A 72,089-nucleotide genomic window follows, 5' to 3' on the forward strand; every position below is an offset into this window, starting at 1 on the left:
ATTATTTAATAATGTCACTCTTCCAAAAGTTTCCACTTGTTTCTAACTAAACTCAGTACATTCTGACATCCAAATAATGGAATTTCTCAGTATGTTCATTTTCAGCATTTTCATATTGGATGACCTTTTCACTCATTTTTCTTTGTTTGCCTTCTCTACTTCCTTGCTGTTTTCATTTCTGAAACAAAGCCAACTTTTATGTGACAACCAAAATGCTTCTATCATGTTAATACAGCTTATGACAATTTTAGTAAAGCCTTTTGTGTCAATATGAAATGTAATATTTCTAGAAAGAAAAAATGTAGAAACCAGTCATCATAATTTATACAAAAACTCAAATCAGATTTATAGATTTATGAAAGATATAGGCATGTTTATGTAATGCCATTGTTATTTTTATTCTTGTGAGACACTATGTGATCGCTGATGTTTCTGGTGAAATGGAATACCTGATTGTAATAAAAAGGCAATAAATATTATGTGCCATATGGTGCTTACTTTTTATTTGCTAGAAATAGATTTTTAAGCCTCTGAATGGTACACTGAATAATAGAGTAGCTTTTTTTTTAAAAAAAAAAGGTCTACATTGTTGAGATAGGTAAGAAAGTTCATATTGCAGTTTCAGTTGTCAAACTGTACATGATTTGGACATGATTGATATCTGAGAAAATTAGCATCTTGATACCTGTAATGATTAAAGTTCATGTCCCAGTTAGTAATTCTTGCTGATTGAGATATTCTTCTTTCTAAAAATAGGAAAAACAATCTATTCTCTGCACTGTCAAAAACTAGAAACAAAGATTGTCTTCACCACCCTCCTCAAACACAAAACAAAACAAAAAATTGACATCATCTTGACCTCTAATTTTGCCAGGAATAATTCTCTCAGACTCCAAATCTTACTCATAGAATTATGGGAGCATAGTATATTAGAAATGGAAGGGACCTTAGATATCATCTGGTTACATTTCCTAGTTTTCCAGATGAGGTAACTGAGGTTCAGTTTTTCTTTGAAATTTTGATTTAAATTTTTTGTTATCTGCAGGTACAAAATTAATAAGTTGAAGTTTTTAAAAGTTTTACTAGTTCTATCACATTGCAATTTCCTGTTATCACTTATAATAGGAATGTATAGTCCATAAAAATAAAATTATATTCATATTGTATTGGAGGGGTGTATAGTCAAACAATGTTCAAACTCTCTCTCTCTCTCTCTCTCTATATATATATATATATGTGTGTATATATATATATATATATATATATATGCGCATGTAAATGTGTTTATGATCAGTTGGAGATAATCACCAGAGGGAAGGCAAAGAAAATTAGCAAAGGTTTATTATAGAAGGTGGGATTTTACCTGGAATTTGAAGGAAGACAGGAGATGAAGATGAGGAGGAGGGGAATTCCAGGCAGAGAATGAAATATTAGGGGGAGTTCTATGAACATTTTGAAAAGATTCTTCAAATTTAGCATAGATAGATAGATAGATACTTGGTAATCTCAACATGCAAGTGTGCACAAGGTGAGTAATAAAAGATATGTTGAGAAATGGAATGAGTTGCCACTAGAGTCATGTATTCCCACTCATTTTATGTCTTCCAGCTGACCCTGGATGCCCATTTGCCAGATATGTTGTGGTAGAGATTTTTTTTGGGGGGGATAGATGTTGAATTATATTAATCCTATAATTCAGGAATTTTTCCTTTATAATTATCCTAAATTTGCCTTTTTGCAAATTCTACCCATTGCTATTGGTTTTCCCACCATTAAACTAAGAGAATAAGTGTAAACCCTCACCCATATGGCAGCCCCACAAATACTTAAAAAGAGCTATTATGGCTCCCCAGAGACTTCTCTTTTCTATACTAAGCATTCCAAGTACCTGCAACAAGTCTCCATACCAAATGGATTCATGGCCCTTCATCATACTGGTTGTTCTCCTCTGGACATTCTCTAGACTAGCCTTCCCAAACTGTGGCTCTCTGAACTTGACATATACTCCAGATAAGGTCTAACTAGAGCAGAATATAGCAAGACTAATACCTCTTTATTCTTAGAAGTTATGCTTCTCGGTGTAGCAGCATCTCAAAAGAAAGGAAATAATTTCTGTGAATGAATAAAATGTATGAAATGCTTGCTGAACACTATTCTAAGTTCTGGGTATACAGATACAAAAGTGAGATAGTTTCTGCTGTTAAGGAGATGACATTCTTTTAAAAAATTCAAATTGAATTTTATTTTATTTATTTGAAGATCCACATTCTCTCCTTTCCATTCCTTTCTCTTGCTCCCAAATTGAGAAAGCAAGAAAAACAAAATTACATTACAAACATGTATAGTCAAGAAAAACAAATTCCCACTTTGACCATGTTTTTCCCTCTCCCTCCCCATTCTCTTTCTGTCTCTCTCCGTATATATATATATATATATATATATATATGTGAATGATAAAAATACACCTCTGAATGGTTAGATGTTAACAGTATTATGACCCAAGTTTCAGTTCTAGGTAAAATATTTCAGGTAAATCCCATCTGAGTTGTGTGGTGTATAGAACAGTAGCAGATGAATTAGCTACACTTGGGTTAAGTATAAGGTTAGAATACTTAGTGGAAAAGAATAGTAACTAGATTCAGTAAATATTTTTCAAAGGAATGAATGAATGTACTTGGAGCTATCATTTAGGGTTCATAGAAAGGGATCAAGGAGTCTTTATAGATTATTCACTGAAGATGTTAACCTAATGATGGACAGAAGTTTTCTTTTAGTATATTAGGAAAGATACATTTGTCATACCCATGTGCAAAACAGTGACAGAATATGGAAACCACATATTTCATATCCATCCAATTATGGTTGTTATATATCTCAAGAAAGACAGAGAAGCTCATGAAGGGTGAGTACCTATTCAACAAATCTCAGAGTACTAGACTATGAGGAACCCCTTAAAGTTTAAATGAGGTAGTTTTAAGACAAAGATAGTACTTGTTTGAATGGCATATTATCCAAAGAAGGGGATATCTGAGGCAATCCATTCACCATTTTAATAGCTAATATAACAGCTAACACCAAAGCTAAATTGATCTCAAGGCAGCTTCTATCTGTTGCTCTTGGTTTTGCCATATGGGGTAACAACTATCATATGGGTAACAAGCATTTATTAAATTTATTAAATGCTTTTACTAAATGTCAGGCACTGTGTTAAGTGCCTGGGATACAAATACAAGCAAAAGAAAGACAGTGCTTGCCTTCAAAGAACTTATATTTTAATGATGGAAGACATATCAAAAGAGCTGAAAAGCGATAGGGAAGGTGGAGAAGCTGACTGAGGGTAGGGGGAGAAGAAGGGGAGGGTAGAAGTCAGAAGTACCAGCTTGAGAGGAATGGATGTTCCAAGGTGAGGAGGCCCCAAGTATTGAGGGATATTCCAGAGTGATATTGTAGAAGTATGGTGTTAAAGTACATACAGAAGGACAGAAACATTGCCAGGAGGGGAAAATGCCCATGAGGCTTCTCTTTTTCAAGTGGTAACTCTCCTCACTATAGGGTTATTTATTCATTATGGGACCATTGTCAGTATAGTTAAGTAATTCATAAGGGTTCAGTTGCTGAAGTAGAAGAATTCATTATAAGGAAGTCCTACTGTGTAAATTCTAAGGAATACATTATAGCAAAACTCCAGTAAATGGTTAAATAAGACTAAAATCAATTAACAGATGATAGCTTATTAGAAGATGTGACAGAACATTGGTACAATTAATGACCTTACCTTTTCACTTAGCAACCTGCTTTCCCATAAACCATCACTTAATGCATGTTAAAAACAGTTCTGGATGCATCAGTGATACTGAATTAACCTAATATAGCATTTTTAATGATTTAATTTTTTTCTCTTTTAAAGCTTGTTTTTATTCTCTTCTAATATAGTCAAATACTGCCTTGCAAAATAAAATTACAGTGAAACCTCTTCTCCATCTCAGCAATTTGTACTTTATTTCATACAATTTACACTTATTTCTCAAAAATACATGGCAAATATTTCTATTCTTGGTTCTTAAATGATTTATGATAATCTGAAGCTCCCTTATAATAAATTCTCTAGTGCTTGATACTTTACTGGGGACTACATTGTTAGAAGCTTCACCTTTTCTAGGGTTTTAAAGATTACAGAATCAGAATTTGAGAATTGGAAGTACCTTAGCAAATATCTAGTCTGCCCCTAACTCCAAAATAAACCCCTCTACAATACGATAAATGGTCATCCAGTCCGTACTGAATGACCTCCAATGAGGGGGAGCCCATCACCTCATAAGGCAACCCATTCTACTCTTGAACAACTCTAATTATTACAAAGTTTTCCCTTATGCCATGTCAAAACTTGTCATTCTGCAGTCTCTTACCCTTGTTCCCAGTTAGGCCCTCTTGGACAAACAGAGCCAGTCTAGTCCATTTTCTACACCATGGCCTTTTAAATACTTGAAGACAAGCATCATGGCTCTCCCTCCTCCCCAGTCTTCTCTTATTCAAGCTAAACATCGTCAGTTCCTAAAATATGCCATCAAGAACTGGGTATATTCTTCATTTAACAATTAATATGTATCTATATTATCTCTCCCCCTTGGGCTGTAAACTCTGAGAGGGCAAAGAATCTGTCTGAGCCTGTTTTATTTATGTGTGTCTTCTCAGTGCCTTACAGATAAATTGATAGCTACATACATACATACATACATACATACATACATACATACATACACATACATGATAAAGCATTTACACTTTTATTATGTTTCAGACCCTGTGCTAAGCTCTAGGGAAAAATGCAAGCATGAAAACCAGTCCCTGTCATCAAGGAACTTACATTCTAATGGAAAAGATATCACCTAAAGGGAAGCTGGAAATGGGGGAAAGGAAGTAGAAAAGGGAATCTATGTTTGTGTTTTGGAGCTAGTGGTCAGGGAAATGAATTGGAGGCTTGGTTCTAGACAAAATAAGACAAAATTTCAACCTTCAAGAGCCCAGGGGTTCCTGGGGTAGAGTTCAAGTTTCTGATGGGAAGGTGGTAGGAAAAAAAGCTGGAGTGGAGATATGGTTTGGAGTTGGTGGCTTTAGGCACTTAAAGATTGCTGAACAAATGAATGAATTAACTAATAAAAAGAAGGAAGGAAGGAAGGAAATTGATGGGTCTATTCCAAACAGTTGCCTACTAAAGGTGAGTACTTTATTCCTTTTCTATCACAAATCACCTCCTTCCGTCTGACTATCCATCCATCTAACAGGAGTGACTGTATTCAATATCAGATTGACCTTCTTAGATTGGTAAAATTAAAACTCCTTACTTTTCTCCTAGGCCTAATCCCAATTATTATTATTTCTAGGGACTTCCTTTTCTACTATGAGTACTCTCTCTCCTCAAATGGACAATCTAGCAAGAAGAAAAGTGGCTTTGTAATTTTTCTCTGCATGAATTAGCTGTTCCATTCAGATACTGGTTAAAGTATCACATGGTTGGGGCAGCTAGGTGGCATAGTGGATAAAGCACCGGCCCTGAATTCAGGAGGACCTGAGTTCAAATCTGGCCTCAGACACCTGACACATACTAGCTGTGTGACCTTGGGCAAGTCACTTAACCCTCGTTGCCTACCCCCCCCCAATAAAAATAATATGGTATCACATGGTTATTGCTGCAAATATATAGAACTATGGGATTTATGGCTGGAATATAATTTAGAGATGACCAAGTCCCACCTCCTCTTATTATATATAAGGAAACTGAGGCCCAGGGGGATTAATAACTTACCTTAAATTATATAAGTATCACTCTAAATTAACTAAAAGCTACTGGAGTCTTCTTTCTAGTACCAATCCCATACCATGAGAGCTTTGAAGTACAATTCCCAAGTTATGATAGATAGCTAAATAGCTCCCTTCATTTAAGTCTTGCTTTACTCTAACTCTACTAACCAAAATACCATTGAGTTAAAGGCCCAATATAATAATAATGGGGTTCATTGCCCACAATTTAATATTAATGTAAGCATGACTGTTTTCTTTTTCCCAATAAAAATGCAAGACTGTGGAACCTGGTTTCACTTTTTGTTTTGTTTTGTTTTGTTTTTTGCAGGGCAATGAGGGTTAAGTGACTTGCCCAGAGTCACACAGCTTGTAAGTGTCAAGTGTCTGAGGTCGAATTTGAACTCAGGTCCTCCTGAATCCAGGGCCGGTGCTTTATCCACTGTACCACCTAGCTGCCCCCTGGTTTCACTTTTTTAAAAATTCTCTATCTCTCTTATTTTTATTTTCGATTCCAAATAATCTCTCTTTCTCTACTCCTCTCCCTCACCCATTGAGAAGACATGACTTCTTAGAAACAACTGTGAGATCATTTTCCAGAGAAGAGGTAACTCAAGGAATTGACAGTATATAGAAATGGGAAGGAGGATATGCTGAACCCAGCAGAGCATGAAAACTAGTATTGATAAAAAGAATACCTGGATCTGCAGACTTCACTGTTTTGGGAAAGAATAATGAATGCAAACAACAGAGGAATAATTCCACAGCTTGGTAAGGGAGAAAGAACATCGATCTTCTTGTGATCATGAACAATTAACAAAAATTAGTCTCATACAGATAAAATGATGTGGAAGCTGATTTGGTAATTAGCAAGGCTGAAGAATACTAGACTATAGCAAATTAAAAATTGATTGATAAATTATGAGCACATACATATATTTATGTATATGTAATAACTACAATACTGTATGCTTTTAAAGAGGAGAAAGAAAGGCCATTGGCCATAGCAGAAGGAGGAATTCTCTCCTGGAAAATTATTAAAGAATGAATAACTACAGCCATCAAAGCTACAACTTTCAATGGGCTTACTTAGTGGTAAAAGGAACATCTATTGCATACACTCCACTCCCTACCACTAGGCACTGAATTTAGGAATGAGAAGGAAGCTTGGAGGGTAGCAAGTCAAATCCTTGCTTAAGAAGAAGCCACTCGGGGCGGCTAGGTGGCGCAGTGGATAAAGCACCGGCCCTGGATTCAGGAGTACCTGAGTTCAAATCCAGCCTCAGACACTTGACACTTACTAGCTGTGTGACCCTGGGCAAGTCACTTAACCCCATTGCCCTGCAAAAAAATAAAAAAATAAAAAAAAAGAAGAAGAAGCCACTCTATAATTACCCCATAAATGGTCATCTAACTTTTATTTGAAGATATCCAGTGATGGAAAACTCACTGCTTCCTGATTAGCCATGAAATTCCAGCACCCCTCCCCACTCCAAAATAGCTTTCTATCTACTAAAATAGCTAGAAATTAAATCATTTAGTACTACATTCATTAACTGAGAATTAGGTAACATATTAGAGTAAACCAGAGTAAATAGAAAACACAAGTAATGCTCTACGTAAACTAATTGCATTGAATTATATAGTTAAATTGTCAGTGTTTCTATCAATAGACTCAGTTCTCTGTTATTTCTGTTCTACTGGAGCTCATACTGGTGAGAAGGCTTAACTCACATCACCTAGCTGAATTTGCAAGGCTAGGGCACCTCTGTTTTAATCTTTCTGCTTTCTTCCCAAGTGTATTATCTGAACCACGACAAAGTCCTTTGGCTTCTTTTGAGCTTGTAATGAGGGAACATAAACCCAAACAATGCTACTGGAATCCATTTCTATAATCAATCACAGATCGATGTTCTATTTTTTTCTTTTTTGGTAAAATGAACGTCTTAACTCCATCCTGCGGACTACTTAAGTCCCTTAGCTTATAATGGCATGGTTTACTGATTTGTAGCTTTGATTCCCCTATAGAATTGAAAACTTAGTGAATGGTAATATGTTATATTTTAAGGAGAGTATTTAAAGTCACTGTATCTGGGTTCCAGTCTGTCTCCTATTTAATTTACCCTACCTTTGTGATCTTGGACATATTAACTTCTCTGAAGCTCAGTTTCCCTAACTGTAAAATGATAAGGTGTTGGACTGGATGATCTTTAACACCTACTTCCAGCTTTGAATATATTTTGCCATGAACTGAAAGATTAAGTTACAGAAGTGAGGAAAAGATTTTAACTTGTTTTATCTTACAAATAATTACTTAAAATGTGTCATCCCACAATTTCTTTAAAAAACCCCAACAACCAGGCTCCCTACAAAGCAATAACCACTTGTCCTAGAAAGAAAAGTGGCTACTTGCAAGGCTATTTTAATTCTTTATTTCTTAAGGAAAAATAAATGGTTGTTTAGAACATGCATCCTGATTTCCAATTGTAATTCATTTTGGGAGATTAAATTTAGCAATGTGACATGACTTATAAGAAAATTAATACCCAGCAAAGCATGTTGAATAGCTTTGCAATCTATCCTGGTGATAAGCTGAAGTTTTTCAATATTTGATGTACTAAATAGTGCTGCCTTGTTTCATTGTAACAGTGGTAAAAAGAATGGGCAAATTCATGAATCTGGATATTAGTTATACTGTTACTGTATAAATACATTTTACTTTAAGTGAGATCTCTTTTCTTCACAGAATTACATATAGAAATTCATTTTTAGAAGTGATAGTGCTTTAGATCTACTAAGGTTTACACACAATATCTTATTTGATATAAAAACGTTGTGGGGGGGGTGGCTAGGTGGCACAGTGGGTAAAGCACCAGCCCTGGATTCAGGAGGACCTGAGTTCAAATCCGGCCTCAGACACTTGACTCTTACTAGCTGTGTGACCCTGGGCAAGTCACTCAACCCCCATTGCCCCGCACAAAACAAAACAAAACAAAACAAAAAAACCATTGTGGGGGCAGCTGGTGGCACAATGGATAAAGCACCAGCCCTGGATTCAGGAGGACCTGAGTTCAAATTCGGCCTCAGACACTTTACACTTACTAGCTGTGTGACCCTGGACAAGTCACTAAACCCTCATTGACCCACAAAAGAACACCCAGCAAAACAAAATGTTGTGAGGTATGTACTATAGATATTATCTTGGTTTTACAGATAAAGAAATTGAGACTCAGAAATGTTAAATGGCTTCTGTGTGCTCACACAGATACTAAATGTTGGAGGCAAGATTCACAGAATTTCAGAGTTGGAAGAAACCTCAGAAGCCATCTAGTTCTACCTGTACCTGAACAAGAAAAGCCTCTACCACATACCTAATAAGTGATTATCTGACCTTTGAAGATCTCTAGTGAGAAAGAACCTACTTCATAAGACAATCAGTTCTATTGGATGGTTCTATTTGGGGGGAAAGATTTTGCTTATATCAATACTATATCTACCCCTTTTGCAACTCTACTCACTGCCCTTAGAGTTCTGCCCTCTGGGACCAAGAAAACAGTGATAACCCTTCAAGTACTTGAAGATAGTTATCAGGTATTCTCCAAGTCTTCTCTTTTACAGGTTAAGCATCCCTAGCCCCTTCATCTGATTATCGCATGTATGATCTCTAGGCTTTTCCCTATATCAAGCTCCTTGTTCTTTCTGTTTTGTCACACTACATCCCTTGGTATCAGATGTAGCCACAATACCCTAATTCCTGAATTTGCTCATTGTTCTCAGCTCTAATTATCTGCCAGTGTTTGTGTCTTTAGTTGTATTGGCTATATAGCTTCGTCTTCACTTGTTAGACATCAAATCTAAATAGGATTTAAAACTAGAAGGGAAATTAGATATTATCTAGAAGAAATTGGGACCCAGAGAGATTAAGTGATTTGCCTCAGTAGTAAAGAGCAGAAATAGGACTCTACATCTAATGTATAATGTTGATTCCACTCTGATACACATGCACAGGGTCTGTGTCTGTGTCTCTCTCTCTCTCTGTCTGTCTCTGTCTCTGTCTGTCTGTCTCTCTCTCCCTCTCTCCCTCCTTCCCTCCGTCCCTCCCTTCCCCTTTGTCCCCTCTTTCTTTTTCTTCCTTCTTTGCCCCCCTTTCTGTCTCTTTCCCTTTCCTGTTCTTTCAAATTGTTTTAAACTTAGTTGAAATTATTTAGTGTACAAAGAGATAAAGACAAAATTTTATTGGGAGAAATTTGATTTCTGACTCAACTTTTTACTGCCTTTAGTTTGTTCTCACTAATTTCCTTTGCTGGGTAGATATTAACTGGGTATTGACCTCTAGGGATGTTAATAATAAATTTGTTGCCCAAATGTAAATATCGAATGTATCTCAATGAGTTTCCCTTTAGAACCAATAAATCTTAATCTATGAAACAGATCAATATCTGTACTAAAAGAATTATTCTAAAAATGCTGCTGGAAATTATAGCATAACTTTTTAAGTGTAGCAGTATTTTACTTTAGACAAAGATAAAATGAAATAAGAGATCCTAGGTAAACTAATTATCTAAATCTGATGAGCCTACCAGGAAGTAGATGATCCTACTCTTTGACAAGTTTATCACCAATGAAAAATATTTTTCATTGAGCATGGATACCACTGGTCAACAGTTCATCTATCTACATACTTCAGATATTTTTCAGACATTTTAAGTTTTTCTTTTTCATTACAAACTACCAACTTCAAGAAATCCATTCAAAGGCTCTTTGCTATTATCTGCATGAAATTCAAATCCCTTCAGCTCCATTATCCTTTTCTGGCTCTTTAAGGAACTGAAACCCTTCGGGTGAAGTCTTCCTGTAGGAGATTGGAGAGGTAGATTATTATCAGATAAAGGTTTGAAGGAAAATTTTATGAAACTTATAAAATACCAAGAGTTAGAATCAAAAGAGATGGTGAGTTATCTAAGTAATTTTCACACCAACATAAAATTTATGGCAGCCTTTTACAAATTAGTGGTCATGATTCATGTGGCTTAGTCTTAAAGAGCAGAACTTTGGAATGAGGTACAGCTGTGTTGATTTCTTAGCAAAATCTTTTCTACTCACATTATCACTATGCTGATCTTTCTTTTCTTTCTGTTAACTTCCTCTTACCACTTTGACACCATCCCCACAATGACCATATGGTACTTAATAATATTTCTAATATTATTGTCATATATTACTACTTAACTCATTGTATCTAACGTTTCATGTATATTTCTATACCATGAAAGCTCCTTAAAGGTAGGAATTGTGTCTTATACTTCTTTGTATCCCCAACAAAATCTAGAGGAATATCTTGTTTGTGTAGGTGTTTGATAAATATTTGTTGTTTGTTGTTGATTTGTTTGTTGCTGGTGGGGAAAACCCTTCTTTTATAGCCATATGACAATAGCCTTAAAGCATCTAGACAGTAAAACTAATTGCTCATTAAAATGACCCAATTCAGAATCCGAGATTTTTATGCCTTACTTTGTATAGACTTTTCCATTCTAATTCTCATTTCTTTCTGGGCCCATTTCTAGTTCACCCTGCCTGTATGCAACTGTTCCTTTTCTTATTCCTTTATCCATTTTTTTACCCCCATTCTCCCTGGTCTTCAGAAGGATTTCCTTTTTCTTAACCTTCAATTTTTCTGAGTCAAAGTGATAAACAATGCCTACAGGCCACTAATACCCACTGGTATTCCTTTTTTACTTCATTTCATATAGGAGTATTTCAAGTTCTGTTTAATTATACATAGCCAAACTACATGAACAGTGTTCAAGATACTGAAATATGATAATCTCACTTCTTATTGAACAACTATACAAATCCATTCTGTCTTTCATATTAAGCTGTACTTGAACATTCCTCTCTTTTTGATATATGGTATCTATTCTCCAAGGGTGAGTTTAAAAAAAGATGTTTTCTCCAGGGGTCCAGATGCAGAAAGCCTATGCTTTTTGTTTCATTTTATTTTAGACTTCAAAAATACACTTAGATTTTTAAAAATATTTTACCTCAAAATAAGTTTCTGGTTTTTAAATATGTATAACTTGTTTGGAATACATATAAGTCATATAAATATTTAATAATTCAAATTTATATGGTACTTTACAGTTTGCAAAGCATTTTCCCTACAATTCTATGATGTAGATAGGCTAAATATTATCCTTGTTTTACAAATAAGGAAACTGAAGATCAGTGAAATTAAGTGACTTGGCATACCTATTAAGTTGACAACAGATTGGCTTGACTTCAAGTGCATCTGTCTAGCATTTTATCCACTACTCCACGCTGCCCCTCCTGGCTGTGTACATCTTTGTAAATTATATATTTACCTTGTCTCATTTATTGAGTTGTAATCATCCTGAGTAGCAAAAACTGTTCTTCAGTCTTTAATATGGCATTTCCACAACATATCCTTTGAGTCAGTGGATTTGTTAAATAATTTACTTCATATATCACACTTGATCCTGTTCTCACATTCCCAATACTCTCAGTAATGTCATAGTTCTACAAAAATAGCTATAAATTAGCCACAGTACACTCAAATATAATTTTGGACAAAACCTTTACTTTTAATAGACAAGCTGAAGATATGTTTTTGGGTTGTCAACAAATAATTAAATGCTAACCATCTCACTACTATGGTTTTTTTTAGATTTTCAAATATTCTTTTGAGGGGCAAAAAAGTATAGAAGCTCATCCCCCCCAATTTTCTGGGTTTTTTTTTAAACTTTCAACTTATTTTATTTTGGGTTCATAATAAGTTGAATTTGACAAATTCAGTGAGTATTACACAAGTATTAGAGCACCTCTCTGTTCACATTCATTTGGATAATGTGTTACCTCCTTCATTAGATTGTAAGCTTCTCGAGTGGGACAGTTCAATGTTGCAGAGTCCTTTCTCATTTAATCTGTTTGCTCTGATATTGGTATGGAGTAAAATGTTCATTTAAAAAAAAAGAAATTAGTTACTGTCTGAGAGCACTAGCCATTCCAGCAACATCAGCCAAAGTACTGTAGCAACTAACTGGGGAGCATAGAATGTGAGGATAACATAAGTATGTGGAGAGTTTGAAGAGAAGATGACAGTTTTAAGAATTTAAATAATGCTAGGCCCATAAAGGTACAACATCCATAGAGATTGTGGGAAACCTATTGTTAATAACTTTAACTACTTTTCCCTTTATTTATGAAATATTGGTGGCCCGAATGTTATCTTGGGTTTCAAATTTTACTGTATAGAGAAGCCTGGCTGGTTCACCAATACACAATACTTAAGAAAATAAACTATTTCTTTAATCATTGTGTCCAAGGCCAACACTATATAATTTCTTAGCAATGATAAAACATAAAGCAGGTTAATATGTTTAAAATCCATAAAACAAATATATTTTTGAAATTAACATTCTGACTTGTATGAACAGTATTAGTCAAAAGTCCCAGAATATCTATTCTGGTGATTCAGTACTGAAAATTATATTCATCTAGGCCTCCAAGCAAAGGAGATTAACAAAATTCCCTGGGATAATCAATTAACAAGTTAGCATATCAGTACACAAAGTCCTATGATTAGAAATTATTTTCATATTTTAGTTTTAGTCTTCCCTGCGTGAAAGTAGCAACCTGTGCCTAGCCTTTTAGTAGGTTATAAATGTTTATAAACTTCATTTCCTGTGAAGGAAATGAATAGAAATGATTCCTGGAAATATACTAGTGAAAAATACTATATAAGCATGAATACGACTAGAAGGTTATCCTCTTCCTTTTTGGGTAAAATATATGGGAAATATGCTAATATAGTTAGGATTATCCTGCTAAATGTCTAGTCCATGGATCATAGATTTACTAAAACATAAAATAAACCTCATCATTTTGTGTTTTACTAAAAAGACTACAGAGGATGACCACGAGTGCAGAAAGCATATTATATGCATTAGAGAATTACTTAAGTACACATTGGTTAAGTATGGCTTAAAATATTGACGTAACCTTTTCTTTCAGGTTTGTCCATTGGCAAGAGTTATTGTAACATTAACTGTAATTTCTTTTCTTTTTCCTTTATTCTTCTCCCTAAACACCTGTGACTTATTTTTTCATGGTCTCTGGGCACATTAAACTACCTCTCATTTTATTTTCCTCTAGTTGAACAACTACAGGCAAATAAAGGAGGTTCAGGAATCAAATGAAAGTATTTAATATCAAGATAATATATGGATTTCATTCAGTCAGTTCCACTTAATGAGCTATTAAGATTACTGACTTTCAAAGACAGTATTTTTTAAATTGCCATTAATAATGGAAAAGTATATGCCCCTTTGTGTATGGGTTCAAGTGATAAAAAGGTGTTTTTTTAAGAAATTAAAGGAGGCAGAAATGGGAATGATGAAAGATACCACCGAATTACCAAAACCTGCAATCTTTTAATTAGAAGTTTTCCCATTTTCTTAAGGGAATAGTAGTTTCTTTCTTTTTCAGCAAGTGCTGGGGAGCTTTATTGTAGCTCTCCCTATTCTACCTGTAGTCAGTTGGTTGGTTAATATAATGTGCATTAGGAACTAATTTATTATAAGAATCCCCACCCCCCTCAGCTAGACCACTTTCTCTTTTGGAAAGTGGCAGTAGATCCCACTAGGGGAACACTGAGATATGAATTTTGCCAGCTAACTCAGGAAATGCCTAGGGTCTCCATGAAAAAGGATGGCATTTTTGTTTTGTTTAGAACAAACCCAAACCCCCAACCGCCAAAATATTTACTGGTTTGGGGAAAACTATTGACCAAACATAAAGTTGAACTTGCTTTTATATTCACTATCAAGAGATGTAAGGGAGAGAAGTTATTTTGGGGATGGGGTGGGTGAGTGGTGTATATATAGGGATGGGATAGTTTTTTGTTATGGGAAGTATATAAATGTTGCATTAACCAACGGAAAAAAGTGAACAGCTAAAGAGAAACCTGAAAAAAGGAGATCTATCCCTGGGCAAGAGGCACAGGGAGACTTGTTACCCTTTGGCCTACCCCTTACACCTCCCTACCCCCTCCACCCCACCTCTGTACACAGTGACTCTCTGCCACGGACCACCTTAAATTGTGTGACGACAGGTTGCCATGGAGATGGTTTTACGCTACAAGGGGATGAGCTGGGAGGCGGGGAGGGGGACTAAAGGGGTGTGTTGGTGAGAAGCATTTCAGCACTAGGCTGCAGTTGGACAGCAGCAGCGCCAGAGCACCAGTAGCTCCCCATCTCGGCTTCAGGGTGCGCTTCTCTCTCCATCTCTCTCTCCCTGAACCTTTTTCCCTCTCTCCCCGTCTCTTACTTTCTTTTCTCTTCTTTATTTCTGCTCTCTTTCCACTCCCTATTTCTCTTTTTCTCCTTCCCTTTCCCTCGTCGGTCTAACTCAACACCAACAGAGAGGGACTGGGGGAATTTTATTCTATTCTTGCTCACCTCTCTTTTCTTTCCTCTTTATCCCACATTGCTGCTGAATGACATTCCAGTCAGCGGAATTGGACCGCGAAGGGTCGTGGCATCTCCCCTCTCAAGCTCCTGTTCGGAGGCTCTGAGGAAGTGGTGAGGAGAGAAGGTGTGTGGAAAAGAAGAATCAGACTCCTTAGTCTTCTTTGGACGCTTTGGGTGAGTGTCTACTTTCTTCCCTCTTAGCAGTAGTGTTTTTGTGTGTGCACTGTGGATTTAGCGTACTGGATTGTGTGTTCAGTAGTTTCTCCAAGGGGTAAGCTTCTCTTGTCTTCTTAACAGGGATGGTCTGAGGTGCTAGTTTGCCGAAAGCCCGTGGTCTTTTCGAGTTTTTCAGGATTTCTTTCTTACATTGCCATACGGAAGATTTATCAAGCTTATGTATGCGCCTTATCATTTGCTGTTATAGGGATGTGGAATCTTGTTTCCTGTTAAGAGTGGTTGGGATGATGTTTAGTTTTTGGCAGGTAGCCTCAGTTGTGAGACACTTTTTGTGCCTTAAGAGTGGGTGGCCACAGCACTGCTGCTGACCAGGGCGTTTGACAGGGAGCGCAATCTTGTCCTTTCTGTCACTAGAAACGCTTCTAGGAGGAGGTAAATGTGCCTGCAACAGGACAGCAGCTGAAAAACGGAGCTCATTGCCCCCTATGGCTCATACTTTCTTCCTCTTTCTGACCTTATGGGGGATTTGCAAAGCGGTGGTGTCTTAAAGGATGCAATATTTTTATATTTTATTTCATTTAGGGATATTAGGGAGAAAAAATGTTAAAATTTCTCTGCTGACTTTAGGGGTGAGGAGGGTGTGAGCACAGCCAGGGGAGGGCAGCCTCTTCTCTGTTTCTTTGCACCCCATATGCGTTTGAATATCCTACAGTTGCCATTTGGAATGGATTTATTCTCTTAACTATCTTTTAGATTTTTCCACAGTTAGGATGCTCATTCGAATAATGATTATGACAAATCATTCATCTAGGTCACTATCTAAAGACCTTATTGAAGCTTTGCCCTGAGTCTCGAAATTTCACAAATAAACATATCCCATCCTTCCATAGTATTCAAGTCGAAGGGTCATGGAATTTGATAAATTCTCAGCCTGCAAGAATTCCTAATTGCTTACATTTAGAAAGATGGCTAAAATATAATATTTGGAAACCTACAGGTTATAAAGGGAAAGGAATGACAGAGCAGGTTTAAATATTTGAGTAGAAAGTATATTGTGCTTGGAGTTTTTAGTAGAAGCTTCTGTTTACATATCTAGGATTACTTTCATCATCTTTTGGTCTATGATAAAGGCTTGATCATAAGAGCAACATGTAGTTTTTCATTTAAAGATTTTGATGTTAACTTCATTTTTAATGATCAAAATTGGGTTGGTTTTCAAGGAAACAAAAATAAATATATTTCACTTCAGTTCCACGGTTCTCAAGGGGTAAATATTTGAGTGATTTATTTATGTTGATAATGAACCCATTTATTGTTCTGTCATTAGGACAAAAATCAAATGATCTATTCAGGTATTGTTGTATGAACCTTATTGTAATTGAAAGGACTTTGGGAATTGACCTAAAATGGAACTGTTTAAGCAACAATAGTGATGTGACTTAATCCTAAGAACCAAATTTGAAAATGACTAATGTTTGAAAGTGAATAGATATTGCGAACTCCCTTTTGAATCTTTAAATTGTATATCCTTATTTTAACAGCACAATTGAACTATAGCATAAATGACAGAATATTCCGTAATGTAAGTGCTGTTCTATGACTCAAGCGCAGTGGTCAGTTAATGTAAAAATTGCATCAAGAGGATATTAAAAGCTTCATTTAAGTATGCAAATAGCATCTTAGCATGAATACTATGACTGCGCCATTCTTTTCCTTTATTCTGTTGTGTATGACTCTTCAAATAATGCATAGCTACATTTTAATTATAAATTAAGCACTGCAGATTATTTCAATTTTTTTTATTTAAAAGTACTTTAAGTCAAGGAGGATTATAAGCCAGAACATTGTGATTAAGCACAATGTGATTTTTAATGAAAAATTTTAAAAGACTGGAAATATACTTAGACTTCCTTTGAACTTTTCCTTAAAAATGGCAACTAGCCTAGTCAAGCACTAGTTTGTCAGATTTTAACTTGATATATGCCTTTCTGATTAAATCCTTCAGATATGAGGGGTTAACAAGAAAATCCATATAAAAGAGGAACAACTTGATGCTATATTGTAACAAATGTCTTCTATTCAGGATAATTTTTCAAGCAATTTATAAAATAGGAATAGGTATAAGATTTATAGGAACTGGTAGATACAATGTGAATCTTTAAGAAGATCTTCATGGGAAGTCTCTGTCAGCACTCATTTTTTAAAAGAGAATAGTTTCTTTATAGTGTTTTACATTTACATAGATTAACTGAAAACAAACCTCTTTTTCCCTTCCTGTGACCAAAATTCACTCTATCAATGAAAGTTTAGCTCTTTGAATCCAACTGAGACTTTTAAAAATTGGTCCTGTAGGATTTTGGTTTCTATTTAATATTATACATATATTTTAAAGTTCATGTATAGCTTTTGGACATTATTATAACTTAACCACAAGGAAAACACCTGTCTCTGGTTAAGGCTAACACAATATTTCACATTAAAAAAGAATCCTATTTAAGAGTACAGTGAACTAAGATGAAATCTGTTTCTATTTTTCCCTGACTTTTAAATATATGTCTTTAAAATATTTAAAGAACTCTTCATTGAGACAGGAGGCATATTTTCCGATAGAATGGTTATTCAGACCATTAATTTAATGCCACACATATATGATAGATATGTAGAAAAATGTGTGTGTCTAATTATTGCAGACCCAAGGTAGTAGTGATCTATCTACAAGAGGTTATTGACTTGTAGAATTACCTCGAAACACATGATTATTCCTTAGTATAGGGTAAGTTAAAGGAGAACAGAATATTCATTTTAATCCCATTTATGTGTTTAATCAGAAACACTGAAAAGAAATGTCTCCTTTTGATTTGCCTTCTCTGTAGTAGGGTAAATGAAGCTCTGTAGCTTTCTTGGTAGGAAAAAAAAATCACTTCCAGTCTTGCGCTCACTGTTTCTACCATCTTTGATATCCATCTTTGTGACATAAATTAGCCAAAAAAAAAATGTACAGGATTGCAAAGAAAGTGTGCAGTATCAGGGCTCAGGTTGTGTGTACTGTTATAATAATGAATTGTTAAAAAGCTTTTTGTCTTCCTTATTATTCTTAGCTGATAGTGTGGGAAAATACTCTATCTTTTCTGCCTGCTGCCACTAGGTGGTTGTAAAAAAGGATATTATTTTTTCTATATAGCCCAGCCACCTATGTGACATAACAACCCTTTTCCTTAGAGAGAAAAAAACAAAATGGTATACATTCTTCCAATAAAATATTACAGAGCATACAAAATGGTGGCCTGATTTGGAGTTTAGGTGATAGAGAAGGGAAGACGGTGGTCAAGCTTTTCCTCTGTTTCAGTTTATCTTTGAACCTACAGGGCTTGACTTATTGATGACCAGATATCCTAATAAATGCCTTAGTGACTCTATTTGAGTGAGTCAAAGATAAGGAGGCTTCATATCACTGAATTAATGCATCTCTATAATCATTATTTGTGGGAGAGTAAAAACAAGTATAGCAGACCTCTGGCCGATGTTTCACACCCTTGGTTCATTGTCAGGGCTTTTGTCTCCCAGTGAATATATCACATTCATGTCAGCAAAAGTGCTTTATTTTTATATTGACTCCAATATGGATGAATTAAAGTATTCTCTATAAATGTGTATGTAATTATATGTTTAGTTATGTATATACTCATGTGTGTATTCTGATATATATGTATGTGTGTGTGTATACACATACACTAATACTCCTGCCTAATACATTTCAGCCGAATTGGTCATACATAGAAATGAATTACTGTTCATTAAGTACTTTAAATCTAGGCATGTAGAGTCTTGTCCTCTGTCAAATTGGGACAACGCTTGGTCATAAGCAGGTAGCCTTAGTTGAGACGCTTTTCTTGTAATAAGAGAGGGTTGCCATGACACTTCTCCCTCTTTCTTTCCCTCCGACAGGGAGGGATGGCACACACACAATGTATGTCTACATGTATGTATATTTAAACACACGCATATGTGTATGTATGTATATTGTACATATGTATATAACATCTTGAAAGTCCCTGATGAACAGGGATTCACTTTTATGTATGATCAATTATGTCTAAATTTCTCAGGCAAGGGAACTAATCACACGTAATCTGTTCTAAGATTATATGGTAAATTTAAGAAAGGTTTAATTTTCAAACTTAGGAAAATTTCAAACTTGAGGTTAAAATAGTAACATCTAAATGAACTTGTAGTGCTATATGCTTATATATTTACATTTTACATCTATATAAAATTTTAAAATTACAGACCGGGATTTTCCTACCACCCCAGCTGGAGTCTGGGCTATTATCAAGTCAGGTTGTACTTGGAGAATGAAGATTCATTTCAAAATCACCTAAGTAAATATAACAAAGGCATATCTAATATGCATATTGGCTGGAGGGTAGGTAAAGGTAAGAGGAAGAGGAGAAAAACATTTAAGTATGAGTGTTTGAGAAAACCTACTATATGAAAATCCAGATTTGTAAAATAATTGTCATAAGTACTCCTGGTGACTTAAGGGATTGCTTATGATGTTCTAGGGACATAATTTTAGGACCTTCTGCAAATTGAAGATAGAACAGAAATGAAGATAATCTCTGAAATTAAACTTTTACTCATTGAAAAAATGTGATTTGATTGACAAAAATAAATTATATATATTTTTAAAGGAAATGCCTATTCTGTGAGGTGAAATGCATCTGCAATGACAAACAAAATATATGTGAAATAGATGTTATTATCCATGATTTGGAATATCCTCATTAATATCCCCCTTTGTTAGCATAAGTAATAATAAGTATTTATTATTTGTGATCTATTGTGGAGGTAGAATTAACAAGACTTGGCAAATGATCAGAATGGGGGGAGTAAGAGAAAGAATGATGATGACTTCGAGGTGAAAAATGTGTTCTAGAATTTTGCAAAGTATAGCATTCAATTTCAGTAAATATTTTATTCAGCACCTACTATGTGCAAAAGCACTATGCTGGTCAATGGGGATAGAAAGAGAAGAAACTAAAGAACCCCTGCCCTCAAAGATTGTGTCTATGTGAGTGGAGAGAAAAGGGGCCAGATTTTGTAGAAGTATAGTTAGCATGATCTGGCAGCTCATTATAGATGAGGGAATGAGAGAAGGGCAAAAATCAGGGATGACTCCAGAGTTTCTAACTTAGGATGCAGAGAAGGTGATGATTCTCACAACAGGAAGAGGGAAGTTAAGGTTAGGATTTAGAGGGGACGATAAGCCGTTCTGTTTTAGACATGTTGAGGTGCCAACAAACCATTTAGTAGGAAATAGAAAACAAGCAGGTGATGGTGTGGGAATGAAGTCCTAGAAATAGATGGGAGCTAGATATGTAGATCTGGAAGTCATCTGCACAGAGATGATACTTGAACTCATGAAAGCAGATGAAGTTACTGGGGTGAACATTTAGAGTGGAGAAACATTTTAATAAAAAGAAAATGGTATACTATCTAAAATATGAACTAGTAAATTTAAAAAACCTTCCTGTGATCCAGCCATTGCCTCAAACTATTATATTATATTTTTCCTCCACTTCACTGTCAAACTCCTAGAAAGAATCACCTGAACCAGCTTTTTAGCTTAATTAAATAATGTCAGTAGATTCACAGATTCCAAGCATCCAATTCACTCTTCTAATCCTACCCACAATATTCCTGCTATTACCTATAATTCCTAAACTAAGTAAATGGACCAAGTATGCACCTATAGCCAAATAAATTACTCCTTCCATCGTGGGAGCAAAGTGGCTCATAAAGTTAAAAAAGGAACAGAAAAGAATAAGGAAAAGAATGCTCATTAATCTTCCTTGATGTCTGCTACCAGGTGTCTTTTTTATGTTGGTCCTGGAGTCATAGATGTGAGCCCTATTTCTTTCCTGTGACTGGGGACAAATGGGAAAGAGAGAGAGACACAACCTCAACATTAATTTTATAAAATTCTATTTTCTTTTTGCAATTTTCTTTATGCCAAAAGAAGTAATTTTATAAGATCACTTTTGAGAAATGGCAGGGCTATAGCATTTTTGTGAAGCCATAAATACTCTGGCCAGGAAGACTGACCAGAATACTCAGTTGCCTTCATTATTTCCTTCAGAGCAATCATATGTTTCCATACTAGATTATTGCTAAGATTGCTGCCTGATCTGGGGCATCTTATGGTATATTATGTTAATCAGATTACCCTAAGATATAATTCCTCAAAAAGAATTATATTGTTCCTTTTCTCCCCCATAGGTTCCCTTGGTAGATTCTTGTTTTTAATCAGTGACAAGATGATGGTTCCTATTTTTACCAAGGGATCTAGCGAGTCATCATATTAATTGTGTCATTTGGCAGGAGTCCTTCCATTATAAATCTAAGTGTTTTCACATTTTCTCTTAAGATGTAGTACAAGGATTAATAAAGACATAGAAAATAACAGTCCATCCCAGTGGCCATGGGTGACTAGAAAGTTTTCTTATATAGATATATGTCAAGGTTGAGGGCTGAGAAAGAATATTGTAATCACACCATGATTGTATTTTCTTCCATCATTATTCCATTCCTAAGGTAGATATGACACACAGTCCTTTGATTGCCAGCATAGACTATATAAAAAACAAACCGAAACAATCCCTGCATAACCTCACATGAAAACATAGCAAATTGACTTGATTTGTCAAGCTTTCTCAAGTAAATTGCAGCAATTGATTACTCTAAATCCTGGCCTTTTTCACATCATCACTGTTTACTGCAGTCATATGGACCATGGCCAGTGGTAAAGAAGGAAAAGGAAAAGGATGACTGACAGAGGTAAGTGACCGACAGAAAGCAGACTCAGAGTGATATGTATACATACATACATACATACATACATACATACATACATACATACATATTTTATTATTATGCTTCTGTCTAAATTATTAACTTTCTGGGGATAATTGTTCATGTTATACGGATGATGGGATCATTGAAGTAAGGGCTTTTGCTCCGATTAGGACTTACAGCCTATGAAAATTTCATTGCATTTCCACAAATATTCATACCCACAGCTAGCTCAGCAAACACACTCTGATGGGCCAGGAGCACTAAATGAAAGCAAAACACTATGGGGAATAGAAAACTAAACACATGGTGGTTCTTTCTGTACTGTGAACATTTACCAAAACTTGGTCTTTGTCTGTGCTCTGGATAGCAAATTTAGATTAAATTTCTCAACAAAGCTGGTGAGTACTATTGTATTTTCTTATCTCTAACCTCCCCTCCCCACGTAGAATATTTGTTCCTTATGGGCAAGGCTTGTTACAAGTCAGGCAATAAATATTTCTAAGGTAGCTGCACAATTGAGAGGCTAGTGAAAGAAACCTGAACTTGAATTAAGCTACCACAGATAATTGAAAAAGTAACTATATATTTGGATAATTAAGAATTGACTATAATTATGACTGCTTTCAATACTGTATTTTTTGTTAAAAGATTTAAGACCAGCCTTAGGGTAAAATTAGATCCCAGTCAGTTTTCCCCCTACTTAAGGCACTAATTTTTTTCAGAATCTCAGTTTGTCGCAAAAACTTCAAAGGCCATCCAATCTAACCTTCACTTAAACAAGAATCTAATCTGTAACATACCCAACAAATGGTCGTCCAGTCTTTTCTTGATGACCTCCCATGCCTCATAAATTAGTCCATTCCCTTCTTGTATAACTCTCATTTTTAGGATTTTTTACTTTATGTTAAGTCTAAATTTACATTTTTACAATTTTCATCTATTGGTCTTCCTTCTCAGGGGCCAAGCAGAACAAGTTAAACAAGTTCTCCACATGACAGCCCTTCAAATACTTGAAGAAAGAAATGACTTCCATGAGTCTTTTAATTTTCAAACTATATATCCTCAGTTCTCACTTGAGGCTTTTTACCTTGCTGGTCGCTGTCCTTTGGACAGTCTCCAGCTTCTGAAAATGTGGTACCCAGAACGAAACACAATAAAAATACTCTAGACATGATCTGACTAGGGAAGCGTATAGTGGGATCTTCTGAACTCGTGACCCCATGCTTCTTAACACAGCCTAAGGTAACATTAATCATTTTGCTTGCCATATCACATTGCCGACTCATATTGAGCTTGCAAGTGTATTGGAGGCAAATTATAAGTTAGATGAGCAAATGTTAAATCATCCATGAGTTCTGATTGTGTGTGTGTGAGTGATTGACATATAAGAGGATGCTTCTGTAAAGGAGAGCTCAAGCACAAAGGCTACATATTCATATTAAATAGCATGTATACACACACAGAATCAGTCAATAAACACTTATTGATAGCCTACTATGTGAAAGGCATTGTGCTAAGCACTGGACACATATTACATTCTTGAATTTTTGGAGGGGCCTCACTATGTAAGCCCCACCCTGACACTAGAGCTATGTCTGTGTACAAGATTCAAGGCCAATGCAGCAGTGAAAGGGGTCTACACATAGACAGTGAATGATACCAGACAGAGGCTAGGCCATCCTCCCTTTTCACCACCCTCCCCAAACAAAAAGATGCGTATAGACCTTCAAGGTGAAGATTTAGAAGCAGAGGGGGCAGAGGTAACACCTTGTTTCCTCAGCAATTAAAACACCAGAGAGTCAAAAGTGGAGACTGGATAATGAGAAAGCAGATATAATACTCCACCAGTACGGTCCCCTAAAATGTAAAAATCACTAGGAGTAGGCTATTATATGTGCTCCTTTTCCCCTGTAGACCCTTCTATTTTTTGTTGATACTAGGCAATACAAGTCCAGAACAGATAGACCCCCTGGAAAAATTAAAAAACAAAACCCAAAATATGTAAGTAGGGGCCAAAGACAGCCACATCTCCCCGTAGTGAAAGAAAAACTGGCTTTGGAGGATATGTCTTTGAAGTGTTTCTGATTAGCGTAAAGCAAGGACACAAAAATGTGCGCTGTTGTTATTTCCATCACGAGGGGGGAACACAGTGTTTTAGTGAGGTGCAGATTTTTCAGGTGCGAATGACTAATCTTCCAACTCAACTTTACAAGTGCCAAGTAAAGTGCCTGCTGATTGCAATGCACCAGTACTGTTGTAAAGCCAATGACGTAAATTATTTTTAGTTATGTGTTGCTTTGTAGCCATTATCATACCCCCTCCTCTCCCACTTCTCCTTTGAACTTATATTAATTTAAATACACACAATTTAACAGTTCAGTTTTTCTAATAGTTTCATGTTTATTCCCTTTATCTACTTGATTGTAAGCCACTTGAGGGGAGAGATAATTAATTATGTCTTATACTTTTAATCTGCCACAGCAACCAGCATAAAGCTTAGCACAAATAGGTGCTCAAAATACTGACTGGTTAATTTTGATGGATGTGCAGATGGATAAAAGGGTAGATTTGTATTGAGGGTCATAAAATAGATTAGATAAGTATAATAAGGCCCTCTTTTTGAAGATTTTTTAATTCAAGACAAATAATTTAGATTTGATGTAGTAGTGTTTAATAAATGAATAATCCATTTACATGTGGTAGTTTCAACCAAAGCATATGAAAGGCAGTTTGTATTTCAAGCAGGGTACTAATGTTTAATTTATACCAGTGCATATCACCTGGCCACAATATGTGTTTTCTGCAGTCCCTTTATTTAACTCTTTTATTTATGTTGTGTACCACATAAATCTAAAAACCACATCTTTAAAATGGGAAGTTTTCTGTCTATATTTTGGAGCTTTCTTAGTTTACAAATGGTTCTTAAGTTAGCACTTTGTAGAAACAAGTCAGAACTTTAAAGCTTTATTGGGACTGAGATTGCGAGGTTGCCAACTTTGTTCATTTTATAATACTGAGAGTAGGGGGATGATTGGGGGTAGAAAGGTCTCTCTAAGCCTTTTTGTCCTGTCCTGGTGGATAAAAGCACATACTTCCAAAAGTAGAACCCCATTTTATAGATAAAGAAACTGAGACACAGGTAAGTGACTTGCAAGAAGTGCCACAGCTAATTAGCGAAAGTGATTAAAACTCAAATCTTATTCCCATTCTCAAGCTATGGCAGGTTGCTTCTCTCTAAACTATGTGATAAAGCATGATGCCATTATGTATTTGAGATGCTTGAAGTTTTCTTTTCTTTAGCACCTCATCAAAACTGAAATCTGTGAGCTTGTATTTCACAATACATGAGGGGGTGAATCTAAGAAGGCAGTATGATGGTGGGAGGAGTTGTCCCATTTGGGAATTGTCTGAGTCAGAAAATCTCAACCTCTGCAGTAATTTATTGGAAATATTTTCAGATTTGGTAGCTAAAATGTGGTTTCTTCTCTTTAAATTTCATTCGTGATAATTATGATGGGTTAGTGAATAGAGCCTCGTGAAGACTATGTGGAGGTGTCTTAAGAACTAAAAACTAAACTTGCACTGACTTCCATTTTTCACAAATAAAAAGATTTGGGATCATGGAAGAATTGTAATGCCTCTTTCATGCTACCTCTCAGGGTAAAAAATAAAAGGCACTATAAAAGATTTTTTAAATTAACATTAAATCAATTTATTTGCCACAATGAAATTCTTATTATTGAAATTATACGAACCTCTTTATATAATATCACTGAGTAGTTTTCTTAATGGTGACAAGAAGAAACAGGCATAGGGGAAGTATCAACTGCTATCCCAGAAAGCAAATTTGGTAGGTGTGATGTGAAATCTCAGAATAGTTGTAGTTTGAGATGGCCAAGAGGCAGTTGGAGCTGCATGACTTGAGCTCAGAGAAAGACTAGGGCTGGATATATATTTGAGCATCGTCTGCAAAGAGATGATCATTGAATTCATAGGAGCTTGTGAGATCATCAGGGAGACAGAACAGAGCAAAAAACAAAAGCTTAAGTCAGAGCTTTGGGTCGGGGGAACACTCACTGTTAGAGGAAATAAGATATATGAACAGTTAGCACAGGAGCTTGAGTAGAAATGGTTAGGAATAGGAGTACCAGGAGAGAAAAAAGCCTAAAGAGGGAAGAGTATCCAGGAAAAGGGGGTGATTGACAATGTTTTCTTGCCACAGAGGTCAATGAACATACAGATTCAAAAGAGGCCATTGGATTTTGCAGTTAAAAGAGCACTGGTAACTTTGGAGAGGGAGGTTTCAATTGAATGATGAGGTCAGAAACCAGATTGCAGAGATTAGAAGAGACTGAGTGGAGAAGGAGTGAGCCACCAATTGATTGTAGATGGCTTTGTCAAAGAGTTTAAGACATGAAAGTGGGGAGAGAGACAGCATGATAACTACTGGGGGTGAGAGCATCAAGTTAGGGTTTTTTAAGGACTGAAAAGACATGGGCATGTTTGTAAGCAGGAGGGAAGGATCCTTCAGATAGGGAGATTGAAGATGAGAGAGAGTGAGGATGACGGTAGGGCAGTTTTCTGGAGAAGTCAGGATTCTAGATTAGAAAAGTCATCAGGCTCTTCTCTACTTCTGCTTTCTTCGTGGCCAAAAGTTCTCTCAGGATACCCTCTTCCTTCAAATACATTTGCGACCTAATATAAATATACTTGGAGAGAAAGGATACTTAAGGTGGAAACAAATCATTTGGGGCTCTTTAAAACTTGTGATGGTAGGGAAAGAACAATAAATGAATTTGCATCATCAGTTTTTCCTTCCCTAGCTCCCAATTTTATAACACAATGTGAATTGTTATTGAAAAGATAGTTGTTGTTATTGGAGCATTGCTTATGAAAGAAGAGAAGGAAATTATCGAACTGAAATAGTATTTAGTACCAGTATTATGTATTTAAGTGTATGTTCTGAACAAGAAAGATTAAAAACTTCATTTCTTAAAATCTATACATTTTGCTTTTAAAACCCCATAATGCTGTCATTATTGTTCTGTAATTTATGAAAGTTAATTTACCTTTTGGGTTTATAAACTTGGTTTCTACTGATTTTTAAATGAAAGTTTCCAAGAAATAACAAAATTGATCTATGAGTCAGCATGGAGGTTTTTTAAAAAGTGAGCAATGTTTATGACCTTTGAGAAAAAGATTAATAGAATTTAGCTACAAACTGCCAAAGCAATTTCATCCTTTTTCTGCTCACATGGTTCAGAAAATATATGCATTTCAGTTTTCAGCATGACATTTTATTGAAAAAAATTCATGTGCATATTAAGACAAAATTATAGTTTAAGAAATGTATAGGTCTTATTCAACAGTCTAGCAAATACAGGGGCCATGGATAACCAAAACATGCAAATTATCTCTACAATTCTGGCTTTACACTTTCTGCCATTAACCCAGGAAATTATATTCTAGAAGGCTATCTTTTGGGAGTCTTTTGCTATTTAATCAATTAAAATGCTTTTTTTACATATCAGAACCCTTTCATTTGATATCACAAACCAATTCATTTATCCTCACAAAGAAGGGCAAAAAGCCTTTGCTTTCATTCTAATGGGGGAGACAACATACAAATAAGTACATATAACACACACATGTATATTCAGAAAAAGAAAGAGAGGAGAGAGGGGGAGAGGGAGGGGAGAGACGGAGACAGAGAGAATGAGAGGTTTCTTATTCTAAACATATCTTTAGATACTTTAGAGAATGGATCTCTACACCTGTGTCCAATTCTGACATTATACTGCCTTTAGTAAATTCCATATTCGTAAAATGCTTGGAATCTTTAAAAAATATTGTCCTAGTTTCAGATCTTATATTTGTTCAGAAATAGAATCAAAGATTTAGAGCTCAAAGGGATCTTATAGACTCTATATTCCACCACTACCCTCATTTTAAAGAAACTGAGGCCCAGAAAGATGTGGTGATTTGCTTAAGTCACACAGGTAATATAAGCAGCAGAGCCAGGACTCAAATTTATGTTCTCTGACTTCAAATACAGCAAAGGACAGTAAAGTCTTGAACATGTCCAGATCTTCTATCATCCTGAATAGCTCAAATAACCATTTTCATGAGCCTCATTTAAATTCTATATCATTTGGGTCTATAGTCAGAAAAATAGTGAACCAGGGCCCAGGGTTAAAAGTGCCCCATCCCCAGGTTATGTCTTTAAGATAGAAGGAAGCTTTTGGTCACCAGTGGCAAACTGGTGGTCAGAATTTTCAGGCTCATTGCTTAACTGTACATTTTATTTACTTTTGTAGACTTATTTGGCATAGGCTGTTTAATAGAGTCTTTGAAGATTCATGTAATCACTGTAATTGTACCTAATTACCTAATTGTATAATTATATTTAATTGCATCCATGGTGTTCATACACATAACACAAATTTAATTACTTACCCCCCTCTGTGAAATTCCGTGAGATCATCTTGCACATCTGCAGTGAGAATTTTGAAAGCTTAGGTAGCTGGTGTTTGTGTTTCCTTTTTTCTCTTGTTTTGATAACTTTGAAAGTCTGAAAATTTTTGCCCTTAGTTTTTATTTTCCATAAATTAGGGGTCATACATTTTCTAGCTATCTTACAGATATTGGAAAGATAAGATTAGCTTTTGTGAAACTCATTTGAGTTCTTTATAGTAAGGCTATTATATACATTCTATACATTATTTCATTTCAAGTTATTAAAACTACCTACAAATAATAAAAGTAAAATTATTTGTCATTGACAATGAACATTATTGGTCAATCCTTTGTACATTGTTTTAATGATGTACCTTTTCCCTTCGTGTATCATACTACACAAATAACACTTCAAACACCAGGACATTATCAATAAGTATAAATCATTTGTTCAGGCAACAAAAACTTATTGAATGCATACTGTGTGCAGTACAATAATGGTATGGTATCACACCTCCAATAAGTTCTGAGTTCTTAGAATCCGCCATCTGGCAGGTTCTAACATGCTAGAAAGGTTTCAAATTCAGAGTCTGTGATAGCATTGTACCAATGACCGGCTTAAATTCAGATAGGCTTATTTCTGGGGCTGCCATCAAGTGATGAATTTTTAGTAATAGCCAGAGAAGTTCAGTGACTTTCCCAAAGTCTCACAACTAATACAAGGCAGAGGCAGAACTAGGAACCAGAACTATTGACTCCTGATCATTGTGTACCCTAATTCTGCCTTCTTGAATAATGCTGAACAATTTTATCTACTCCTGACAGCATAAGAAAATCTATCAAGCATTTAAAAGCAATTGCCATATCCATTCCCTAGCTACCTCTTCCTCCCCACCAAATATTCTCTTCTCTAGACTCAATGTTTTCAACTTCTTTAGCTATTTTTCATATATAATAGGTTTTTAAATCTCTCACTATCCTGGTTCACTCTCTTCTGGGCCCCCTCCAATTGGTTGATGGCCCTTAAAATGTATTATCTAGAACTAAACATAACCGCCCAACCACAGCAGGAATGTGTTCAAGTTTAAAATCAAACATTAATATTTAAACATTTATTCAATATTTTAAATCCTTGTTGTTAATTTACTGCCTCTACTTAAAACTTGTCTTCTGTAAGGGGAGACTTTTTTTTTCTTCTAGTTTTTTATGTATATGTCAAACCATACTTAAGAATCTAACCTGTTTTTTCAACATTTTTCTTTAACCCTACAGACGCAACAATGTCTGAAAACTTAGACAGAAGATTCTGCAATCTCACCTGGGATCAAGTTAAAATACTAGATCAAGTGTTAAGTGAAGTGGTACCGATTCATGGAAGAGGAAATTTCCCAACACTGGATGTGAAAACCAAGGATATCATCCTCGTGGTACAAGATGAACTCCAGAAGAGAGAAATTATCATCAAAGATATTCGTCTGAATGGTTCAACAGCTAGCCACATCCTTGCAAAGCAGAATGGAACCAGCTATAAGGATCTCGACATCATTTTTGGTATTGGGTATCTAGGTGAGCAAGAATTTCATATTGTTAAGGAGGCTGTTCTGAATTGTCTGCAAGACTTCTTCCCAAAAGGTGTCAATAAAGAGAAGATCACGGCACAGACCATGAAAGATGCTTATGTCCAGAAGATGGTGAAAGTTTCCACTGAACACGACCGCTGGAGTCTCATTTCTCTGTCAAACAACACTGGGAAGAACATGGAATTCAAGTTCGTGAATTCGCTTAGACGTCAGTTTGAATTCAGTGTCGATTCCTTCCAGATAATCCTAACCAACCTTCTGGAGGTCTACAGGGATGTCAATTCTGTGTTGAGCGAAGAATCCTACCCTGTTATTGTGGCAGAGAGCATGTATGGAGACTTCGAGCAAGCAATGGATCATCTGCGACACAAGCTAATTTCCACCAGAAACCCTGAAGAAATTAGAGGTGGAGGCCTTCTCAAGTACAGCAACCTACTGGTCCGTGATTTCAAGCCCGCAAGTGAGACGGAAATCAAAACCTTGGAGCGTTACATGTGTTCCAGATTCTTCATTGATTTTCCTGATGTGAATGAGCAACAAAAGAAGATTGAGTCCTACCTACGTAACCATTTCGTTGGTGAAGAGAACAGCAAATATGACTACCTGATGACCTTGCGTGGTGTTGTCAACGAAAGCACCGTTTGCCTCATGGGGCACGAAAGAAGACAGACCCTGAATATGATCACCATTCTGGCTCTAAAAGTGCTTGGAGAACAAAACATCATACCCAACACAGCCAATGTGACCTGCTATTACCAGCCTGCTCCGTATGTCGCTGATAGAAATTTCAGCAGTTACTACGTGGCTCATGGACACCCATTCATCTATCAGTCATACCCACTGCACATCCATGTGCAGGGTGGTTTGGTTTAAGTAAAACCAAAGCAGAAAACCAGCAGAAATAAAGACCTTCTGAAAGCAAGTTTTCAAATCTCATTGATTTTAGAATCTTTTTTTTTTCAGATTACCAGTTATTTCCTATTAGTCACACTTTATACCATCTACCATCCATAAAGGCAGGACATGAAAAAAAAACCCAAACCAAATTACGAAACAAAAAACTAACTGTGACTTTGCCATTTACAGTGACTTTTGAGTGTTCCTAAGAAATGCATTAGAGGTGTTTTCATCTTTAACAGAAACGAAGAAAAGACTAGTCTCCAAATACAGATGCTCAGTGATGCCAAGTGCCACAAAGTTTTATAATCAAACACAACCAGAACCATTTTATCCCTTAAAACATTTCAGTTACCACGTCAAGAAAATATCCAAGCATTTGACAAAGTAGAAATGCCTAATTTCAGAGGTCCCAGATTCAGAAGATATTAAGATGATGGATTCAGCAAGCATGGATCTTCTTTAAGCAAATATAGGGTCAAAAGCAAAAATCTTACCTTACTTAGTTCAAAAATACTTTTGCAAAAACAGGCTGTTAATCATCATCTCACAAATGAGACTTTTGTTTATTATATAATTGATCAAATTCTGAGAAGATGAAACAACATCTGTACAATAGATATCAAGATTACCTCTGCAGGTCATTTTGGTTTCCCCACTAAATGATAAATGATCAATTCCACATGCAGAAGCGTTCTGTAAATAATTGTCCAACAGAAACATAAGCCAAGTGGCAAACAGGGAAAAAACGAGGCAGGTTTGTGGCATTTTGAAATCTTTTCATAGTGGCATTTACAATTTCATTATAAATTTGTCCTCCATTTTAATAAGTCTGTGTATATAGGATAGGAGCAGATGATCTCACGAACAGGAAATGAAGCATTTGGGGTTTCTTTTGTTTTTACCAAAGATCAGTTTCCAACATGCCACTCAATACCTCCCTATGTCAGTTTTCCCCTGAACGCTGTAATTTATTCTGCAAGTGGACCTGCTCAATGCCAAATTCTCTAATATTTACTTAGCAGATCAAATATGTTGTTTGCAAATCTACCTATGAGATCAAATGTTTTGTGTTTTTCCCCTTTTCACATATGTATTCACCTGGGAATAATATTCTAGGAGATGATGCGGAGAAGGTGAAAGTAACCTCTAGGGTTAACGGATGTAACACTGCTAGAAGGCTTCCAGCATTTTTTCTCGGGTCTGATTTGCATTCTGAGTTCTCCATTTTACATTGTGTTACAAAGTGAAGTTTAGTCCCCTACCATAGGATGCTTCTTTCAAGAATCTTATATTCATTTTAAATTAAGTATTTATTTCAACCAGGTTTTGTTTTCTTTATAGTAGTACCAGACACAAAAGTACAAAAATGTGGTATTTTGAACTAAACAATATTTCTGAGACCTGACATTTTTCACACCACTGCACAACTTTCTGTGTGTATGTGTGTGTGTGTGTGTGTGTGTGTGTATATATATATATATATATATATATATATATATATATATATATATATATATACATATACACATATATGTAACAGAGCATTAGGGTTCTCAGTATCGATTTCAATGTTATATGGCCTCATTTCTTGCTTTTCTAGTATTTGGGACAAAGTAGGAAAGTGATCTACAAAGGGAAAAGATTGCACTAATAGTCCACCTGTGAGTGGTAGATAAAGAACAAGTGTAATTTTCTCATCGAAAGATAGTTAGTCAGATTTCACCCTTAGCATATTCTTAGTTGAAATTATTGATGACTGCCTGTGTATAAATAACAAAGGGCCATTTGCTTTATTATATCCTTATGAAACATGAAACCATCTGACAAGAACACATATGAAAATCATCTGTGGCAAGATCTAAAGAAGAATTATAACAGTAATGGTGAGTCAGTATAAATGATATTATCTGCAAGTAGCATTTTACTACCTAGAACCCTAACTATCTGAAAGCATTTGGGTATACCTGGCTGTCAAGGAATCCATCTGCTTCTTAAATGGTTCAACTGGTGATGTTAATTCCTTAAAGCCTACAAAGGAGAATCCTCAAGGGGTTCTGCTGAGGTTGTTATCACCAGGACCCCAATTATTCCTGGTAAACTTACCTTTCTATGAGACTTTGATGGCTGCAAAGCCACACACTTATCCCTTTGATATACTTTTTCATTGGAGGACAGAATTTACTGGCACATACATTACATATTTTCTGTCAAGTGGGAATCCTCACCTGAGACTATGAAGCTATTACTAGAGAGAAAACCAGTTCTTTAAAGGGAGATAATAAATAGCCTTATTTTTCAGGCTTTCCCTGCCCAATCATCTCCCCAAAACGTTTTATGCTGAATTACAATCCCCACTGCATAAGCAACTCATACAGATTAAGCTAGTGCTTTGGGAAGCCATATTATTTCAGATCATTGAGAAATTAGTTGGGATGTTTCTCACTCAGACAACTTAACAGTGACCTTCGGACCTCCTGAGGGAATAGAGAACATGCAAGACTCTGGCTCAATATTGTACATAGCTCATTTCATTTTAGGGGTGGGAGTTGTTACCCTTGCATATTCCCCAACCCTTGACCACCTTTGCATGCATTCTGAGCTGAGGCTTACAGCATCAGATTGATTTCCCAGAAAGCCCATCTGAAAGAACATCTTGGTCCAGTACTAGAATTTCACCTGGTGAAACAACTTTAATAAGCCAAAAATGTAGGGTTCTTGCCACCATAATGTTCTATATTTTATGGATATCAAACTTATTGTCAATTGGCAAAATTTGGGGGGATGATTTAAAATGACTTGTATATAGAAACATTTCCTTAGCTAATGTGTCCAATGTCCATCTTAAAGAAAATTGGGATAGTAAGATTAAGCTTTTTGGTTAGGAAGTATCCCGAGTTCATTTTAAAACAAGAGCTAGAGCAATTGGGCTTTCAGCATAGTGTTTCATGAATCTACTAAATGTTAGAAACAAAGAAAAACCCATTTGGTTTTGTATGTATTTTTGAGAGAGCATCAAGTAATGTAGGTAAACTATCATGAATGTTTTTCTTCATTCCCAAAAGGATTAAATAATCCCTATGACCCTTTTAGAGCCAAGACTTCAAGGCACTGATTTATATTAGAAAAATAAGACAATAGTTATAGTTAGCATCTGCCAGGTCACGTGTAGAAGGCATTTTGGGGAAGAATGTGGCCAGGAGGGAGAATTTCTTTACAAAAATTGTACTTGTGGGACTCAAGTTTAAATTGATACCACCGAGTACTGGCATTAAGGCAAGTGGTTTCCAAATGAATTATTCCACTGCACTTATTTCTATACAGATCAGTGGTGACATTTGGACCATGTCCTTCAAGGGTCAATAATTTGCACTGACATTATAGACGACCCTGGATGCTCATACTTGCACAAGTGAATTATTGACTTAGGATATACACAGCCATGGAAGTATCAGAGCATGTCTCCATGAGAATGATGACTGTGATGAGTGTGATAAGTGCCATTGCACCACTATCATATTCAGTAGAAACATGTCATTTTCAGCGCAGTCCTTTACAGAAGAATTGTTCATATTCTGGACCACTAGTAAGAGAATAAAATTTAACTTTTCAAACAATTGGACAAAATAAGTATAAACAAGAAATGTCTGTATGGACTTGGTTTAAATCTCTAAGGAAATACTAATGAGAAATTTGGGGCTAAATCAAGAAATCTAGTCACTTGTGCCAATTAACTCCTAAATGTATTTTAAAAGATAAGTGTATTTTAATTTTCCTTTGTAATTATTTAAAAAGTGGCCCATGTCTCTATATGAAATTGAAAAGTATTAGTCAGCATTTAAAAGGGGACATATTGGGAAAAGAGTTTTTAAAATTACTTTTGTTAAATTGGGTAAGTGACTTTTTGGAAAAAGTACATTAAATGGTTTCTGTGTAAATTATTTTCCAAATAAGTTTCAGAAGTTCTGTAGGGTGACACTGACACACAGGATAGATAAAAAGCCTTAAAAAAAGCAATAATCATTCATGGAACAAGCCCTACCTAAGTATCCACTATTTTCTCTAAATTTGGTTTACAGTGGAGTTATTTTAGCTTGATGACAGCAAAAAGCCTTTTTAAATAGGAGATTGTGAAAAATAATAACAGCTTTTTGAAGGTTAAAATTCAATCCTTTTAAAAGTACCTAAGTCCATCTTTACCCAGTATAAAAAGCATGATCATCTCTTGGATAAATAAAACAGGTACCAAAATAGAAGGTGAGCTAGCAAGAAGTTATTTGATTTTTAAAATGTGGTGGAAGCATACGTTTAGTATATCACAAACTAGAAATTTACATGAAAGTCAATGAATATTTACTGAGTTGATGAGAATACCTCTAAAGAGGTTTCCAAATCTTTAGGATAATCTTTATATTTCCCAGATGTTGATACTTATTTGCCCCAAGAGCAGCCATTCATAATTCTGGCTTGTCATAACATGGAACTCTTACCTTTCCCAATATCTGCTAATATTTATGATACCACTCTCAGAGTGGAGAAATTCAACTTATTCCCACTCAGAATCTTATGAAAATTAAAAGTAATCTATATAAAGCTTAATGCCTAGCCTAAGAACCATCATTGCTTGTTTAGGGTCGAGCAGGATTTTGATTACATGAAGAGTATAATTCAATGAAAGAGGCTTTCACACAGTTATAGTGGATGGGAGAATCCTCTTTAAGAGACCAGATTGTTCAGGATTTCCCTTATCAAAAGTGGTAGAGTAACCTTAAAAATTCAGACACTATAATTCTAAAGATGAACATGCATTTTTCAATCGGAACAAAGCAGTAATTCCGTGCATTTTAAAGAAGGAAAATATTTTAATTTGATTACTCTCTTAAATAGATGCCAGACTTTAAATTGATGCAGAATTGCACTTTGAGGGGGGAGGGGTTGAAATAAATAGTTAATGGGCTGACATCTTAAGCAAATCTCAGAAAAAAATATTTTTTTAAATAATCAAAACATTTTAAAAACCAGATTTTAGTTTACAATCAAATTTGTAATAAATTATAAGTCAAAATTCACAAAATATTTTTGAAATAATCTTTCCCATAGAATGAACTATTTTTAAAACTAATATGCCTTTTCAAACTCTAACAGTATTCCATTTGTTAGCTAATTTTGGTTCAATATATTGCGAAAGGAGAGCCTCCAGTTTGCCTATTCTGTCATTGCCTAAATTTGCTATAGCTGAGCCTGCTCAGACCGGGTAGGAGGTATTCTGGTGATGGCCACATGTTTAGGTTTGACTTTCATGTAGCTAATGCAGCTTGGTATGCCAGTTGACAGATGACTAATGTTAGAGCTAAAGGTGACACAGAGAGCTCAGAATTGGTAAAGCCATTTTGCTGCTGCTCCTTGAAAAAATAAAATCCAAACACATCTGATCAAATATACTTGCCTTGTGCCCATGATGGGATGCTAAATTGAATTGAAAGAAAGCTTGAATTGGCTCTGGACAGCCTAGCCTATTTGTAGGGGGGCATCCCAGTACCTGGAAGTTCCAGCTTTATCCAGATAAGACAAACTGACTGAACCCAATCAGAACATTTGTTTCTGATTTAGTACAGTTTCCCTGTGCAGACACAACCTTAATTTTTTTTCTAATGGAGACACCATATTATTTCTATTTCATGCCAATCGCCAAAAGGCTAAACATTAAAGAAGTACAACTACATACAATATCCTATCAAAAGAGAACAAAAATTAAACAGGTGAGACATCTTTTGTAGTATGCAGAAGGGACCCAAACTTAGTCCCTGTAGCTGAAACAGTCCATCCACATATCATATGGCAATCAAGATGGATCATGAAGATACTAGAAGTGACCAGTCCTGCTCCTCATGGTCTGCTTATTCAGTCATCCTATTGTTAGAAACAATCAGATTCCTGTTGCTCTTGTATATATATATATGGCATGAAGTCACTTGCCGCCGCTCAAGTTAGTGGCGTTACCTTTAAATGCTTATTTGAAAAGTGTGTAGTTATAAAGTTCTTTCTTTTAAAAAAAGTCTCTTGGACATTGAAGGGCCTAGCAAAGTGAAGAAGTGAGGCAATTTTCTGGGTAATTAAAAAAAAAAACACTGCTGAGGAAAGAGTAGAGGGCAGCGGTATCAGAGAAAGGAATCACTTACTTGGATGTTTGGTCTTCATGGCCCAGCCCCAGTACACTGAGTAATTGATCAGACCTTCATAATGATTAGATATGAGAAAAACTTCAATGGCGTTATTCCAATGGGATATAGACCAATTCATCTGATGCAGAATAAATTAACTTGAAACTGTTCTAATATAGAATTTGTTTCAGACAAGAAGGGTTGGAAATCAGAAAGAAAAAGTAAGGCAGGCGTGATGAATCCATAAAACAGTTACCTTACAGATTTATTTTGAGCCTTACTTCATTCAAAATCAGTTGTTTAGCCTTAAAGAAAATTTAGGAAACGGGGGTTATAATTACTTTGTGAGGAATAGTTTATAGGAGATAGAAAGTGACAGAAACATCCATTACCCAGGGACCTCAAGTGAGCTTGCTGATGGCCTATGATTTTCTATATTGTCACATCAAGAAGGCCTATGTTTTCACATGACACACAACAGTTGATAAGAGCAGTGCATTCATATAGCTTTATAAAGGCTTTTCAGTGTCTTTATCTCATAATTCATGTTGCTATCGTTTGAATTTTTACTACAATCATTTTAATGTGTTTTCAAGTATTTGCCATGCTTCTCTAAAGGAAAGTTTTGTGGATAGCATAGATGGAGCACCTGTGAGGTGACTATGACATGTTTAGGATAAGTTGGCTAAGATATACAGTTCTTTTTGGTTTAATGTTTACTATAATCTAAATTTAAATGGTTCTCTTTACTATTTTCTGATTATTGCTAGTATGTGTCTAAGTAAGAATTGCATGTTCTGTTTTGGAAAGTAGTATATTATTGTTGACAGAAGTTGCAATGCTATATAAAAAGTGTAAGTTTTTGTGGTTAAAATAAAAACACCACAATTTAAAGAAACTGATTCTACCATTGTAAGCATATTCTTATCTAATAGCACTTTCCCCTTGTTTGGTTAGATGTGTTCTATGCCTTTCTGTGAATTGTGTTGAATAAGCATCGTGGAGACTCTGTTATTAGATTAAAATGAGTTCTGAAATAAAATCACTGTGAAACACGCACCAATGTGTCAGCTACTTAATGGATCAAATGCTTGTTATTTCAAATGTCACCAATTAAATGTGTGTGATGTGTTTGGAAAAGTATTTAGGAAAAAATTCTCCTCTGGAATTTGGACATAATCCCCACTGGCTTCATTAGAAGTTGTATGTGGGGAACATAAGGGGGGATGGCCCTCAGAGTGTCTAATGGCTCTCAATAATTCATAATAGATTAACCAACAGATAACCCTTCTCCACATAGCATAGTGATATAGATGGCATATGTTACATTCACTTCCCAAACTTCTTTTGACTTACAGTTGTATTGTTCATTTGCTTCTCTCCCCCAAATAAGTAGTACTTAGGACTCATTTAATCTTATGCCTGGCAAAAGCACAAATGGTGTTGAAATTAACATGATGGTAGCCACATTAGATGTAAATATCCCAATCTGGTTAAAGGAAAAAAGGTACCATGGAAGGACTAAGGGTATGGGATATAGAGCCTGCCAATTCGACCACATTGATTGGTGTTTCTATGCTTCTTGTGATAGAGTGAGAGCTAGTCTAAATGCCGTCCTATTTGGAATTCAGCAACATTTTAAGAAATATCCTTTACAAATGACAATGTAATCAGATTTTCTCTATTTCATATTAATCACAAATTAACCTTGAAATGACAAAGCTGAATAGAGTTGGGTACAATCTCCACTTTAAAACAACAACAGCAAACACAGACATCTTCTGTAATATTCAAGGAGGCCATTAATGTTGTCCCTATGCCAAAGAAATATGTAATAAAGTGTATTTTTATAGTGAAAGAAAGGAAAGAGAACTATATTAGCATCAATATCCTTTAAGGACAAAAGATTAATGGTACTTCTCCTGGGAAGTTTTTCCCACTGGTTGCACAATTTGCACAATTTGCCACTGCTCAGACTTGCCATTCCCAGCCAAATAAAACTCCCTATACTCTTTGCAGCAACATCCTAAATTAGCCACTTGAATTTATTCTGTTCATTTCCATTAAAAACCTAGCAGGAGTATTTCCTTTCCCTAAGCCCAAGAGGCAAATGCCACTTGGCATTAAATGCATTAGAATAATGATGATTAGTATATTTCATTTTCTATCACATTTCATATGAGACATAAACAAATTGCTCTTCCCAGATGCTTTCACATTCACCTTTTTTGCATCCTGTGTCATTACAGAATCTATATTTCTAAAATCACAATTAGTAGCCATGGAAAGCACTAAAACATTATGTTTTTAAATGCAATTCTGATAGTAAATTGGTACATTTGTGAAATGAACCCTACATACTTTTCAATTCTGTTTTCTACACTTCGACACATAAAAGACATAGTATTGATTTCATGGAACAAAATCTAAATTGTACAATAGTACAACTGGAAGGGACCTTAGAGATCATTAAGGCCATTTTACTCACCTATTTTACAAATTAAGACACCGAAGTCCAGAGAGATTGTGCAAGGACAGGGCAGAGTTGGGTCTTAAAAGGTCTCCTGGGTCCAAGTCCAGAATTCTTTCCTCTGGTGAGTATGAGAAGGGTTGTAGATAAAATGTAGAGTTGAGGTTCCATCAAATCATTTCCCAAGGCAGATAAAGGAAAGAGATGGCAGGAATTGCCAAATGTTGGAGCAGAACTATAAAAGAAAATTAAACAAGAAAATATCCATGAGTGATCTAAAACAATTTCTTTAAAGTAATTAGCATCCTCCTGAAGACATACAAAGACATCATAGCCATTCAAACCCTCACACTCTGCAATGAAAAGGGATAGGGAGTGTACTCCAGGGTAAGCCCTCAGTACACTGTCTTTGGAGCTGTCCTCTACAGATTTGTTGGCATACCCTTTATCACCCCCAAATGCCCAGTGTCTTCATGCTTCATATTCTTCTGTGCCAGGGCCCACTATGGGGGTGATATGCTCTCCTAAACAAGCTCACAACATTTATCTCCCCCATTTAACATCCCAATCCCTCAAATCCCTCCCTACTTTGTGCTGGGTGACACTAGTTGCCAATGGATTAATAAGATAATCTTACACCTCTTTATGTGTGAACTAGTTACTCAGATACCTGGAGTCCTTTTTAGTGTCTATCTCCAGAGAGCCTTTACCCATACTTTACTTATGTGGGATGGTTCACCAGGACCCATAGGGGAGACTCAGTTTCATTGGCTAAGATCTGTCTCACAGGAAACAAGATGGCAGAACTTTGGGCTTAGAAAAGAGACTTCCAGCTATGTTGTTTCCTGACCCAAGGCTACTGTCAATGACCAGCTTTCATGCTTCACACTACACCAGCCACATTCTGGCAAAGTAAGAAAGACTTTTGCATTATCTAGCAATTAAAAGGAGGGTACTCCGCAGCAGTTAATTACTTCTTGATGAACTTGAAGAGCAGGTTTGAGGCACAGAGGACATGGAAGGAAATTCTAAAACAATCAATTTGACTCCATTCAATAAATATCGAGCAGTTACTACAGGAGGTGTTGGGGTTACAAAGAAAAAAAATGAAAATAATGCCTGCCCTCAATGAATTTATATTACACAGAGGGCGAACAACATCTATACAGATAAATAAATACAAAATGTATCAGGTGCAGGGATCAAATAAAGAGAAGGAAAAGCAGAGGCAGGAGGAAATAGTGTCACAAAAATCCAGGGAGAAAAACTCATCTGAAATACTGCAGGGACTTAAAAATGAGAATTGAGAAGAGGCCATCAGATTTGGCAATTAAGAGATTACTCTTAGAGAAAGCAAGTCAGAAAATATTACAAAAGGATGCAAAATTGAGTGGAAGGTAAGACAGTAGATGTTAGTATAGATAGCTTTCCCCAAGAGTTTGACTATTAAAGGAAGAAGAGCAATTGGTCAATACCTTGAGGGAATGTTAGGATTCCCCTTTATTACCCTCCCTCTGGCAGCAAAGGCAACCCCCAGCTTCGATAGTTCTGGATAAGAAAAGTTTAAGTCCTCCAAAGCTTGGTTTGGCATGACAACTGGTGAGAAGTCTAGAGAGTAACAAAGTTTTTTGGTGGTTCTAAATTCAGTAACATCACCAGTTCAGTTCAAAGCTGTCAACTCATACTTGCTTCACATGGTTTATGGATTGAAACTCCTTCAGGTCTTCAGTTAATCTGCTGCAGTTCTACTTATCCCAACACCATCACTGTCATCATTGTCATCATCATCATTTCCCTATAATTATTATCATTACATTCTTTTTTTTGCAGGGCAATGGGGGTTAAGTGACTTGCCCAGGGTCACACAGTAAGTGCCAAGTGTCTGAGGCCAGATTTGAACTCAGGTCCTCCTGACTCCAGGGCTGGTGCTTTATCCACTGTGCCACCTAGCCACCCCTTACATTCTTAATTATATTCCATATAATGCTTGGGAAGTGCTTTCCTCAGAAGATTCCCCTGAAAGAGTGAGTGCAAATGACATTTTATTTCTCATTTTACAGATGAGGAAAATGAGGTTCAGAGAGGGTCTACACAGTTGGCAAAGGGCAGAAACAGGACTGAACCAAGGTTTATTGGCTTCCAGTATTTGGCCTGAAATCTCCCATTGTCTCTTGCCCTTTCACATGTAGGCTTGCTCCCCAAGTACCTGTTCACCAGACAAATTTGCAAAGGGCAGGGATGGTCCTTGGATCTTAGCAAGAAAATCCTACATTGTACATCTGGCCATCTGGCCTCTGGTATCCACTTGACTTTCCAGATCCAGCCTCATTTGGCAGTGTGAGCTCATCCTTGCCTTAAACAAACAAACAAACAAGCATACAACTACCCCACTCCACCTCAATTTTCTACATATAAATATTTTCTTAACATTCGTAGTGTGGAGCAAATCTTGCTTTCTCCAGATGACAAGAACATTATGATGGCCATATGTTCATCTGCTTCCATGAGAGAGGAAGCCTAACCCTTGGGGCACTGGGGGCAGCTGCCATGGTTGCTGTTTTTACAGCCCCATGATGATTGTTAACAATACGATTCAGCAAGATGTTTGGGAAACAGGTGCATGCTCACATTTCATTGAAAATAAGTATGCTTCCCCAAAAGCAGAAACATCTCTAAGCCATTTCTCTTACTCCTCATCATTTCATTTGGAACCTATGCAGGGTTTTGCATTCAAACCCAAAATTCAGTTCAACTATTGTCATTTAAGCACCTATTATACGAAGGGCCCTGTGTACTAGATAATAAGGATGTGCAGTATTGAAAATTAAATATAGTTTAATCTGCCTGTCTCCTAAAAATTAATAAACAGATCAGAGAAATTGATTTTATAATATCTCCTACAAATAATAATAATAATAAACAATAAACAGAGACATGTCTCCCACAGAACAAAACCATATCAGAGAACATAATGTCTCTTACAGGATAAACCAGATCAGAGACAGACAGGAAAAAGCATAATACTAGTTAATTTTTTCCCAGGAAGAAAGAAAACATGATTACTATGGAGAACCCCCTCCTCAGAAGGGAACTCAGGGACTCCCTCTTTCTGAGAGTATATAAGGTTTTATTGGCCCATGGTTTACAGAGTGTTATCAGTTTCAATAGTATGATAAATTCAACCCAGAAGCAAAAGCAGTTTAATGATTTCAGTTATAACAAGTATGGAAGAAATACAGAAACATCATGATAAGATGACAGGATTCCAAAAAAAGGGTTTGGCTAGGATGAGGACTTCCAGATGTCCCCATAAGATAGGGACTTGCTATCCTTAGGGAAAAGAAGTCACCAGGTAGGGTCTTTTATCTGCTAGCTATCTGGGTTCAGTTTGGAGTTCAGTTGAAGGCCATTTTGCTCCTATTAACCTAGGGTTTCATAAAAAAACACTTTTTGGCTAATAAGGCACCTCCATCAAATCCAGATGATCCATACATTCATATTAACAACAGATAGATGAGACATAGACCCTGTTCTTGATGAAATTACAATCTAATAGGAAGAAATTGCATGTTCCCAAGTAACTATAGTATAAAGAAAGTGCTAAAAAATCATTGAAATGTATTTATAGTTACATTTATTTGAAGGTTTATAAAGCACTTGATGTATATATTCTTTGAGCCTCACAACAGCTCTGTGAGCTAAGTACTACAAATATCATTCCCATTTTGCAGCTGAGGAAAATGGAAGGTCAAGGATTTTAAATAATTTTTCCCATGGTCACATAGCTAGCAAACACGAGAAGCAGTAATTGACTCCAGGTCAACTATGCATTACTCCATCGTGCCTTTCAAAAAAGGTGCAATGGAAACATAGGCAAAGTACTTTGAGAAATCTGAGGGCAAGAGAGCATTTTTATCTGGAAGAGAAGGAAAGGGGGGAGAAGAGAAGGGAAAAGAATGGGAGGGGAAGAGAATGAGAGGATGGGCTTCATGGTGGATGTGATGCCTGAGTTGAATCTTGGAGGAAGGGAAAGATTTTATTAGACTAAAGTGGGAAAGGAGGATAAAGGGAGAACATGGAGGACATGGAGCTGAATAATATGCAATAAGTCTATTTATACTTTATTCAATATGCAATAGGAAGCTACTGTAAGCTTTTAAGTAGAGGAATGGTGTGTTAAAAAGAGTCTTCCTCTCTGTGTGAAGGACAGACTTGAAAGGAGATAGACTCCAAACAGGAAGGTCACTAAAGAGGCAATTACAGAGGTGACCAACAAAATGGTTGATTAGTCACTTCTCCCATTATGTCTCCCTTGAAGGAAATATGTACCAGATGTAATTATAATTAAATCCAATTTTATTAATAAAGGATTTTATCTTATTGAATAATAATTGGAGAACTCTAATACTTGCTTGTAGATTGAAACTTACTGTCCCTCCTCTGTCAACCTTCATGTACCAGTGGCAGGAGTATATCTAAGCTCTCAAACTTGTATAGGGCTGACTCCTCCCCCCAGAGTAGGGATACCCCATTAGTATAGTAATTGTACACAAACACCCCCCACACCTCCTTCCTGCAAGAAGTAGCAGACACTGTTCCGTGTTAAGGAAAAAGATGAGAGTAGCAGTAGGAAGTAGTTAGGGTATCAAGATGAGTGGCTATGGTGGGCCTCAAGTAGACTGAAATTTAACTAAAGCCAATCCTGTCCCTTAAGAGAATGCTTAGGACAAGGACCCAGGGTCAACCAAGAGAATCCACTTATCACCAGAAAAAAAAAATCCTATGCTTCAAGCTCTAAGAAACATAGTGGTTAAAATGAACACTATCAATGACAACAAATTTCACATTTTTTGGCAGCCAAAAAGTTAATGTGACGTGAAACTGCATGAAGAGAAGTATAATGTCAGACAAATTTGGAACACTGTGTTTAGTTCTGGGTGCCACGTTTTAGGAAGGGCATCAATAAACTGGAGATTATCCAAAGAAAGGTGACACTGAATGTTGAAAACTATCTTTACATGTAACTGGAAAAAATAAAATACTATTAAGATTGAAAAAAGAAAGTTAAAAAAGTGACACTCTGGTAAAGACTCTTGTGATGATGCCCTACAAGAAACAGTTGCCAGACCCGGGGATGCTTAGCTTAGGGAAGACTTAAGAGTTCACCCTCATGACAACTGTTTTCAAGCATTTGAAAGGCTCTCCCAAGGAAGAAGGATTAGATTTTTCCTGCTTATACCCAAAGTGCAGAAGTAGGAGCAGAGAGTAGACATTGCAGAGACAGATTTTGGTTTTATGTAAGGAAACACTTGTGACAATGAGAATAACCTCCAAGTAGAATGGGATCTTGGGAGCTACTGTGTTCTCTTTCCATAGTGGTGTTCAAGCAGAGGCTGAATGATGATTTGCCAGGTGGATTGAAGACAGAGCTCTCGGGTGTGCCTTTGGTACAGCTCAAAGAATAGGGGGTATAAAGTCAAAGGACAGGTTCAAGCCCTGGATCTGCTTCCATGTCCTTTGGCAAATCACTTGACCTTTCTGGGTACCAATTCCCAAATCTGTAAGATGACTCAGTGGCTCCTTATTGTCTCTAGGGTAAACTGCATACTCTGGTTGGAGATTTCAAGTCTTTCCCATTCTAGCCTTTTCTCCCACTCTGATTCTGCATTACCTCCCTTCACACACTCTCTGGTCCAGCTAAACTGGCCTTCTTCACGTGCATTCTTTCTCCATTCCTTTGCACAAGCTGAGCCCTCTCCTCCGCCTGGAATGCTTTCCTCCCTTGCCTCTGCCTCTTGCAATATGTGGCTCCTTTTGAGGCTCCACACAAGGCCATTCCTGATATCTCCAGTTGTTCATGTCCCCCATCTACCAAATTACTCCCAGTTTACTTTCTATGTAATTAATATTTACTTATTTGTGTAGTCATAATTTCCCGCTGTAAATGTGAGCTCCTGGATGGCAGGGACTGTTTTATGTTGGCTTGATTCTCATCATCTAAGAAAGTGACTGTCACCTGCATATTATAATCTGGTTACTATCTGAACTGGGGCCCGGGGCTGAGCTGACCTTGCACACTCAGGTAGGGTAAGAAAATCAACCACCTCTGTAAGCAGCAAGGGTCAGACATTCAACTTTTTTACCAGTTGGGTCTCAACCTGGCTCCCTAGATGTTCTCTGGACTGGATCCAGTACTCAGAAATTCCTCGGTTTTTTTTTACCATAACCCCATAGTCTATGCCGTACTCTGTCCTGGACAGATGCTTTGTCCTCTACATCCTGGTTTCCTGTCATCTTCATGCCATTCATCCTGCTTTGAACTGCAGGCTCTCTAGCTCCTACCCTGGCTCCCTTCACTTTAATTGTTCTCTGTAACCAGCCCTACTGAGACCTGTCGAGCTGTTGTCATCTTAATTACAGGCTTCCTCTCTCCCAATCAGTCCTTCAGCTCCAGCCTTGGGTCATTTAACTATTGTAAGGAAAGGCCTCTAGAACCCAACCCAGAGCAACCGGGCTGCTACCTTTTGGATATCTACACATCACATGCCCTCTCTCATGCTGTCCCACATATACATACATGCATACTCTCTGCTTTCCACTTCTAGCTTTGGGAACAGTGATCAAATCAATACTTCCATTCCCAGAATGGGAATCAATTAATTTTTCTATAGCTCTACTCACCATTTTTTGACTATCCTAATGCAAAACCCTGCTTCCTGGCCCCAACTCCCTCAGAAAAAGGTCCTTGAGGGCATAAACTGTCTTTCTTTTAATAGTTGTACCCCCAGCACTTAGCAAGTGCCTGGAACCTAATAAATGTTTTACCTTTATTCATTTATTCATTCTCCTCCCTCCATCACACTTGCTCTGGTTGTTTCTTTCCTCCCTTCAAAGTGCTGATGTCATGAATCTGTATAATTTTATGTTTCCTTATACCTCTAATCCCTTACTCTTTTGTCCTATGGCTACTTGTCCCTTTCAAAATCCCAGCCTTGGTTTGCCCCCTAAGTGGGGGTCTGGAGTCCCTTCTATCACTACTCTATCTTATTTGGTGATCTCAGCACTGGCAGCTTCAAGTGACTTCCAGATTTAATGAGTTGGTAACTGGACAGTTCAGACTGCACAGGTTCAAAACATAGCTCATTCTCTTTCTCCCAAGCCCAATTCTTTACCAAAATTGCCCATTTTTGTTGAGGGTACCACCATCCTCACAGTCACCCAGGTTCACAGTCTTAATATTACGCTCAGTTCCTCACTCTCCTTCACCTCACACAGTCAGTTGCCAAATCTTGTTATTTCAAAGTCTGCAACATCTCTCTGGTCCCATTCTTTCTGTTTACTCACACAGCCCCACCTTAGTTCAAGGTCATCATTAACTCTCACCCAGACTATTACCCTAACCTGATGATGATGATGATGATGGCTAGCATTTATATTAAGTGCTTTGCAAATATTTCCTTTTGATCACACAATATGATCAGGTGGGATTTATACCAGGAATGTAGGCCTGGCTCAATATTAGGAAAACTATCAACCTAATTAACCACATCAATAATAAAACTAATCATATGATTATCTCAACAGATGCAGAAAAATCTTTTGACAAAATACAGCACCCATTCCTAATAAAAACACTAGAGAGCATAGGAATAGGTGGAACTTTCCTTAAAATAATAAGCAGTATCTATCTAAAACCATCAGCAAGCATTATCTGTAATGGGGATAAGTTAGAAGCATCCCCAATAAGATCAGGGGTGAAATAAGGATGTTCATTATCACCACTACTATTCAACATTGTACTAGAAATGTGAGCATTAGTAATAATAGAAGAAAAAGAAATTGAAAGAATTAGAATATGCAAGGAGGATACAAAACTATCAGTCTTTACAGAGGATATGATGGTATACTTAGAGAACCCTAGAAGATCAACTAACAAAGTACTGAAACAATGAACAACTTTAGCAAAGTTGCAGGATATAAAATAAACCCACATAAATCATCAGCATTTCTATACATGAACCACAAAGTCCAAAAGCAAGAGATAGAGAAAATCCATTTAAAATAACTGCATACAATATAAAATATTTGGGAGTCTACTTGCCAATACAAACCCAGGAACTATATGAACACAATTACAAATCACTTTTCACACAAATAAAATCATATCTAAATAATTAGAAAAATATCAATTGCTCGTAGGTAGGCCAAATTAATATAATAAAAATGACAATTCTACCTAATTAATTTACTTATTCGGTACCATATCAATCAAACTACCAAAAATTATTTTATAGACCTAGAAAAAATAATAACAAAATTCATCTGGAAGAACAAAAAGTCCAGAATATCAAGGGAACTAATGAAAAAATGTAAAGGAAGGTAGCCTACCTGTACCAGATCTAAAACTATATTGTAAAGCAGTGATCATCAAAACTATTTGGTATTGGCTAAACAAAAGAGTGGTGGATCAGTGGAATAGGTTAGGCCCACCAGACACAGTAGTAAATGACTATAGCAATCTACTGTTTGATAAGCCCAAAATAAGGTCAAAATGGGTACATTATTTAGACATAAAGGATGATACCATAGGCAAATTAGGAGAGGAAGGAATAGTTTACCTGTCAGATCTACTGAGAGGGGAAGTATTCATGACCAAACAGGAGATAGAGAATATTATGAAATGCAAAATTGATCGTTTTGATTACATTAAACTAAAAAGTTTTTGCACAAACAAAACCAATGCAACCAAAATTAGAAGGAAAGCAGAAAGCTGGGAAACAATTTTTACAGCCAGTGTTTCTAATACAGGCCTCATTTCTAAAATATATAGAGAACTGAATCAAATTTATAAGAATACACATCATTCCTCAATTGAGAAATGATCAAAGAATATGAAGAGGCAGTTATAAAATGAAAAAATTAAAGCTATCTATAGTCATATGAAAAATGTTCTCATTCACTACTGATTAGAGAAATGCAAATTAAAACTACTCTGAGGTACCACCTCACACCTATCAGATTGGCTAATAGGACAAAAAAGGAAAACGATAAATGCTGGAGAAGATGTGTCAAAACTGGAACACTAATGCATTGCTGGTGGAGTTGTGAATTGATCTAGTCATTCTAGTGATCAATTTGGAACCATGCCCAAAAGGCTAGAAAACTGTGCATACCCTTTGACCCAGTAATACCACTACTAGGTCTGTATCCCAAAGAGATGATAAAAAAGGGAAAGGACCCACATGTACAAAAATATTTGTAGTGCTCTTTTTGTGGTGGCAAAGAATTGGAAATTGAGGGGATAAGCAGACAGATTTCAGAAAAACCTGGAAAGAGTTACATGAACTGATGCTGAGTGAAGTGAGCAGAACCAGAAGAACATTGTACATTGTGCTATGATCACCTGTGATAGACTTAAATCTTCTTAGCAATACAATGATCCAAGACAATTCCAAGAGACTCATGATGGAAAATGTTCTCCACATCCAGAGAAAGAACTCTGGAGTCTGAATGCAGTTTGAAGCATACTATTTTTACTTGTTTTTTTTCCTTGTGCTTTTTGCCTTTTGTTCTGATTCTTCTTTCATAACATGAAAATATGGAAATGTGTTTAACATTATTGTACATGTATAACCTATATCAGATTGCTTGCTGTCTTGGGGAGGGAGAAAAATTTGGAACTCAAAATCTTACAAAAATGAATGTTGGAAACTATTTTTATATATAATAGGAAAAAAGTAAAATACTATTAAGGAAAAAAGCCCAAATATTTCTTTTTATACTCACAACAACCTTGAGAGGTAGGTGCTATTATTACCCCCATTTTATAGATGGAGAAACTGAGATGTTGTCCAGGATCACAGAACTAAGACATCTCTGAGGCAGGATTTGAACTGGAGTCTTCCTGATTTCAGATGCAGCACTTTATCCACTATATTGCCTAATTCGTCTTCATACTTCAAATCTCTACTCCTTCTTACACAAAGCTACCAATGTGATTCTCCTTAAGTTCAGAGAACTAATTATGTCACTCCCCTACATAATAAATACCAGTGCCTCTCTATCAGGGCAGCCAGGTGGCACTGCAGTAGATAGAGCACCTTGCCTGGAATCAGGAAAACCTGGGTTCCAATTTGGCCTCAGATCCTTATTAACTGTGTGACCCTGGGCAAGTCATTTGACCATGTTTTCCTCAGTTTCCTCATTTGTGAAATGAACTGGAGGAGGAAATGGCAAATCACTGCAGTACGTACCTCTTCCAAGAATATCCCAAATGCAGTCACCAAAAGTTGAAAATGATTGAAATAACTTTCTATTGTTTCTAGAATTGAATAAAAACATATTTGCTTATTTTTAAGGTCCTTTAGTTTCATTACAGCATATTTTTCTAGTTCTTTCATATAGCACTCCTCTGGATCAAGAGCTAGCCCACTTTGGAATCAGAAAGAGTTGGGTTCCAATCCTACTTCTAACATACCCTGTGTGACCTTGAGCAAGTCACCTAACCTCTCAGCTTCTCTAGGAAATGTTTCAAAGACCACAAATTGGCAGAGAAAACCCTAAGGTACATGCTAAAGGAAGTTTCCTCATTTACAAAGTTCTCCACACCACTAAAATAGCAGGTCCCCAGCCAGTCTCTATCTCTGTCCCTCCCTATCCCATACTATCTGGCCCAGCCCAGATGGCCTTCTTTCTGTTCCTTACACCTAGTAGTCATCTGATGTTCTCCTGCTTGTCTCCTGACTGTCTCCCATATCTAGAATGTTCTCCCTTGTAATCTTGGCCTCACAGAATCCCCGATTTCCATCAAGATGCAGCTCACACATCACCTTCCCCAGGAAGCCTTTTTTGACTCCCTCACACCCCCAGAGGCTGGCACCCTCCTGCCTTGACTACCTTACATTTATTTTGTCTTTATTCTCTACTAACTTGTTTCTTATTTATTTAGAATTTAATTTTTCCAAAATACATGTAAAAACAAATTTTGACATAATTTTTTTAAAACTTTGTGTTCCAACTTCTTTTCCTCCCTCCCCCTACCAAGAACTCAAGCAATTTAATGTGTTATACATGAGTAGTCATGGGAAACATCTCCACATTAGCCGGGTTGTGAAAGAAAACAGACAAAAACAAAACTTCAGATTAAGGAACTATCAAAAAAATTATGCTTCAGTCTGTATTCAGATACCATCAGTTCTTTCTCCGTAGATGGATTGCAATTTTCCTAAGTCATTCAGAGTTATCTTGGATCATTGCATTGCTGAAAATAACCAAGTCATTCACAATTCTCTACTAACTTATACACATACAAAACTACTTCTCATTATCTCTGAGGAAGAGGTGGCTCTTTGTTTTGCCAAGGGCAGTCTCTATTTGTGCTCTTGATCTCATTCCCTCCTGTCTTCTCCAGCAGTTTCTCCCATAAGCCAGTGGGAGAAAGGAAGCTGTTTTCAGAAAGCAAGTTGCCTCAATTCCCCTTCCCTGTCTTGTTTCAATCATGCTTTCTCCTACTTGTATCTTGGCACAGATGATTCCCAAAGATTTCTGTTAGGTAGGGGCGATATGGAAGATGTGGAGGAGGTAGGCAGCCATCACTGTTTATTACTTGGAGAATGTAAGCTACTTGAAGGCAAGGGCTTATTTTGTCTTTATTTTTTGTACATTATAGGGCCAAACAGGTGCCATATATAACAGGGTCTTCTGTATATCAGGCATTTGATCGTAAGGAATGTTGAACCGAATTGAATATGTCTAAGAGGGCCAGAGCTTGTCTACAAACTCAACATAGGAAAGAGTAGAGGGATTCCCAGGGTAAGAGTCCTTGGTCTTACAATTTGGGGGACCCCCCATTCTGCTTCAGGGATCAGGTAGATTTAACATCACTAGCTGGTGCTAATAAAAAAGAAAGCTCTGCAGCCTATAGTCTGACCCATACTTCTCAAGCTGAGCTGGGGCTGGTTGTCTGGCAACAAGACACCCTCTCCGTCTTTGACCTCTATCCCCCATGGAACATGTTGCTCTTTTGCGACATCCACCCTTCTACTTCTGTTCCTTTCAAGCCATTGTGATCACCAAGGAGGAACATGTATGATTCGTCCTGAGCCTATACTCCTCCTGAGGATAGGCCAGGCCATGGGATCACCTCCATTGCCATCAACCCTCCTTTCCCAAACACCCATAGACAAATTCCAAAGGAAGGTGAAATTTGAGATGGAGGGTTTGTCTAAAGAAAGGAAAAAAGGAAAAAAATCATGCATTCCAGTGACAATCAGAACCTTCTTGTGCCTTTAAAGTCCAGTTTTTACTCCCTCCCAATCATAAAGCAAGGCAAAAGTTTCTTGGGTAGATAAGGGGTTTGTTCTTTCCAAAAGCTAGTGATGCCATTTGGGATGAGATGATTTTCTCTTTACTTCAGACAAGATCAGACTAATCTTTAAACTCTGTAGAGGAATTTAGTTTGTCACAAAGGAGATGGAATTACTAGAGATGATGTTCTAGCTGGCCCCAAGAGAGCTCAAGGTCAAAGCAGGTATCTTTCTCAAGGGAAATGGTGTCTCCATTGTGTGACCAAGATTTCCCCTCATCCATTCTACATGTGAGGTACTTCTTGGAATGTTTGTGAGGACCTCGTCTGAGACACTAGACAGATTTAAAAAAAATCTTTCTCCATCTGCCTAGCCCTCTCGCAAGTCTCTACTGTGGTCTAGAACTCCAATTCTCTCCCATGAGACATGCTATAGGTAGAGGCTAGGAAATCTAGGATGATGGAACCACAGATTTAGAACTAAGGAAAGAACAGCAGAGATACCTTATTTACAGAGGACAAACTGAGGCCCAGAGAGAAGTAATTTGGCCAAGGTAAAATAAAGAATAAACAGCAGAGCCAGGGTAGGGTTTGGAGGGGAAGGAACCTGCCTCAAATCTCAATTATTTTTTGCCTCCTGAGTAAGTTGTAGGATGCTTTATTGGCCAGTTCTACAGCTAACTCTATTCCTTTGAGTCAATGTTAGACTGAATTGGATTTCCCTGAGCAGCAGCATGTTTCCAAGAAGGAGACATAGCCAGTTTATGGTGGGTTGGTAAGGCAGCAAGAAACAGCCAGGCATTAAAGCATTTGCTGTCAGAATATCTAACAAGAGTTCACATTTCTCTAGTGCTTTTAGGTTTATAAGCCACTTTCCTCAAGTGTCCCCACAAAGTAAGGGGTGCCTTAGGTATTCTGATCACTATTTTACCAATCAGGAATCTGAGGCATAGAGAGGCAAAATGATTGACCTGAGGTAACACCACTAGTAAGTGGCAGAGATGAGAGGTGAAGCCAAGTCTTCTGATTCAGGGGTCTTTCCACTATGAGAGAGAGAGAAGAGTGGAATGTGCCACCGAATCGTCATCCAAGAGACATCTATCTAATCATCCCATCATCCCCAGTGAAGGAAGAGGAACTCCAGTGGAGGGGAAGCACGTGGTCACTCTTCAGGACAGAACCCTTTTTATTTACAAATTCAGTACTTGGATCAAATGCTCCATGAGTTACAGAATGAAAGCATGTGAAAGGCATTTGGAGGTAATGCCTCCCATATCGTATGGTATTCTGTCAATGTAGACGATGAATGGAAAACAGAAGGCAGATCTCCTTGCCAAAGCATTGGAGATGAACTATAAATATACCTGTTTAATTGTAATGCTTGTCTTCTCACGGTAATCAGAAACTGGCATTCTCAAATGACAATTAAGGATGAGCTCTGAGCTCAAATCCACAGGAACAGCAAAGCTGAGCAGCTAGAAGCTGGGAATTTCATTGTGACAAATTGATACATTTCTTTTGTTGCTGCTCAATATATAATTTACCAGTCAGAATATCCAGGTTACTGGTTTCAATGAGTAAAGTAGCAAATAGACAAATCTGGAGGCAGTAATTCCAGAGAGGAAAATATCCTTCTCTCTTAAAAGAAGATGAAGCCAGAATTTACCTTTTCCTTGAAACTCATCCAAGCCCCATGGCTCTGCAGACTCTCTCCACACCTCACAAGAGATGACGGATGTCCTTCCCAACACATTTAATGAAGGAGACCTCTTCTTCATCCCCTCGGGACTGGGTAGTCTAAGAAAGACACATTAAAATAGACCAGGGAAGCCCATAAGGAATCAAACGTACATAATGGCCGAGGGGGAAGAGCCTTGACCTGGGAATCCCGTTGGCCTGGATTTGAGTCCTAGGACTGCCAATTAATTGCCTGCTGTATGACCTTGAGCAAAGTACTTAAGTACTTAAGAGATCTGAACCTCAACTTCCTCAGAAGTAAAATAGTGAACATTGGATGACATTGCTATCTTGGAACTCATCTGAGGGTGTACATGGTGAAACAGAGGGAACCGAAGGCCAGAGCGATGAAAAGATGCTATGCTGGGCTGGCAGCTCACCATGTTTTTTTCTCCTTTCTCCACTACATTCAAAACTTTTCTTCTTTTAAAAAAACTTTCCCATGTACTTGCCCAGCTAGGCATTGTCTTGGCTTAACCTGCAATGCTCATCCCTGAGACTGGACAGATGGGGCATGACCATTAGATGTAGATGGCATCTGTATCAAGTTGCACATGATGTGATGCGATGCAATACAACAAGCTAAAACATCAGGCTAAATCCAGTAAGATGAAATTTCACAGGGAGGGTAAAGTCTTAGATGTGGGTTCAAAAAATCAACTTCCCAAGGACGAGATGAGGGAGACATGGGAACAGAGCTGTTCATCTCATGAAGAGATGCCTTGTGCCTAAGAAGTGGGAGTGCTCTCCCTCAAATCAGATGGCATCTGGAGAATTGGGTTCAGCTTTGAGTGGCCCATTTGGGGCAGGCTGTTGATACGCTGTAAAGTGCCCATAGTAGGACCACCCATGAAAAGCCTTGAGCTTGTGCCAGATGAGAAATAGTTGAAGGAAATAGGGATGTTTGGTGTGAAGGACATAAGACTTGGGAGAGGGAGCATTTGAAGGGCCATCATGCGGAAGAGGGAAAGAAAAGAAGGTGTCAGTATCCAAATGCTACTTGCTCACACCCTTCCCCTTCCATACCCTGCGTCATCTGAATTTGCCCTGGGCATAAGAAATCCTTGTTACAGCTCTGGGACCACAGGCACTAAGTAGGTACCTGGTGAACTGAAGTGAATTAAATTGAAAGAGAAAAGGAATGATCAAATAATCGAACCCTAGCCCATTATAGCTGGCAGGGAACTTGGAGCTCACTTGGTCTAATTTGTCCATTGTAGAGGCAGTGTGGCATAATGCATAGAGAGTGAGACTTGGCAGAGAGACTGACCTGGGCAATTCACTAAACCTCTCTGGGCCTTTGTTTTCTTATCTATAAAATGGGCGTAACACCTCCTCAAATTGTTGAGAGGATCAGATGAGATGCCCTAGAGAACAAAGCTAACCCTCTCATTTTCCATAGCAGGAAACTCAGTCAAGGACTCTACCAACCTGATAGTGTTATGTAATGGAAAGGGAGACCCAAAAAGGTTAGGCAATTTGCCCAAGGTTCCTCAGCTTCCTTACAGTATTGTCGTAGGGAGTTTCCAGTGTGTTTACCTCTTGTATAGGTCAGGGATAAAGGCTGCTGCCTTCACTGACCTACTACCTAGTTCCCTAGAGAACTGTATGACCACAAAAAGTGCATCCCTGAACTCCTTCTGCCAGATTTGGGACTTCCTTGACATTTTAACAGACAGGAGCCAACCCTTCCTCTTGTCACCTTTTCTTAAAGACGCCCAAGGAGCCCAAATAGTGTCAGTTGTCATTACCTTCCAGGAATTTAAAGGGTCACTTTAGCATTTGACTCGTGTGGTGGCCCCCAACCAAACATGTGTATATTGAGCACCAGGACCTGTGTCTAGTTCTACTTCATGATGTCCAACTTGGCTCAGCCCTCACCATCCTTTAGGAGCTTGCATGTAGCTTTCTTTGTGCCAGCATCTCCCAAAGGCTTGATTAATGATCTTTTGTAGCCTGTAACTATGGCTATTAGACAGGTTTTTAAGTCAGCCAATTTACCTGGGGCAAATGAGGGTGGTTGCAATTATTTCATTCCTGTTCCTTCTCTAGAAGTGTTTGTTACAAATTGCCATATTTGCTCTGAAGTAAATGAGTTGAACAGAGACCTTTGTGGGTAGGTGCTGGGTTATGCTTTGAAGAAGCCCAGGTATAAATAATTCAACATGATAAATGGCCAGCACAGGAAGGAGCCCTTGAGAACAAGACTGTCCCTCTCATTTTTCCTAGGGGGAAACAGAGGCCAGAGAATGAAAGAGACTTGTTCAAAATAGGCCAGCTGGTAAGCAGCAGATGCAAAACCTGAATTCAAGACTTCTAATTCCACCACCTCCCACTCTCTCCCAGTGAACACCAACCTTAGTAGGCAGAATTGGCCTTTGAAAGAAGACAAAAGTCATCCATAAAGCTTGCCTGACCTCATTCTCTCTCTTCCTACTGCCCAACCAGAATATTTTGCTAGTGATCAGTCAACCATCAGTGTGTTTAGATTCCTGTGTCTTTCGGTTAAAGAACACTTATGAAACATTAACTATATGTTAGACACTGTGCTAAGCTCTAGGAACACAAAAACAAAAGTGAGACAGTCCCTACACTCAAGTGCAATGTATCTCATACATAAGGAAGGAAAAGGATGGGGCACCAATGCTTCAAGATGATCCAGGAGGCTCAGAAGTCCTGGCACACTACAACTGAGAGGCAGCCACATCTGGAGTCAGAGGACCAGGGTTTGGTTTTTTTTGTTTGTTTTTGTTTTTTTGGTGAGACAGTTGGGGTTAAGTGACTTGCCCAGGGTCACACAGCTAGTAAGTGTCAAGTGTCTGAGGCTGGATTTGAACTCAGGTCCTCCTGAATCCAGGGCCAGTGCTCTATCCACTGCACCACCTAGCTGCCCCAGACCAGGATTTTTAACCTGGATTTGGCTGTTACTTGCTGTGTGAGTTTGGGCATGTTGTTCACTCTCTCTGGGCCTCAGTTTCCTCCTCTGAAAAGTGAGAGGCTTGGACTAAATAGACTTGAAAGACCTTTCCAGCTCTTTAGCTATGATTCTTTGACTCCTATATGCCTGTCAGCTTTATGGCTGCATTCAGGGCTGCTAACTGTTGACCCTAGAAAAAATAGAAAATAATGGGGTGCCTATCAGTTGAGAAGTAGTTAAATATATATATATATATATATATATATATATATATATATATATATGTGTGTGTGTGTGTGTGTGTGTAATACACATGCATGTTTGTAGATAATAAATGTAGTGGAATATTATTGTACCATAAGAAATTATGAAGAAGACTATTTCAGAAAAACTTGGAAAGATTTGCATGAATCAGTTCAGACCGAAGAGAGAAGTACCTCAAGAGCAATTTATATAGCAACAATGGCGACGAAGACAACAATGTGAAGCTACAGATGAAAGACTTAAGAATTCTGATCAACAATTCCAGGGAACTGCTAATGAAATAGGCTGCCCAGTATGAACACAATTGCAAAATACTTTTCACCCAAATAAAATCAGATCTAAACAATTAGAAAAATATCAATTGCTCATGGGTGAGCCAAGTTAATATAATAAAAATGATAATTCTACCTAAATTAATTTACTTATTCAGTGCCATACCAAACTACCACGAATTATTTTATAGAACTAGAAAAAATAATAACAAAATTCATCTGGAAGAACAAAATGTCAAGAATATCAAGGGAATTAGTGAAAAAAATGCAAAGGAAGGTGGCCAGCCATACCAGATGCAAAGCTATATTATAAAGCAGTCATGCTTCTGGAATAAGAGCTCACTATTTGACACTATTGGACAAAAACTACTGGGAAAACTAGCAAAAACTAGGCATAGACCAACATCTCACACCATATACCACAATAAGGTCAAAACGGGTACATGATTTAGACATAAAGAGTGATACCAAAGGCAAATTAGGAGAGGAAGGAATAGTTTACCTCTCAGATCTATTGAGAGGGGAAGAGTTTATGACCAAACAAGAGAAGAGAACATTATGAAATGTAAAATGGATCATTTTGATTACATTAAATTAAGGAGAGTTTGCACAAACAAAACCAATACAACAAAGATTAGAAGGAGAGTAGAAAGCTGGGAAACAATTTTTATAGCCAGTGTTTCTGATAAAGTGTTTCTGATTCCTCAAATATATAGGGAACTGAGTCAAATTTATAAGAGTATAATTCGTTCCCCAACTGAGAAATGGTCAAAAGATATGAATAGGCAGTTTCCAGATGAAGAAATTAAAACTATCTACAATCATATGAAAAAATGTTCTAAATCACTATTGATTAGAGAAATACAAATCAAAACAACTCTGATGTACCACCTCACACTTATCAGATTGGCTAATATGACAAAAAAAGGAAAATGATAAATGTTGGAAGATGTGTGGAACACTAATGCATTGTTGTGAACTGATCCAGCCATTATGGAGATCAATTTGGAACTAGGTCTGTATCCCAAAGAGATGATAGAAAAGGGAAAGGACCCACATGTACAAAACATTTTTAGCAGCTCTTTTTGTGGTGACAAAGAATTGGAAATTATGGGGATGCCCATCAATTGGAGAATGGCTGAACAAGTTGTGAATGTAATGGAAAGACTTACATGAACTGATGCTGAGTGAAGTAAGCAGAACCAGAACACTAGACACAATAACAGCAACATTGTGTGATGATCAACTATGATGGACTTAGCTCTTCTCAGTAATGCAATTATACAAAACAATTCCAAGAGACTCATGATGAAAAACGCTCTCCACATTCCAGGAAAAGAACTATGGAGTATGAATGCAGATTGAAGCATACTATTTTCACTTTTTTGTGTCTTTTCTTTCTTGTGGTTTTCCCATTTTGTTCTGATTCTGCTGTCACAACGTGACTAACGTGGAAATACGTTTAACATGATTATACATATATAACCTATATCAGATTGCTTGCTGTCTTGGGGAGGAAGGAGGGAGAAAAATTTGGAATTCAAAATCTTACAAAAAGGAATGTTGAAAACTATCTTTACATATAATTGGGGGAAAATAAAATACTATTAAAAAGATTTAAAAAAAGAAACACACTTTCCACCTCCCAACATAAGTGATGGACCCAAGGTGTAGGTGCAGACATACATTTTTGGAGACTATGTAGAAGTTTGTTTTGCTTGACTCTGCATATTTGTTTTAAGGGGGGGGAAAGGTGATGAGAGAGGGGGGAAGCAATAGAGTTGCGAAAAAGCAAGAAAAGAGGGGCCTTTAAGTTTTTATAAGCTTTTTATTAAATTCACAGAAGAGAAAAGAATTAAAGCCAGGAGAAAACAAACAGGACTGCTTTGAAAGTTATAAGTTGACTTTATTGTATACATAATAATAATAATAGCTAGCATTTATATAGTGTTTTACAGTTTGTGAAACACTTTAAATACATTCTTTCCTTTCATCCTCACAACACTGCAACCCTGTGAGGCAGGTGCTATCATTATCCCTGTTTTATAGATGAGGAAACTGAGGCTGAGAGAAGGGAAGTCACTTACCAGGGTCCCACAGCTAGTAAGTGTCTGAGACGGGATTTGGACTCAGGTCTTCTGAACTCCAAGCTCAGGACTCTACCTTGCTGGTTTGCAGTTTCATGTACAATCCTCTTTTTTTCTATTTTGTATATAGAGATCCTCATTTTTTTCAGTGTTTGCTAAATCCAGAATATTTTAAAAATTAAAAAACAAGAAAAGAAAAAAATATAGTTCTGACTCCCTTCCTACCTGAATTGAGAGGCAGGAGACCCGAGTTCAAATCCCAGCTCTAACACTTACTGCCCGTGTGATCTTGGGTAAGTCATTCTGTCTCCGTAGGATTACTGGATGTGGAGCTGGGTAGAAGGTGGCTTGTGTGCAGAATTGCCTCTTTATATCACTGAAGTCCAGAATGAGTGGAACCTTCAGGTTATCCCGGGAATCGGTGTCTTGTGTCAGAACAAGATTGGTACGACAAAGACAGCTGTGTTTGGCCTGGAGCCAGTCACTCGTCAGCTTTTTGTCCTGGTGATGTATTACACTTGGGAGATGGCTTTTCCACGTACCAATTATAAGGTCAATGTCGGAGTGGCCTGTCAATAAGGAATGAGGAGGAGGTGGGGAAGAATCCCCCACATGTTGTTGTGGAGACCCTGGGCCACATCTTTGCCCTGGCCTGATAGAAAAAATCCTCAGCCCCAAACACATTCCCTACTTTAGCTTGGATGCCATGTGTGACAATATGCTTAAATAAGTGGCCGTGCATCTGAGATGTGCTTTCTCCTGAGGCAGTTTGGTTCCCCTTTTGGACAGCTCCAATGATGAAGGTGTTCTTCCACAGGCCAAGCCTAAATCTACCTTCTTGTACTCAGGGTTCCTAGTTCTGTCCCCTGGTGTCAAATCCCTACTCCAAGTAACAGCCCAATCATGAGCTCCTACATTTTCTCTTCTCCTCCTTCTACTGATCCTCAACAAACAAAATGCTGAGGCTTCATCAGACCCTTCTTGCCCTTCTCTGGATGCTCTCCAGTTTACCAATGTCTTTCCTAAAATGAGAAGCAGGTCACTGTGTTGACCTGAACAAAGAGATCCTCCCTGTCTGCCACAAGTTCGTGCAAATCCCAGTGGACGTCTTTGTGACTGATGAGATGTAACATAGCTTTGCACATGCCCAGATCACCAAAGATGGAGGCACCAATGTGGGAGATTCCAGGAACCTACTGCTTGGAAAAGATATTCTATGTTCCCCTACCAAATGGGTGGGAACAGTCTCTTTCCATCGGCTCTGTCGCTAGAACTGACCACATCTTTAAAGATAACAGGCTGGGATAGTCTCACCCTCTCTTTCCAGATGCATCCAAGAGTAAATGCCTGTTTACCCAAAGCAGAAGCACCATGCTCTCTCTAGGCTGGGTGTGGAAGGAAGGTCCACTTTCCCCTCCTCCCTGTAGGCCCTGTAGCCCCCCAAATTGGGCTTGGAGTTTTGGTCTGATTGGTTCTGTTTGTTCTTTTCAGTTCTAGGAATAGATGATGAAGTCACCTGACCAGGGAACTCAATCCATAGCCACCTTGAATCCAAGATTCCAACCCTGAGGTTGTTGCCACACCCTACAGGAATCCCTGAGGATCTAGGGTGCTAGGACTCAAGCCCAGGGCAGGCTTGGTACTTGGAACTTGGTGGGACTAATACTATGTATGAATTGAGGTAAGCTATGAAACTAAACCTCTGTGCCTCCCAAGAGACTCAGGTAGTATAGAGGGGATTATGCTCCAGGTGCTAGGGGGATGTTTATATGTTTATTCTTCACATACCTTTGAAGTAAATATTCTGAGTGTTAAATGGAATGGTGGTGCTTGCCCCCCCCCCAAAATTATAGGAACACAATCCGTGGAGGATTAAGTGACAATGACTAGAACCCCCAGATCCTTCTAAAAGCACCAGAGAACCCTGGAAGAGGGGTGGAATATAACACATCTGGCCTCCAGGCAGAGGGGCCAAAATAATCATTGTTGCAAAGATAAAGCCAATGCTGCCTGGGTCCCAGCAGTACTTCTCAAAACAGAAGTACAATAACAACAAACTAAAACTCTTCAACCTCTTGGATCTTCTTGAGTTCAACTAATTAGTGATCTTCATGAAATCTGTACAATGCTGAATTGCTGTGGCCCAGCTCCTAGTGGGATAGCACCTCCCAACCACTGACGTCCATTAGGGGATACAGCAAGAGTAGAGGCTGTCCCAGTATAAGCAGTTTAAGAATTTCCAGTACCTTGTTCTTATGGCCACTACCTTGTTTGGCTGGGGTATGGATGTATTAAGGGTGAATACTGCCTTCAACTATAACATGCCAGAGGACTCTGACACCTACCTACACAGGGTGGTCAGGACATGTGGACTTGGTCCTAAGGATTTGGCTATCACACGTAACATCAGATGAGAATGATGCCTCAATGATGCTGAGAATCTCTTCAAAGTCAACATCAGTGAACTTTATCTGATGAGATAGGCATCTTTTCTTGCATTGAGCAGACCCAGGGGAAGCCTAGGGCCATTCTTGGAATATGATACCATCTACCTCCACAGTAGCTGAACATCTGATCAAAGGAGTGGAGTAAACACTGATGTCAACTACCAACAGCCTCTCCACCCCAACAATTCTCTTTACATCATCCACCAAACTCCTTTATCAACTGCTCCGCTGGAATTTCTCTAAACAAAACTAAAAGGAAAAAAAGCCAACAGTGTGATAGAACAGCTAAAAAACCTAGTGTGGGCTTTACTAGGAGGAGCACAACTTCCAGGAAGAAGGAGATAATAGTGTTGTAGTCCTCTGCCTCGCTCAGTCCATAGTGGGAATTCTGTGGTCTATTGTGGGCACCACATTTTAGGGGCACATCCAGATGAGGACCTTCAAAAAATCTGGAGAACAACTTGCCATGGATGTTATGTAATAGATTCTAGTTCTTCTGTGGGGTGATTAGATGTTTTTTGAGGTTTCTTCCAACTCTGGCATTTAATGATTCTGATTGTATCAGCTTATTATCTGACCTTGGTTAAGTCATTGAACCTTTCTGTGCCTCAGTTTGCTCATCTCTTAAATAGGACCAATACCTACCCTATCTATCTTCCCAGGGCTACTATATTATATAAGACAAATAAGATACATTCCAAAGTACTTTGCAATGCATAAAATGGCATACAAATATAATGTTCTCTTAATATACTCATGGTAGAAATCAACCAATCAATCAATTAAGTGCAACATGACGGCAACACAGAAGTTAAATTGAAACACTGCCTAGTGTGAGATAGAAGAGACAAAGTGACTCAGCAATCCCAAGCAAGGTAAACTGCCCCCTTCAATCTGCTCCTCCAGCAGGACTTCTTGGCGAAGACTGCAGCTCTTCCCTATGTGCCTCAGGAACAGTGAGTGAATCATAAAAACATACAATTTAAGAGCTGGAAATGATCTTAGAAGTCATCTCATCCAGCTTCCTCTTTTTACATGTATTTACATGTATTTCTGGGTTTGTGGCTGTGCAGGGTCTGATAGTCTTGTTGCCCTCTGCCTGGAGCAGGTCACTTCTGAATGCTAGGATCGTTTCTGGGCCCCATTGTCAAACTGTTTCCAGAGAAACATGACCAGGTTGGTCAAGATCCTTGAGTTCATGTCATAAGTGGATCAGCTGGAAGAAGTGAAGGTAGATAGCCTAGAGATAAGTGGAGGTCGGTAAGAATGTGGCAGCAGGGACCATTTGGCTTCTGGCTTTGTAAGGCCAGCAACCACTACAGTGCCTGGCATGGTATAAGCACTTTAGAAATATTTCTTAAATTGAATTGAAATTCAAATATTTGAAGAGCTGTAGTGTCCCACATAAATACTACATAAAAACTACTTCCCCTTACTCTGGCCCCCATGCCACCACAGACACTCAATAAGAATGAACACTTGATAAAGGAATTTCAATTTATAATGGTTCCTGCTAACAGAGAGAGGAAATGCTACCTTGGGGGGGGGGGAATAGCTGTTCCTTGGGTGTTTCTGAAATCAGTGATCATCAGAGAGCAAGATGATGAGTTTATTTCTCCTCCTGCATCTACATTGGAGGTGGCCCAATATTCTAGAGCTGATTAAATTTGAGAATCTTCTTTGGGCAAGTGATGGCTTGTGCTTCATAAAGGTCTCACACACACAGAGGCACATGCTAGTGCTTGCATACACAGGCAGACGTGTGTGTACAGACAAAAGATTCCCACTACAGATTACCGGCTTAGAGAGAGATTTGCTTCTATTAGTAAGGGTTAGAGGTTAATCATAAAAATGATCCAAAAATATTTCCACTCTAGGGTCACAATGATTGTTTTTCCAGTCCTAGGTAACAACCAGACTCTTCATGGTATGCTGGGGGGACTTGATCTATAGAGAAATCTAGCTCAATAATAGCAACTCTCTATAATCAGAAGTCAAACTATGTTTTTACTACTTGAGGTACTTAAACAACTTGATAGAAACAGCTGGTTGACAGGGTTTCTCTGAAGTTGGTCTAGAAGCAGAGAAAGGGACTAGATGGATTCTGGCTTCTCTGTTTCCTATATAGTTGTTAGTAAATTGGGGACAGACCTTTTCCTTTGTTCAGACCTAAACACAAAAGATGGGTGAATTCCTGACTTTAACCTTTGTCTTGAGGAGGAAATACGATGCCCCAGCCTGGTATTCAAGGCCTTCCAAACTCTAGCTCCCACCAGTCTTTCTAGTCTTATTTCACATTACTCCCCTCTCTGAATTCTATTTTCTAAGCAAACTGGACTATGAACTGTTTCCCAAATTTGGCATACCATTTCCACCTTCATGCATTCACTCAAGTAGTCCTTCAACCCCCTCCTTACCTCTGCCTATTCCAATCCTCATTTTCCTTACACGCTCAGCTCAATCTACTTTCTCCAGGAAGCCTTCCCCAATCCTCTGAGTTGTTACTGTTCTCTCTACACAATTTAGCTGGTACCCGTGTGGTACACTAAGTAGATAAAGTGCTAGATGTGAGAGTCAGAAAGACCCAAGTTCAAATTCTTTTTCAGACATTGTAAGCTATGTAGCCCTAGGTATGAGATAAACTTCTTAGTCCCAGTGGGTGCCCCTTCTTTGTTGCATGCTTAATCAACATTCCTTGTGACCATTTGCAAGCTTGGGGAGGGAGGGAGACTTCTAGGCATTTGTGACTTATCCCTGGATTGAGTTCCCTAGTTGGCTGTTGAGCCAGGACTCCATGAATATACTAAAGGATCAACCTGCCCCTTGGATTGGAGTCTTCCATGTGGCCTCAAAGCACTGAGGATGACTCTGAGCTGTCAGAGTGTTGGTTGGAGGCTTCTGTTCCTCCCATTCAATGACAAGTCATGTGCATATGTCCTACCTGGGCAAATTAGTGTCTGGAATGATGCTACATCCCTTTTCTGTCTTCTTTTTATAGTAAAGGGCTCAGGCTTTTTGTGAGGATCTAAAAGGCCTGGAGACTTATGGTTGCAGTAGCAGCAGCATCTCCTTATGAGCAAGGTGGCAGTAGTAGCATCCCATGGCATAGAAATGACTAATGGCAGTGTCTGCATCAAAAAGTTTGACCATTAAATGGAAAGGATGATTAAGCAGTGGAAGAAACAAACTGGCACCAAGGAAAGAGTTGGCATCAGAGATAAAAACATCAACAGAAAAAAAATCAAAGGTTCGTATTTGATCACACTACGCTCAGTAGAAGTGAAAATGTGAAGTAGATAATCAGTATCCTTAAAAAAACTGTTTCATGTCCCAATGAGTCTTGAATACTAGCCTTGTAACTGATTGGGCTAGCAGTGTTAAGTAGCTGAATTCTGTTCTAATCATTCTGTAGCGTATCGTATTATTCTTTTGTGTTTAGTATTATAGTTTCTGCGTGGGAATAAAGGATCTATTTTATACTCAATGCTTGTACACTATACTGGGTATCTTCTTTTACTCTTCTCTGCCCCCTACTTTGTGTGTGGGGGGGGACCCAAGATTAGAACCAAGTATAGAATTGTCCTTGGAGTAGCTGGAGCAAGAAATCATGTGTGAGAATTAGGGATCCTTCTTTACCTATTAAAAAGTCAGAGTTCCCCAGCAGTGAACTACAAACACAAGGCTAGGTATAGACCAGAAGAGAGTAGGTACACAGAGTCCCTAAGACTCTTAGGAGCTGTTGCGTCTAGCCTCTATGCTAGATATGTAAGTGATTTGAAAACCTTAAAGTGTTACAGAAATGTTGCATCCCTTCAACATAATGTAAGCTCCTAGAGTACAGGAAATGTTCTATTTTTGAGACTGTATCCACAATCCTGAGCACAGGGCCTCATTGCATGTATCAATCAGGCACATAATAACTTTTTTCCATTGAGTTGAAATTTGTGTTGTTCTTCCCAACTTGGCAATTCCAGCTTTACTAAACTGTGAAGATACTGAAAACCATCAAGCAAGTATGTTCATGGCACTTAGAGTGAATAAAAACTGCCACAGACCTTATCCCAGAAAGCCCCTAGTTAGGAAGGTTAGGCCTCAGGGCTACCTTTACGTAAAGGAAGAGTAGAGGACTATAAGTGTAATCTGATTTAATTCATGTTAGGAACAACACTCTGCTCCAAAATAGCATCTGCTTTCTCTCCCTTCACCCATCCAATACATAAATTCCGTCTAGAATGACTTTCTGACTTTCTCTGTGTTAAGAAGCAAGATGACAATAACTAGGGTGGTGCTTCTGGGTGGTTGTTCAGGGCATCAAAATTTAAGGGACACAAAAATAGAAATAATTCATGTACTCTTTCAGCAGAGTAGAAGCCAGTCTAGTAATGAATTCCCACTCCTACTCAAGTGAATTTGTCTTATATACTTCTTGAATTATTTTAATATCATGAATTGCAAAGTTGTTTTGAGGATGCTTTCAGGCTGCTCACCCTGAGCATGCTTCATGGTACTTGCCTTAAGTGCCAAAATCATTGGCTATAGCACTGAAAGTAGTGCAATGGAAAGAATTTGATTTGGAGTCAAATGGCTCCAATTCAAACCACTTCTCCTATTTACTACCTGAGTGACCTTGGTCAAACCCAACTACTTCCTTGAATCCTAATTTCTACCTCTGTAAAATGAAGGAATCATTCCAGGAGATTATGGTCAAAAGTGATCAAAAGATAGGAACAAATAATTTTCAAAAGAGAAAATACACACTATCAGCTAACATGTGATAGAACTCTCCAGATCAATAAGAATAAAGACGCAAATTCAAATAACTGTGAAGTTTCATCTCAAACCTATTAAACAGGAAAAGCTGGTGGTCTTGCTAGAGGGACTGTGAGGAGACAAGCACACTGAAACACTGTTGGTGAAGGGGCTAACCCTTCTGGGAAATAACTTGGAATTATGTAATCCTAGTACTGAGCATACCCCCTAAGGAAACCACAGCTAGAAAGGCCCCATAGAAAGATCCCAAGCCCTGGGTTATTCCCACTCTCTGCTGCCTTCACTCCTTCTCACAGGCTTCTAAAGAAAGCTAGAGAAAGTTGTGCCACCAAGTTGATAGCTCGTCTCCTTTGGGTCTCACTGCCCAATTCAATCCTTGGACTGATCATTCTTTCTCCCAGTCTCCACAGTGACTGTACCAAACCTTCTCTCTTGAAGCCTTCCACCCTCTTAGCAGATGACTTCAACTCATACTTTATACAGAAAACTGAGGCTATCCTCCACGAACTTCTCCCCTTCTTGTTTGTTTGTTTGTTTTTGTGGGGCAATGGGGGTTAAGTGACTCGCCCAGGCTCACACAGCCAGTAAGTGTCAAGTGTCTGAGGTCAGATTTGAACTCAGGTACTCCTGAATCCAGGGCCAGTGCTTTATCCACTGCACCACCTAGCCGCCCCCACTTTTCCCCTTCTTGGTATCTCAAAGCCCCTTAAAAATATCCCTACTTCTCTCATCCTTTATTCCTGTCTCTGATGAAGAGGTAACCTTTTTTTCTTGCTAACACTAAATTATCTTCCTCTGTTTCTTTCTAATATTTAGTCTTTCCCTATCTATTGGTCCCTTTGCTGTTGCCTAAAGGCATGTCCACAGCAACCCCTTCTTTAAAAAAAAATCAAAAGACCCTATCATCCCCTCAATATGTCATTCTCTCTCTCCTCCCCTTCTTAGTCAAAGTCCTAGAAAAAGCCATCTATATGCATAGGCTAAGAGGCCTAGATCTACCATAGACTTTAGAAGACACTGAAGCCAATCCCTTCACTTTATAGAGGAGGAACCTGAGGGCCAGAGAGGGGAAAAGACTTGCCCAAAATTCACATACAGCTCTACTCCATATTCATCTCAAACTGGAGGTATCCAAAACAAAACTCACAAAACAGACCTTTCCCCTTGTATCTACCATCTTCCTCACTTCTCTATTTCTGTTAAAAATACCACCATTCTTTCAGTCATACAGGTTTGCAACCTTTGTGTTATCTTTGTCTCATCACTCTCCCTCATTCCTATATCCAATCAGGTACAGAGCCCCATCGATTTAGCTTGAGCATCCCTGGTATCTCTTCCCTTCTTTCCATCCAAGTTCAGGCCTTCAATACCTCCTACCCAGACTCCTACAAGAACCTGACTGTATGCTCTGCTGTGCCATCCAATCCAAGTCTGACCATATCATTCTGCTCTTTAAGTAATCTCAGGGGCTCCCAATTGCCTAGAGCATAAAAATCAAACTCTTAGGTGTGGCATTTAGAGCCCCATCTAATATGACTTCAACATCTCTTTCCAGGCTAATTTACCATTAATCCTCCTTATTTACTTTCTTTTCCAGCTATACTCACTGTTCCCTGTACATGACATTTTGTTTGCAGGGCAATGAGGGTTAAGTGACTTGCCCAGGGTCACACAGCTAGTAAGTGTCAAGTGTCTGAGGCCGGATTTGAACTCAGGTCCTCCTGAATCCAAGCTGGTGCTTTATCCATGTACATGACATTTTATTTCCTTCCTCAGGGCCTTTGTACAGGCTGTTCCCTATGCCTGGAAAAATGTCTCTCCTTACCTCTACCTGTTGTTATCCCTGAGCCTTCTCAAGGCTCAGCACAAGTGCCCCAGACTAAATAAGTTTCTTTCCTGAAATCCTCAATTATTGGTGTTACACACCATACTTGAAAGTAGATTATAAGCTCCTTGAGGACAGGAACTGTTTGTTTCATTTTTGTCTTTCTATCCCTGTTACCAAAGGACTTAATAGAAATTATATTGAATTGAATAAATTTCATGTAAGTTGCTGATCTTCATTGGTAGAGGGGAGTTGCCAGTGAAATTATCGGCCCAGACCCAAAACAAACCCCCCAAAATGGGGTAGCTTGGCATAGTATACAGAGTATTGGATTTGGGGTCATGAAAATCTGGGTTTAGGTCCTGCCTCTGCTAGTGGTGTAACTGTGAGCGAGTCATTAAGCCTCTGTTTTTGACGTATATGGGTCCATGATCTCTGTTGGTGGGATAAGTTATTATAATAGAAGTGAAATCCTTGATGGCAAGGAATAGTTTTTAAAAATTTTTTTCAGGGCAATGAGGGTTAAGTGACTTGCCCAAGGTCACACAGCTAGTACATGTCAAGTGTCTGAGTCCAGATTTGAACTCAGGTCCTCCTCAATCCAGGGTCGGTGCTTTATCCACTGTGCCACCTAGATGCCCCAAGGAATATTATTTTGTCTTTGTGTCCCCAAACCTGGTACAGGACCTGGCACACAGTCGGTGTTTAATAAGTACTTACTGGATTAAACCTTTCCTTGCTGGAGCTCAAACCTATGCTGAGGGTTGGCTCTGACAGCTGCCAGTTTTGGGGCATCCAACAAGCCGAGGGCTCTCAGCCAAACAGACAAGGGAGCTGGGAGAGGGGCATGGCATACTCAGCTGATTTCATGAAGGCATTTTATTTTTTCACAACCACACATTTATCAAATACTCAACTATAAAGGAAATTTGGATTTATCACACTTCACTTTAAATATACAATTTAAAAATGAGACATGAAATATCACATCTTGGGGTAGACACTTGGGCATGCAGCTTTGAACACCTGGCACATCCTGTACAGACTCCCATGGGGAGGAGTAGAGTGGAGGGGGCAAACTTCGAGGTTGGCAGAGAGGAGATGGATGACTCTATTGTCAATATACTTCTGGTAGTAGCAGCAACGTGAGGCTGGAGTTGAGGCCAGGTGACTCTTATGTCTTATAAGTCTATATTGACCATGTTCACAAAGTCAAATCCAAGGGATAGGAGGAAATATACATTTGGCTCAACAGGTAGAGGGATAGTAGGTCTGGTGACACTGGCCAGGACAGAAGAAAGACTCTCTTTTCGGTGTTTTGCTTCTCTGATACATCCATATATGTGCATGTTCTCTCTCCTGATGGAATATGAGCCACTTGAGGGCAGGCATTGTTTTGTTCTTGTCTTTGTGCCTAGTGTATAGAGGGTGCCCAGTAAATGCTTGTTGACTTACATAGCTGGGGGGAGGAAGGAAGTTTCCTTTCTATATATTTTGACCTCCTCCCCCCTTCCTCTCTACCTCACCAAATCTAACCCAGGGCAAAGGTACTGGAAATGCTTAGAGCTCCCTCATCCCAAGCTCCTATTGATACTGAGTCTGAGAATTAAGCAAAAGGATGCAAAGGGACAGAACTGGCAGATGAAGGTGCAAAGAATGGATGGAGAGGAAAATCCTACCCATCCTTTAAGGCCCAATTCAAATCTCCCCTCTGCCATGATGCTCCCAGCCAGCTAGAAGAGAGCTCAGAGGTCATCTAGTTCAATCCAACCCACCCATTCTATAGCTGAAGAGACACAGAAAGAGGAAGTGGCTTGTTAGCTTGAGACAGAGCAGAACCAGATCCTAAGTCTGATGATTCCGAATGCTCCTCCCACTGCACCACACTGCCCCAACAACCAAAAGAGAAAAGGAAATTCTCCCCTTAGACTCTGATCTTGGGGCAGCAGCTCAGAGTCTCATCTCTAGGCAGTATTCCTCCTCTTTAGAAAGTCATCCAAACGATTAGACTTAATCTGCTCTTTATAGTATAGTCTACCTCACCACAAACAATCCTAAGATGTAGGTGCTATTCTTATCCCCATTTGACAGTTAAGGAAACTGAGGCAGACAGGTTAAAGTGACTTGCCCAGGGTCATACAGCTAATGTCTAAGGCCAGATTAGAATTCAGGTCTTCCTGACTCCAGGCCCAGCGCTCTATACACTGAGCCACTTTGATGCAAAAGATCTTCAAAAGATCTGTGATTTCTTCACACTGGCTCTCATCAGTGTCACACCTTACAGCTCAGGCCCAGTTTCTCTTCCTGCGATGTTGTTGTCATTGTTGAGTCACTTCAGTTGTGTCTGACTCTTCATGACCCCATTTGGGGCTTTCTTGGCAAAGATACTGGAGTGCTTTGCCATTTCCATCTCCAGATGATCTGACAGATGAGGAAACTGAGGCAAACAGGGTTAAGTGACTTGCCCAGGTTCATACATCTAGTAACTTTCTAAGGCCAGATTTGGATCTGGGTCTTTCTGATTCTAGGCCTGGTGCTCTGGAAGTTTGTTTCAATTGAAGGTATGTGTTTATAGCACTTTGCTCATTTCTCTTCTTGATCTAAAGAACAGAGTTTTGTGTTAAGACTTTGTCAGACTCTCTTTCCTGACTTTATTTACTCCTTTTTGGTCTATTAATCATCGTCAGTCTCTGACACAGGCTGGCCCCTTCCCTAACCATACAGTGACAGGGGACATCCATGTACCAACTGCACTTTGGATCTATTAGCGGTAGCAGGGTACATGAGACAAACTCCAGAAACAGGCTCACCTTCCTTCATTAATCTTTGTCTTCATGACACTCAAACAGCCTATTAAGAAGTTCAGTTAAACTGGTTATTTGGTATCTGGTTGACATACATCTAGTACCGCTCTGATGGCAGATTTGAATTGGGGTCTTTCTGATTCTAAGCCTCATGCTCTGTACCACCTAGCTGTACCCTTCTCTTCTAGTAGGAGTCTGAGAAATTCCAGACACACCACCTAGCTACCAAATCTCCCTTTTCCAGCCCAACATATGAGTCTGACATCTTTCTTTTGCTCTTGACAGGTGAAGGAGAACAGTCTTTTCTGCTAGGCATCAGGCACATCTTGCAGGGTTAGGCCAAATGGTCTTCTCCTGTCCAATCCCAAACTGGTTGTTCAATCTACCCTGAACCTCTCACCTAGATTCAGTTTCATCTCTTTCTCTCTCCTGTGTCAAGATTTTTCCTTGCCCTAAACTGTCTAGGAACCTTCTCCTTTTCAAGAAGACTCTTTACCCTTTCCCCTCTTCCATGTAACCAGGGCCAATATGTCTATTCATTCATTCATTCATTCATTCATTCATTCATTCATTCATTCATTCATACCTGTATTATGAACCTACAATGTGTATGGCATTCTGGGGAGACACAAAGAGGAATGAACCCCTGTACCAGAGAGTCTGATAGTTTCAACTAGGCAGGTGAAAGCATTTATACAAGTAACTGGGATAGAGAGTAGAATGAAATGAGAGATACAAGGAAGGAAACAAATTGCTAGGCAAGTGCACAGAAGGGAAAGAAA

General features: G+C 38.0%; 1 protein-coding gene and 1 pseudogene across 1 annotated transcript; both read left to right on the forward strand.

The window, feature by feature from the left end:
- Nucleotides 1-15,028: 15,028 nt before the first annotated feature.
- On the forward strand, nucleotides 15,029-38,456 carry TENT5D (terminal nucleotidyltransferase 5D). Its single transcript, XM_043974931.1, has 3 exons — nucleotides 15,029-15,080; nucleotides 15,323-15,458; nucleotides 30,045-38,456. Exon 3 carries the CDS (start codon nucleotides 30,053-30,055, stop codon nucleotides 31,223-31,225), a length of 1,173 nt encoding a protein of 390 aa, XP_043830866.1. The 5' UTR covers nucleotides 15,029-15,080; nucleotides 15,323-15,458; nucleotides 30,045-30,052; the 3' UTR covers nucleotides 31,226-38,456.
- Nucleotides 38,457-53,486: 15,030 nt separating this feature from the next.
- LOC122733992 lies at nucleotides 53,487-62,003 on the forward strand (annotated as a pseudogene).
- The last annotated feature ends 10,086 nt before the right edge of the window (nucleotides 62,004-72,089 follow it).

The sequence above is a fragment of the Dromiciops gliroides genome, chromosome X, assembly GCF_019393635.1.
Source record: "Dromiciops gliroides isolate mDroGli1 chromosome X, mDroGli1.pri, whole genome shotgun sequence".
Lineage (NCBI taxonomy): Eukaryota > Metazoa > Chordata > Mammalia > Microbiotheria > Microbiotheriidae > Dromiciops > Dromiciops gliroides.

Coding starts and splice junctions, on each gene's coding strand:
- TENT5D (XM_043974931.1), top strand. CDS start 30,053: ATGTCTGAAAACTTAGACAGAAGATTCTGCAATCTCACCTGGGATCAA.